This window comes from Canis aureus, chromosome 1 (genome assembly GCF_053574225.1).
Source record: "Canis aureus isolate CA01 chromosome 1, VMU_Caureus_v.1.0, whole genome shotgun sequence".
In the NCBI taxonomy this organism is placed as follows: domain Eukaryota; kingdom Metazoa; phylum Chordata; class Mammalia; order Carnivora; family Canidae; genus Canis; species Canis aureus.
Window position 1 is genome coordinate 108,344,663 of NC_135611.1, and position 51,862 is coordinate 108,396,524.

Below are 51,862 nucleotides of genomic sequence, written 5' to 3' on the forward strand. Positions count from 1 at the left end.
CCAGCTCTGCTTCAGGACGGTCCCAGCACCCTCCACCCAGCATTCCTCTCTCCTGGTCTTCTGGCCCCTGGGACCTGCAATTTCTCCCTCCAGAGATAAATGGGCCCCTTGCTGGGCTTCCACCTCTGGGAAGGCCTCATCCACTCCCCCCGGACCCAGGCAGCTGGGAGCCCCCCTCCTCTCTGCTCCCCCACACCCAGGGGCCAGCAGGTCGCCAGCCCTTGCTCGGTGCATGACCTTGATGCAGGCACGTGCCCTCTTGAGCCTCAGTCTCTCCATCTGGAATGTGGGGGTGAATAGCCCTCCCCTGTAAGCAGCCCTAGGCCTGAATGTCTGTAGCCCCCTGGGTGGTGCCCTTCGGACCTCAACCTTTCTTCTCCAGGAGCTTCTGGAAGCCCTGGACCCAGAAGGATGCCCCTCCTGAGGGGCCTCAGCACCTTGCCCGCCCCCCCGCCCCAAGGCAGCTCAGACAGGCACACCATGCCCAGCTGGAGTGGGAGCTCAGTGGCTCCCCCGAATCTTCCATCCTCTTGGGTTGCCATCTCGGGGATGGCCCCATCATGGGTCCCCGGGTCACCCCCAGGCACTGCCCCTTTCCCCCTCCCCTCCTGGGACTCTCCATCCCATGCCCTCACCCTGCCTGTCCCCCTAGGCCTCCTCTCTCTGCCTCACCCCAGCCTCACCCCAGCCTCCCTGCTTCTAGTCCTTCCCAGAGCTGTCCCTCCCCTCCCTCCAGTCCCAAGTGGTGGTGGCCTGATGGTCTGGCCTCCTGCCTGTATTCCATGTATCCCGGGACTTCCATTCCCTGGCCACACCTCACTCTGTTTGTCCAACCCCCAGTCTTCTTCCCAATTGCTGGTCTCCTGATCCCTCAGACACCTGGAATCTGGCCACGAAGCCCAATTTTCTCACCTGAAACGACTTATCTTTATAGCACAGAAGGAATATGGGCACCCTGTTTTAAAAAAGGGGAGGAGGAGGAAATGTCTGAGCAGGTAAGTCCAGATAGAAAATAAAGATCCCCATAATCCCCCTTCTATCCACAGAGAGAACCACCGATGACAGTTTGGTGGCATCTTCCTAGAAACTTTTTGTCATTTTTCTGGTATGTTCCAGAGAAATTTTTGTTGGATGAATAAATACAAAACTACTGGGGCGCCTGGGTGGCTCCGTGGTTGAGCATCTGCCTTTGCCTCAGATCGTGATCCCTGGGTCCTGGGATCAAGTCCCGCATCAGGCTTCTCCCTCTGTTTGTGTCTCTGCCCCTCTCTCTGTGTCTCTTATGAATAAATAAATAAAATATTTTTTAAAAATTACTGTCATTTAAAATTTGATTCCCAAGGGGCACCTGGTGGTTCAGTGGATTAAGCGTCTGCCTTCAGCTCAGGCCATGATCCCGGAGTCCTGGGATGAGCCCCACATTGGGCTCCCTGCTCAGTGGGGAGTCGGCTCCCTCTGCCTCTGCCCTTCTCCCCTTGCTTGTGTGCTCTTTCTCTATCTCAAATAAATACATAAAATATTTTAAAAAATAAAATAAAATAAAATTTGATTTCCTGGCCATGTGTTGTTGCACAGTGGGAGGGATAGGGCATGTCAGACTCACATAGCAGATGCACAAAGGGAGCTCAGAGAGGTGGGATGAGCTGTCCAGGGTCACACAGCGTTGCCTACTTTCATTCTGTTGGTGGGCAGGAGACAAACGTCCTGGGCCAATGCACCCCCTGCCCCCCAGTTCATCTACCCAAAGGCCCAGGACTATGCGCTGTGGTTTGCGGAGCCTCCCCCAGCGCCCCCCTCCAGATGAGTTTGAATCTTACCTTGGCTACTTTCAGACTTAGCCTTGATGTGCCCATCTGTGCAAAGGGGTCCCTCGAAGGGAGTGGGGGAAATCGAGAGGGTGAGCTCTCCCTGTCTGGGGCTGATGGACTCCCCTGATGTTAGGGGGAGAGGGGGCTGAGCTGGGACATCTTTCCTGGCCCTCTGGGCTCGGCTGCTCTGCTTTTAATGACTGTTTGTTTCTGGGTCTGAGGAGGTGACAATCCTGTCCTGCCCCTCCCATGGGAACCTCCCCTGAACCCTGTCACCAGGTCCCCCCACAGCACTGTCAGAGCCAGAGAAGCCCACCTACCTGTGCCACCCTCATGTTCCAGAGGAGAAGGAGAATCTAAGGGGACCAGAACACTCAGATCCTTGAGGGAGACTGGAAAGGAAATTTGGGGAGTTCTCCTTGGGGGGCAAGGACATCTGGGAAAACCCAGGGAGAATTTAGAGGAGAATTCTGATGGGAGAAGGAGGACCTGGAGGCTGTGCCTGAGAGGCCAAGAGACCAGCTAGACAAGGTAGCCCGGAGATATAGAAACGTTTGCACCTCAGGGCCTTTGCACTTGCCATTTCCCTGGCTGGTGTGCTCTTCCCCAGAGAGTTGGATGCTTCAGGGCCTCTCTTCAGCAGAGTTGGCCCTGCTTCTCCTCCCTGACCTCTCCCATCAAGGTCTCTAACCTTATTTTTTTTTTCTTTATTCCATAGCACTCATTCCCTTCTGATATCCTAAATGTGTTACATCCTCAATGTCTTACTTTATCCTAAATGCTGACTGTCCGTCTCCACATTGGACTGTCAACCCTACAAAGACAGGGCTTGTTATGTTTGTCCCCTTTCGTATCCCAAAGGAAACGCCTTGAAAAGTTGCTGGGACTTATGGGCTGCTCGGTAAATGCTGTGAGTGAATCATCATGGGGTGATGGGGAGTGAGCAACTGGTGATGGTGGTGCCTGGAGAAACTTTTGAATCTCTTCAAAGATGGGAGTGGGGATGGGGAGATGCAAGGCCTGGCTGTGGAGGGCGATGGACCCAGGATCTCGAGGAGGTGGCAAGGGCAACCAGAAGACAGAGTGGCTTCTTACCCAATGACAGGAGGAAAGGGACAGTAATGGGAATCACTGACCCCACCACCGTGGATCTGGGGAGGCCAAGGTGTATGAGGGACAGGAAAGATAGTTGGAGGTGGGGGTGAGAAGAAGAAAGTGGAAAAGCCAGTGTCAGCTGGTGGTCCCTGGGAGGAGTGAGGATTATCCATCATCCCTCCATGTAGCCTCCAACCATCCATCCATCATTCCTCCAACCATTCATCATCCATCCCACAACTATCTATCCATCCTCCAACCACCCATCCAACATTCTCCATCCATTCATCATCCAACCTCCAAACATCCATCCATCGATCCATCCTCTGACCATCCATCCCTTCATCCCTCCATCCATTTATCACTCATCCTCCAACCATCTATCCATCATCCCTCCATCCATTCATCATCCATCCCCAAAACACCCATCCATCTATCCATCCTTCAACCATCCATCCGTCATCTCTCCATCCATTCATTTACCCAACCCCCAAACATCCATCCATCAATCCATCCTCCGACCATCCATGCTTCATCCCTCCATCCATTCATCACCCATCCTCCAACCATCCAGCCTTCATCCCTTCAACTAACATTTCAGGGTGGCCTCCTCTGTGGGACCTGACATTGCATCTACAAACAAGACAGGTAAGTAAACACGGCTTAAAGCTGCACTGTCAATGCTGGAGCCACCATTCACGTGCGGCTATTGGCCACTAGAAATGTGGCTTGTGTGACCGAGAAAGTGAACATTTCCAGTTACATTGAATTTTAATTAACTTACATGTAACTTTTTTTTTTTAATTTTTATTTATTTGTGATAGTCACACAGAGAGAGAGAGAGGCAGAGACACAGGCAGAGGGAGAAGCAGGCTCCATGCACCGGGAGCCCGACGTGGGATTCGATCCCGGGTCTCCAGGATCGCGCCCTGGGCCAAAGGCAGGCGCCAAACCGCTGCGCCACCCAGGGATCCTACATATAACTTTAAAAACAGAAACAACATCAAATACTTTCCTCTTAAATGCAACATTAATGTGTTGGTAAAATTACATTCCAATCTACCCCTTCGAAGCTGAGCATTGCAATTGAGATAAAACATGCAAAATATCTCTGCAGTGATCTTTATATTGATTAAATGTTGAAACAATGATTTTTCAGATATGATGGATTATGTAAAACGTATTCCTCAAATTAATCTTATCGTATTCTCTTTGCTTTTTTTTTTTTTTTTTTTAATGTGGCTACTAGAAGGTTTAAAATAACACTCGTGGCTAGCATACTAGCCTACTTGACTCCGCTGACCTGGGGCAAATGTGGTCTGGTTGGTGTCCTGCCTGCAGATACTGGGCCTCTTGGGGGGGGTCAGGGATGGCTTTCCAGGGACAAGGGTGCCCCACTAGGGGAAACTCTCTAGGTGAGCAGGACAAAGGGCTAGATGCTGGAGAGACACCCAGAAGGGACGTTCCTTGTCCAAGGAGGGAGCATCTGGGGACCAAGGGGGGTACCTCTGGGCCCCGGGGTGGAAGCTCATACCTGTCCCTGGGGCTTCAGGGTAGCAGGGACCAGTGCTAGGTAAGGATGTGCTAGGCTGGCCAGGACATGCCCCCTCTGCCTCGACAGCAACCCCCCCACCCCCAGGATGGACACGTGTCACCAGTGTGCACCACTGACCATGAGCGGGAGCCCCTGAGGCCTCAGACATCAAGGAAGGTCTTAAACGTGCCCTCCCTGTTCTGGGCCGCCCCCCCACTCTGCCCCACATATTAATTCCTTGGTGTTTCCCCAGGCCTCCACTGGGGCCCCAGGAAGCCCCAGGTTGTGCCACTTTGCTCTTGGAGCTCAGACATGGGCAAAGGGAGGTCACTGGGTCATGAGGGCACGTTTCCACAGAATCGGGGCCATTGTCACCTCCAGAGCCTGACCTTTCCATTAAAAGCTAGTAATTGCCAGGAATTCTGGGATAGCTGAGGATCTGACCAGCTCTGGCTGCTTAGAGGCTGGGTTCCCAAGAGGGCGGAGGCTGGGGGCAGGGCTTCCAGATCCTGGAGTCAGGAATAGACTCTGAATGAGGCGCCGAGGGGGACAGGACTGGAGCTGGGGGTCCCGGACTTCTGCGTCTGAGGGAGGAGGGTGCTGGAGGCTAGGACTCCCGTGACCTAGACAGACACGAAACTGGGACACCTAGACACCTGGACCTAGGGAATGGGTGGGCCAGGGCCAGGGATGCCCTTGGCCCCACGGCTCTGGATGGCCCCTTTGAGAGGGAGAAGAAGACATCACACAGGGTGGGGTGGGCGGAGGACAGCTGACACCTCAAAGGCAGCCTGTGCCCTCCCACCAGCTTTCCCCTCTAATCAGTGGGTCCATCTCGGGGTGTGCAGCGTTGCAGAAACCTCACTCTCTGCTCTCCACCCCGATTACTCCATCCCTGTGGAGGAGCCTGCCCCAGGGCCGATACTGCAGGCCCGGCCCCACCCCGCACACTCACCCAGGCGCCCCGCCCACCTGCTCCTGGGGCGGGGCCGGGGCTGCGCTGGGTGGGGGCGGCCACACCCGGTCCCGCCGGGGCCTGGAGCTGGCGGGGGACAGGGGGACGCTGGCGGGGAGGGAGCGCTGAGAAGCGGAGTCTTTCCTGGCTGCTCGACCACAAAAGTGAAGGGGCCCAGGTGTGCAGAGATCCGGGACCCCCAGAGGTCAAGCCGGGTGATGACAATGTGTGAGAGCCCAAGGCTTGGGGGCCTGGACTCCTGGGTCTGACGGAGGAGGCACTAAAGTCCCTGACTCTGGGCACCTGGGTGGCTCAGTGGTTGAGCATCTGCCTTCAACGCAGGTCGTGATACTGGGGTCAGGATCGAGTCCCGTATCAGGCTCCCCTCAAGAAGCCTGCTTCTCCCTCTGCCTGTGTCTCTGCGTCTCTATGTGTGTGTCTCTCATGGATAAATAAATAAAATCTTTAAAACAATATTAAAGTCCCTGACCCTGGGTCTGAGGGGCTGGAGGCCTGGAGTCCTTGATCTGGGAAGAGATTGGGCATGGGGAGTTTAGCCCCCAGGACTGGGACACACAGAGCCTTCTGGGGTGGGGGTGTTAGATATGGGAGTGTTGGCTCCACGGGCACCTGCGTCTCCCAATCCTCTCAGGTGCTCCCAGCAACATCCTCACCTGTCCCCAGGGCTCTCCACTGCCAAGATGCCAGGACCAGCCAAACCAGCTGTGCCAGTTGGGCATCCCTGTGACCCCCCCTTCCCTGCGGTGACTCCAGGAAGACCTGAGCCCAGCCCGAGGCCCAGGGCTGTGAGTAGGTGGGTGGGAGGCGGGCTCATGTAGGAGAACAGGGTGCCCCAATTGCTGCTTCATCCTCTCGCCTGCCAGACCTGTCCTGCTCATCCCTCTCATCCCTGCTCCTTCCATCATCCTCCTGCCTTGGGCAAGGGGCGGCACCTCCACTTCCTTCTGCGGATGACACTTCCTCTCTGGCCCTCCGTCCCCCAAAACCTGCTCCACCAAACATCTATCCTGTCCTTCCTGCTATTGTGTTCCATTGGTTCATTCAGCAACTCCTACGGAGTGCCTATTCCGTGCCAAGCACTGTCCTAGGTGCCGGGGGTAGAGTGGTGAACCAAACCCGAGAATGCGTCATGGTGGGCTCAGTGATGACTCCACACCCTCATCCCAGGACAGATACTGACCTCACACAGCATAAGGGACTTTGCAGAGGTGATCAAGTTAAGGGTATTCAGATGGGGAGGATGACCCTGGGTTCTTTGGGAGGGTTTGATGTCATCACTAGGGTCCTGGTAAGTGAAAGAGGGAAGCAAGAGGGTCAGAGTCAGAGAGAGATTTTGAGATGTTCCGCTACTGGTTGTGGAGATGGAGGAAGGGGCCGTGAGCCAAGGGATGCAGGTGCCTCTAGGACCTGGAAAAGGCACAGAAACAAATCAGCCTCTGCAGCCTCTAGCAGAAACACAGCCCTGGACACATTTGGCTTTTAGCTTAGTAACAACTACTTTGGATTTCTGATCTCCAGAACTTCAAGATAATAAATTTGTGTTGTTTTATTTTCTATTTTATTTATTTGTTTTTTTTTTTTTTAGATTTTATTTATTTATTCATGAGACATACAGAGAGAGAGGCAGAGACATAGGCAGAGGGAGCCCAATGCGGGACTCGATCCAAGGACCCTGGGATCACAACCTGAGCCAAAGGCAGATGCTCAACCACTGAGCCATCCAGGCACCCCAATTTGTGTTGTTTTAAACCACTAGATCTATTGTCTTTTGCTACAGCAGCAATAAGGAACTAGGGAACTGTACTAGGGAAGGAGGATAAGGAGCAGCTAAAAATTATATAAATGGCAAGGATTGAGAAGCATTAGGAAAAAACATAAGTCAGAAGAAGACGCTGGAGGGGATCCCCGGGTGACTCAGCGGTTTAGCGCCGCCTGCAGCCCAGAGCCTGATCCTGGAGACCCAGGATCGAGTCCCACATCGGGATCCCTGCATGGAGCCTGCTTCTCCCTCTGCCTGTGTCTCTGCCTCCCTCTCTCTGTGAGTGTCTCTCATGAATAAATAAATAAAATCTTGAAGAAGAAGAAGAAGAAGAAGAAGAAGAAGAAGAAGAAGAAGAAGAAGAAGGAGGAGGAGGAGGAGGAGGAGGAGGAGGAGGAGGAGGAGGAGGAGGAACACGGACCAGGGGCTGTCTTAGGCAGGTGGTCAGGGCTGGCCTCTCAGAGGAGGTGAGGTTCTGCAGAGGCCCGAAGGAGGAGAGGGAGCCAGCTGGGTGGCTACCTCTGGGGGAGTGTGGTGGAGAGAAGAGCCCATGCAAAGACCTGTGGTAGGAGTGTGCCTCATGTGATGGCCACGTGGAAGAGGCCACTGTGTTTGGAGCAGAGGGTTTGAGGGGGGAGCTGGTGGTCTATACAGTGCCTCTGTGTCAGTTAGAAAAAGAACCTTCTTCCTTGAGTGAATTTGTTAAAGTATTTGTGTATCATCACATTGCCTTCATCGTGGCATGTGGCTGCCCTGCAGGGAGTCTTCCAGATAAACACGTAAAGATTGTGCCACGGAGGAAAGTAGGCAGGGTGAAGTATGAGGAGACGGGGACTCGGCCTTGAGTTAAATTGCAATTTTTTTAAAAAAGTAACCTCCACACCCAACGTGGGGTTCAAATTCATGACCCCGAGATCAAGCGTGGCGTGCTCCACTGACTGAGCCAGCCAGGCGCCCCTGAATTGCAATTTTAACCTGAGGTGGTGACAATCTGAGCAAGCTGTTGAAGAGGGTGAGGGAAGGAAGGGCAGAAGGGTTGGCAGGAGCAAAAAAGCTAAAGGTAGGAGGTGAGACCCTGCCTGCCAATGGGCAGAATGGAAGGACGGCAAGAGCTGGATGCGATCCCAGTTTTCCTCTGGGACCCAGGACTGCTCCTCAGGCTCCCTCCCAGCCCAGGGAAACTGACACGCCTTGCACAATGCACAAACACAACCCTAGGGATACTCTAGTCATACCAAGAGATCTAGTCATAGTTTTATTGTATTTGTCAAACACTTACGTAGCACTCACTCAGTGCCCCACACGCTGCCCAGAGAGCTGCACAGCTGCTCACTTAATCCTCATGATGACCTTAGATGGCCTGCACCATTATCATCATCCCCATTTTTGACAGATGAAGGAACTGAGGCATGGAAAGCTAATGTGACTTGTCCAGCATGGATTTGAACCCAGCGTCAGCTTGGCTAGAAGAAGAAAAGATTGCATGGGTGTGTGCGTGTGTGTGTGTGTGTGTTTAATTTTAATTTTTTAAAGATTTATTTATTTATTCATGGGAGACACAGAGAGAGAGGCAGAGACATAGGCAGAAAGAGAAGCAGGCTCCCTGTGGGGAGCCCAATGCGGGACTCGATCCCAGGACCCTGGAATCACAACCTGAGCCAAAGGCAGAGGCTCAACCACTGAGCCACCTTTTGTTTAATTTTTAAAACATGTACATTACTTTTTAAAGTCATCTGTATCCCCAACGTGGGGCTCGAACTCACAACCCGGGAGATTAAGCATCACATGCTCCGCCGGCTGAATCAGCCAGGCGCCCCTCAAAGAAAAAAAGGTTTGCACATTGCCTGGCCCACAATAAATGCTTAATTAACAGTGGCTTGGGTCACCAATTGTCATCCTAGCTGCCCATCAGAATCCCTTTGGGGGGCTTTTTAAAGCCAATCCCTAGGTCAAGGAAGTCGGAACCTCCGGGGGTAGGGGGATGTCCAGGTGTAACAGCCTGTCTCTGTTGCTTGATGGTCCCTGGAGGAGGGATTGTGTCCACTTGCTTCACTACCAGGGACTCCTACTGAGGGGTTGGAGATTCTACTGGGAATAGTGGGTGGAAGCCAAGATGGGGCTCAACATCCCCCCACACAACGGGGCTCACAACAGAGCCATCCAGTCACAAATGTCAGCAGGGCCCAGGTGAGAAGACCTCCTGAAGACATATCTTCCAATTTTTGGGAAACACGGAGGCAGGTGGGTAGTCCAAGCTAAGGGAATCCACAGAGAAAGGGATGAATCCAGAAGATGGGGCATTCCACTCAGGACACTGCACCAGGCTCTTCACCTCCTCAGATGGGGAGCAGCTAAAGGGAAGGGCCGCATGAGTTATGCATTTCTCAAGACTGTCTGAATTAAGACTTTTGCATTTCACACCATGTAAACTTCACCCCATTTAAAAAGCTACAACTGTGAACAAACACTGAGCGGAGTGAATGATATACTTGCTGAAGGGTTGGGGTGAAATGCGCTGCTTTCTGCAACTCACTTAAATGAATCAAAAGATTAGATGCATACTGTGATGTTGTAGTTTCTAATAAGAAATATGCGTGAGGCGCCTGGCTGGCCTGGTGGGAAGAGCGTGTGACTCTTGATCTCCCAGTCGTGAGTTTGAGTCCTGCGTTAGGTGTGGAAATCGCTTAAAAATAAAATCTTAGGGGGATCCCTGAGTGGCGCAGCGGTTTAGCGCCTGCCTTTGGCCCAGGGCGCGATCCTGGAGACCCGGATCGAGTCCCACGTTGGGCTCCCGGTGCATGGAGCCTGCTTCTCCCTCCGCCTGTGTCTCTGCCTCTCTCTCTCTCACTGTGTGTGCCTATCATAAATAAATAAAAATTAAAAAAAAAATCTTAGGGACGCCTGGGTGGCTCAGCCTTGTTCCCGGGGTCCTGGGATCAAGTCCAGTACCAAACTCCCAGCAGGGAGCCTCCTCCCTCTGCCTATGTCTCTGTGTCTCTCTATGTATCTCTCATGAATAAATAAATAAAATATTTTTAAAAAAATTTTAAAAGGGACGCCTGGGTGGTTTAGCGGTTTATTTATTTTTTTATTTTTATTTTTTTAAAGGGTTGGGAATTCTTTTTCTCTCTTTTTTTAATTTTTATTTATTTATGATAGTCATACAGAGAGAGAGAGAGAGAGAGGCAGAGACATAGGCAGAGGGAGAAGCAGGCTCCATGCACCAGGAGCCCGACATGGGATTCGATCCCGGGTCTCCAGGATCGCGCCCTGGGCTAAAGGCAGGTGCTAAACCGCTGCGCCACCCAAGGCTCCCAGTTTTGTGGTTTAGCACCTACCTTCGGCCCTGAGCTTGATCCTGGAGACCCGGAATCAAGTCCCACATCTGACTCCCTGCGTGGAGCCTGCTTCTCCCTCTGCCTGTGTCTCTGCCTCTCTCTTTGTGTCTCTCATGAATAAACAAATAAAACCTTTTTAAAAATTTAAAAATAAGAAATGAATAAAGCAAACAAAAGACTAAAGATATGGAGCAATCATGGCTTCACAGGGGTACACATAGGTCAAAACTTACCAAATTGTGCACTTTCAAACATGTATAGTTTATCATTTATTGTCTCAGTAAAGCTGTAAATCAATAAATAAAAACCATTCAATGACCTGTGTACTTTAAAAATTGAGCCAGGTACTTTTTTCTTTTTAAGCATCACACTGCTACAAACTTCAAAGTTGCTAAGAGACTAGATCTTTATTGTACCTACCATGAAAAAGAAATGATAATAATGTGACATGATAGAGGTGTTAGATAAAGATGAAGCAAATCAATGCACAGGTACACCTTCAACTTACACAATGTTAGATGTCAATTGTATCTCAATTTAACAAATGGATGGACAGATGGACCATAAAGCAAACAGAGTGAAACATTCTACACTGAATCTAAGGGTTGAGTGGTGTGGGGCACTCAGTGTCTAATCCTTTTGATTTTTCTGCACATTTGAAATATTTTATATTAAAATATGGGTGAGGAGCGCCTGGGCGGTTCAGTCTTATGCATCTGCCTTTGGCTCAGGTCATGATCTCAGGGTCCTGGGATAGAGCCCCCATCAGGCTCCCTGCTCAGCAGAGTCTGCTTCTCTCTCTTCCTCCGGCTCTTTCCCAGCTACTCTCTGTCTCACTCTCTCTCCCTCTCTGTCAAATAAATAAATAAAAATCTTTTAAAAATAATAATAAAATAAAATGTGGGTGAAGGGCACCTGGCTAGATCAGTTGGTAGAGCAGGTGACTCTTGATCTTGGGGTTGTGGGTTCGAGCCTCACATTGGGTGTAAAGATTATTTAAAAACCCCAAATCTTTAAAAATCAATATATAAAAAATAAGATGTGGGATAAAGAAGATAAAGGAAAACTTTCTCTACTTACAGCACGCTGACACACCAGAGGTGTGGGCTATCCTCTCCTCCCCTTGTACCCACCAATTCCCCGTCTCTCTGGAGGGACACCAGCTGGGTGTCCAACACTTCAATTCTGACACTAACCACCTGGAGTCCCCACAGACACCACAGATCAAGGGCTCAGTCCCTCCCCTCGAGACTGGCCCCCCACTTCAGATGCCACTCCCAGGTCCCCAGGTCTGTCACCTGTAGCCCAACCAGCTACAAACCGAAGCTTCCCTCCCCTGTCTCCTTAGGTTCGATAACTTGCTATGGCCTCTCACAGACCTCAGGGAAACCCTTTTCTTGTATGTATCCGTTCATCGCAAAGGATTTTATAAAGGATCCAGATGAACAGCCAGATGAAGAGGAACATGGGGCGAGGTCCAGAGGGTCCAGGTGCAGCGGGAAGCCTAAGCCAAAGCCTTTACTGGGATTTATTTAGGGAAGGCAAGACAGGGCAGGCTGAACAGTTTAGGATTGGCTAAATTCTTCCAATTCTGGTGGGCTTTGGGATACAGGAGCGGTCTCTAGTCACCTGGTGCCTGGTTCTGGCTGATCTTAGGCAGGGGAAATAGTGGATCAGTGTGACGGTTGCCTAAAGAGGGTGTTTTGGGGGCTATGGGCTCAGGGTTGGTGGGTTTGCATCTGGAAGATATGCTAGTAGACAGGTTGTTGTCTTTAAGGGTCAGCAAGACTGGGTGGGGGGATCTGTAAGGCACCCCAAAATGTCAACACAAGATACAAAAACATATTTAAGTGATTAATATGCTTATAAATGTGTTATCTTGCATGGCAAAAGGGACTTTGCAGGTGTGGTTAAACTAAGGATCTCGAGATAGAGATTATCCTGGATTATCCGGGGGGGTCAATATAATCACAAGGGTCCTTGTAAGAGGGAGGCACAGGCAGACTTGACACACACAGAAGAGGAGGGGGTGGTGTGGTGAAGACAGAAACAGAGATTGTCCTAGAAGCTGCAAGAGTCAAGGAAATGGATTCTTCCCCAGAGCCTGCAGTGGGAACCCGCCCACCTCCACTTAACACCCTAAGACTCATTTCAGACGTCCAGCCTCCAGAACTCTAAGAGAATAAATGTGTGTTGTTTTAAGTCACTTAGTTTGTGGCAATTTGTTGCAGCAGCTGTAGGAAACTAATACAGTTGGTCTATTTCAGGGTTGAATGAGAAGGAGGAAACCAGCGATAGGGACATGCCTGGGATGGGACAAGCCACAGTTAATTGTGACGCTCCAAGCCTCTGGCATCAGGGACCCTGTCCCCTCACCTATTTTTTGCTCCTCTTCAGTAAAATCAAGGGACTATGGTTCTGGAACCTAGAGACACAGTTCCAGTCTTGTCTCAGATTCCCAAAACTCCACTCAGTGTCTCTCACTGCATAGAGTCCCTGGCAGGATGGAGGAACAGGGCATCAGTGACCTATATCCCCATCCTCAGACCTGCAGGTGGGAATCCCAAGACAAGACCAGGTCACCCTTAACACACCAGGGGCTCTCCAGAGGGGGGACAGAGGCATTTAGTCTATCAGACCAGGGCTGTCCCAACTTGATTTCCAGAAAAATGGGGTGCAAGTTGCATCCTTAGAGTTCACACCTTAGGGACACATGGGTGGCTCAACGGTTGAGCATCTGCCTTTGGCTCAAGGTGTGATCCCGGGGTCCTGGGATCGAGTCCCACATCAGGCTCCCTGCAGGGAGCCTGCTTCTCCCTCTGCCTCTGTCTCTGTCTCTCTGTGTCTCTCATGACTAAATACATAAAATTAAAAAAAAAAAAAAAGAAATCACACCTTATTTTCGTGTTCATGCAAACACAGCCTCAAAATGGAACACCTGACAATTGTGGAGGAGGAAGAGAGCTCAGTGGTCATGGAGGGCCATGTGGCAGGGTCTGTTAACATTTAAATATGTGCTCTCTTCCTTCAGAATGGCAACTTTTCTGGATCTCTCCCAGAGAAGCATGGGCACAGAACCCCAGGCAGGACTTTCAGGGATGCTCATCACTGTGTTCTTATCATGGCAGAAGATTGGAAATGATCCAGACGCTATCAGTAAGAAAATAATTAAATAAGCCAGGACTTTGTGAGTGTGGCATGGCATGTGATTCAAATCGCAAAGCAGGTGCTGGTGATAGAATCAGCCCTGGGAGGCGTGTGAACAAAAGCAAGTGAGGGTACAATTCATACAGCACAATGTCCGATGATGTGGGAAACACAGGCAGAAGGGAATTTATGAAATTTCCTTACTACCCATAGCCCATTGGCAAGTCCTTGAAACAGGCAGAGTGATCTTCCTCTAGGAACTCGATGTTCATACTTTGCTAAGGGCAAAAGTCTATCTTAGCCCAACTGCCAGGATCCTGTAAGTCTACTTTAACATATAAAAATTCCTTTATAGGGCATCCTGGGTGGCTCAGTGGTTTAGCATCTGCCTTCGGCCCAGGGCGTGATCCTGGAGTCCTGGGGTCGAGTCCCATGTCGGGCTCCCTGCATGGAGCCTGCTTCTCCCTCTGCCTGTGTCTCTGCCTCTCTCTCTCTGTGTCTGTCATGAATAAATAAATAAAATTTTAAAAATTAAAATAAAATAAAAATTCCTTTATAAATCTCCTTTATCGGGGCACCTGGGTGGCTCAGTGGTTGAGCATCTACCTTTGGCTCAGGTGGTGATCCTGGGGCCCTGGGATCAAGTCCCACTGCCTATGCCTTTGTGTCTCTCTTGGTGTCTCTCATGAATAAATAATTAAAATCTTCAAAAAAAAAGTTTCCTTTATCTCTAAACACCCTAAGATACCTGTTGACGATCATCCCCCAAGCATATGACCCACTGATCTACATCTGAAGGGTTTCATGACTCAGGTTTTATTAGACAGTTATAAATGACCCTTTCCCAACGATAGCTAGTCCCCTTAAGGTCCTGGAAACCTTGCTTCCAAAATGCCTGGGAGGCTGTGCTGTCCCTAACCCGCTCCCAGCTTGATAGTATATAATGGGCCACTGCTCATGACCCCAGGGTAGCTCCTTCTACCCACTGGTCCTGTCCCCCTGCTTTAATAAAACCACCTTTTTGTATCAGAGATGTCTCAAGAATTCTTTCTTGGCCTTTGGCTTCAAAACCTAACATCTTTTTCTACATCATGCAATGCTTACATGAAAAAAATCTGCAGAAGTCTATGTTTGTGAAGGTTCAAATGTACGGGAAATATATAGGGATGAAACCTGCAAGGGGACACATCCAATAGAAAAGAGTGGGTCCCCAGGAAAGAGGTTGAGTGGCCAAGGGCACTTCTTCTACGAAATTGAAGGGGCAGGATTAACCTCTAGGGGTCTGGTCCTCCATCAAGAAATAACCAGGAGTAACACACTGAGACACATTTATTTTTTATTTTTTAAAGATTTTATTTATTTATTTGAGATAGAGATAGAAAGACAGAGCGTGAGTAGGAGGAAGAGGAGAGGGAGAAGCAGATTCTCTGCTGAGCAGGGAGCCAGATGTGGGGCTCGATCCCAGGACCCCAGGCCCATGACTGAGCTGAAGGCAGACGCTCAACTGGCTGAGCCACCCAGGCAGCCCACTGAGACGCATTCATTTCCAGGTTTTATCTTTGTAAAACTGTGTCATTAGCATTCTCTTCTTGTCTCCAATTTCATATATATATATATAAATGTATATATTATATATACATATATAATCCACAGTATATATAATCCTCTTTATGTTATCTGTGTATATATATAATATATACTATATATAGTACTTTAATATACACACATATATATAATATGGACTAGACACACACACACTGCTAGTCCTCTCTAGCAGGATAATACTGCATATGTCGTTTCATATCTCACTGTTTTACACATTATTTTAAGCATAACAAGCATTTGCTGTGGTGCTTCAAGTTCTTCATAAACACAACTTTTAATGCCTGCTTAAGAGTCTATGGGTAGATTATAATTTACTCCCCGATATCCTGTTGTTGGCCATTTGGTTCATTCCCAAATTTTCACCGGGATAATTTTGTTTGTGCTTAGCATTCTTTCTGAAATTTGCTTTTTTAAATTTATTTTTTAATTTTTAAAAAAGATTATTTATTTACTTATAGAGACACACAGAGAGAGAGACAGAGAGACAGAGAGAGGCAGAGACAGAAGCAGGTTCCATGCAGGGAGCCTGACGTGGGACTCGATCTGGGGTCTTCAGGATCACACCCTGGGCTGAAGGCGGCGCTAAACCGCTGCGCCACCCAGGGATCCCCTCTTTCTGGAATTTGGATTAGTTTCCACCCACCTCCAGACTGAATCTGACTGCCCAGAGGAAGTAAACACTCGTTCTGAAGATAATTCTCTTTGCCCTCACAAAAGAAAGAAAGAAAGAAAGAAAGAAAGAAAGAAAGAAAGAAAGAAAGAAAGAAAGAAAGAAAGAAAAAGAAAGAGAAAGAAAGAAGAAAGAAACTTGCATCCTTGTGTGCGTAAAGAGATGGGAAATGCAGATAAGCAAAACACAAAACAACCAGAAACCCCTGGTAATTCTGCTGCCATTTTTTTCTATAGACTTTTCCAATAGTTTAAAAATTATGAATGGGGGGATCCCTGGGTGGCTCAGCGGTTTAGCGCCTGCCTTCGGCCCAGGGCATGATTCTGGAGTCCCGAGATCGAGTCCCATGTCGGGCTCCCTGCATGGATCCTGCTTCTCTCTCTGCCTGTGTCTGCCTCTCTCTCTCTCTATGTCTATCATGAATAAATAAATAAAATCTTTAAAAAAAAATAAAAATTATGAATGGTTTTCCATTCAAACAGAATGGAAACAGAAGTTTCTTGCTGAGAGCATATTATACAGCACTTCTGCATCCTGCTTATTTTTACTTAATATAACATAAAAACATTTTCCCATTTCATTTAAAATGAGTGCATGATATTCCATAACACTACTGTTCCATAATTTACACAGCCTATGAAGTTTATTCTTATAAATGTGTTATATCCAATTCTGTGGAAATTGTGTTATATCAAAAAACAAAAGGGCTGTTACAAATAATGCAAGAGGAAAAAATTTTGTGCTTAAACTTTTGGGTAGATCTTATGTTATTTCCCTAGAAGAGAGTCCCAGGAATGGAATACTGGGTAAGAGTGCCAGGTCAGCTTCTAGAAAGATTGAAATAATCTCCATGCGTTCATAATAAGCGCGGTATGGTAGGATCTTTGTCCCCAAATTTTGCTATCATTGAATGCTATAATTCTATTAGAGCTTTGCTCATGCATAAGTGAATGGTTGAATCTTGTTTTCATATATTTATATATATATAATCTATACATAATATACATATATATTATATACCCACTCAATGAGCTAAAAAATAGTTATTGAGCACCTGCTGCATGGCTAGCTCTGCTCTAGATGCAGGGAAACAAAATAGACTCGTGTTCTAGGGGGTGTGGAAAGGGGTGATGGGCAGCCAACAAATTAATAAATAACTGGACTAAGGCGCTTCAGAGAGTGATACGTACCATTAAGAGAGCTCACAAGGAAAATGAACGTGTTATCACAAATTTGTAATCCACCATAGTCCTGCTTTTTGACGTACCTGTTTCCATCCTTGGCCCATTTTTATCAGCATAGCAGTGCTTCATATCCTATTCCCTTTTTTCCCTCCCTTCCCCCATGCTCAGCATTTTCTATTTCTTCACACCTCATCACACCTGGGCAAAAACAGTGGTGGTATCCTGTATTGAACATCTGCTCCGTGACAGCGATTCTACTAAATGTCTTACCCTCTTTATCTTAACCAATTTTGCCGGGTTGGTGTCCCCTTCACTTCATAGATACAAGTCGAGGTGCAGAGAGGTTAAGCAACTCTCCCAAAGCCACATAGCTTTGGTGGCACAGCTGGGATTCAAACACAGGCAGCCCAGGCTCCTCCTCACCGGGTAATTTTGTTCCTAAAAAGCCTGAGATACAAGTTATCTTATTTGATAATTTGCTTCCCTGGCAACAGTAACTTTTTTTAAGGTTTTTTTTTTTTTTTAAGATTTTATTTATTTATTCATGAGAGACACACAGAGAGAGGCAGAGACACAGGTAGAGGGAGAAGCAGGTTCCACGCAGGGAGCCCGATGTGGGACTTGATCACACCCTGAGCTGAAGGCAGACGCTCAACCACTAAGCCACCCAGGCATCCCTTTTTTTAAGTTTTTAATTAGGCTACAATGTACATAGAAAAGAGAACATGGTTCAGTAGTGGACAGCATGGTGAATTAATTCTAAGTGGACACACCAATTATTCAGCACCCTGATCAAGAAACAAAAAGAATCCTGGCTCTTATGCCCTGCGGTGTCCTTGCCAAGCTAATCATGCCCATGACTCCTCATATCTGGTAATCATATTTTAATTGCCAGCTCTGGATTACTAAAAGGCATACTTACAAGATGCTTTGTCAAGTCAGTGGAGGATCATCAGCACTGATACTCCTCTTTTTCCTTTATGCTAAATTGTACAATAAAACCCACACCTTTTTATTCTTACATTCAGACCGTAGCCTCTTGGTCTCATTTAAATTAAAAGCAGATGTACAAACACACAAGCATGAAGCCAGAAGGTGACCTGGACGCCTGGACAGATGTATAAATGGCAGCAAGATCACCAGCAGCAGAGCAGCATAGTCCCCTTGAGGCTGTCATCAGCCAGTGGGGAACATTTCCACCACAACTTTGGAAGCTACGTCGAGTGTCACAGACAAACGGGGCTGGGTGATAATCAGTTATTTTAACCGCATTTGATATGGATCCCAGATCGCAACAGGCAACCTCGGAGACACCCCCAATAACCTCCACCGCCTAGCGTTCATGTCTGTGTCCTCTCCTACACAATTGCATTAAATTTAAATAACTAAGTGACTGATGGCAGTTCTAGGGCACTAACAAGCCCACCTAAGGGTCACCTGACAATCTAGGTACGGGCAGATGAAGTTTTTTACTGTAAAGGGCCAGAGGAATATTTGAGGCTTTGCGGTCACATGGTCTCTGTCACAACTACTCACCTCTGCTGTTGTAGTGCAAAGGGAGCCATAGACAATGCGTAAATGAATAGGCATGGCTGTGTTCCAATAAATCTTTATTTATAATAGCAAGCAATGGGCTGAATTTGGCCAGTGGGCCATAATTTGCTAAACTACTCTACAAGAATACACCTTTTCTTGACTATTTATTCTTTTTTAAAAAGATTTTATTTATTTTTTTCATGAGAGACACACAGAGAGAAGCAGAGACATAGGCAGAGGGAGATGCAGGCTCCCTGCAGGGAAGCTGATGTAGGACTGGATCCCAGGACCCCAGGATCACGACCTGAGCCAAAGGCAGAGTCTCAACCCCTGAGCCACCCAGGTACCCTGGTACTGTGGCTTGTTTCCTACATTTGCAATTGTATGAGTTATCCGCTGCTGCGTAACAAGCCACTGCAAAACTCAGAGCTCAAAACAATAGCGATCAAAACAACAAGTACAAATAGTGATCATTTATTTCGCTCTTGAATCTGCCCCTTAGATGGTGCTCAATGGAGACAGCTCATCATCGAACCATGTGACAACTCTTCCAGAAACTGGGGGGGCCCATTTTCAAGATGGCTCTCTCACGTGGCTGGCAAGTTGGCACAGGCTGTTGGCTAGCAGCTCAGATGGGGGTGGGGGTTAGGGGTCCTCAGGTCCTCTTCATGTGAGCTTCCCCAGGGACCCTTGGGCTTCCTCACAGTACAGAGGCTGAATTCTAAGAGATTGCCCCAAGAGAGCAAGGCAGAGTGCCCGGCACCTTTATCATCTAGCTTCAGAAATTGCATGGCATCCCTTCCTTTGAGCTCTGATGACTGAGGTAGTCACCCAGGTTCAAGGGTAGGATACAGAGTTTGTCTCCCAATAGGGAAGGGGCAGCAGAAAGGTCTGGAAGAGCTTGTGAAATGGGAGGTACCATTGAGGTCATCTTTGGGAAATACAATCTTTCACAAAAATGCTAGATTTCAGCAGGAGCTTCCTAAAGAGAAGGATGTAATTCTTTTTTCTTGTCCAAGTTCGTGGACTCCGTAAATTTGATCTACAAACCTTCAGTGGGTCTCTGGACCCCACACTAAGAACCCTTGAGCCCAAGGTTGGTGAGTTCAGGCATGAAAACTTCAAGAAGGGTAGATGAGGTGTTATAAACAACAGTTCTAGGATATGTCATTCATTTGTTCAACAAATATTTATTGAGCTAGTTTCTGGGGAGACGATTACAGTCAAAACCAACACAGCCCCTGCTTGCCTGGTGTGTACAGTGGATGGAGGTGGGAGGCCACATACATAAGACGGTGGAGCAGAAAGTTATAGGAAGTTGGTCCTGATGGCTCTGCGGACTCCCCACAACATCCCCAGACTGTTGCCTTCCAGACTTCTTTAATGTGAGTGTGAAATAAGCATCCATCTTATTTAAGCCACTGCTACTTCTGGGCTACCAGTAGCTACCCAATTTCTAATGGGTAGCTGTGGCTCTGTCTCATTCCCCCCTCACTCCACACACATACCCGTGTCTTGTACTCTGGATGCTCCAAACTGCTCCCTGACCTCTCACACCTCCTTGCCTTCATATCTGTTGAGCTCTCATTCTGGAAAGCCCTCCCATCTGTCTTCAGATCCACCTGAGAAATACCTGGCCCCCTCAAAGCCCAAGTGTCATCTTCTCTGTTTCCCTTAATGATGCACAACTCCTGCTCTGGTAGAAACAGTTGCTCCCACCTCTGTCCACAACACTGGCATAAACTTTTATTTGCATCCTTAGCATTATCTAAGTTTTTATGTTTTATTTATTTATTTTTTGCATTATCTAAGTTTTTAAATTGACAATAAAAATATAGAGAAATAGGAGCACCTGGGTGGCTTATTAGTTAAGCATCTGTTTTTGGCTCAGGTCGTGATCTTGGGATCCTGGGATGGAGGCCACATTGGAGGTCTCTGCTCAGCAGGGAGTCCGCTTCTTCCCTCTTCCTCTGTGATATCTCTTGCTCTCACTCTCTCTCAAATAAATAAGACTAAAATCTATCTATCTATCTATAAACACAGTGTGTATGAACACTTCCTTCTTTAAAATGTTCCAGATATCTATTGTACAACATAGTACCTCTAGTTGACAATATGGTATTGTGTATTTAAAATTTTGATAAAAGTGTAGATCTTTTGTTAAGTATCCTCACCACAAAAACACAAATAGAAATAAAAATAAAAATAAAAACAGAGGGATCCCTGGGTGGCGCAGCGGTTTGGCGCCTGCCTTTGGCCCAGGGCGCGATCCTGGAGACCCGGGATCGAATCCCACGTCGGGCTCCCGGTGCATGGAGCCTGCTTCTCCCTCTGCCTGTGTCTCTGCCTCTTTCTCTCTCTCTGTGTGACTATCATTAAAAAAAAAAAAAAAAAAAAAAAAAAAAAGATTTAAAAATAAAAACAGAGAGGGGATCCCTGGGTGGCTAAGCAGTTGAGCACCTCCCTTTAGCCCAGGGTGTGATCCTGGAGTCCCAGGATTGAGTCCCGCATCAGGTTCCCTGCATGGAGCCTGCTTCTCCCTCTGCCTGTGTTTCTGCCTCTCTCTCTCTCTCTCTCTCTCTCTCTCTGTGTGTGTGTGTCCCTCATGAATAAATAAGTAAAATATTTAAAAAATAAAAATAAAAACAAAGACAAACCACATACATAAAGGGACATGAGGAAAGCCTTGGAGGTGATGATATTATCACCTGGACTGTAGTGATGGTAACATGAGTCTATATGTATGTTCAAACTCACCAAATTGTACACATTATGTGAAGTTTTTGTATACCAGTTATATGTCAAGAAAGATGGGGAAACTTGAGTGGGTTACATATACCAGAACAGAAGACAAAATTCAAATGATACAGGCCTCACATTTCATGCCCATCCCCAAATTTCTTTGTTTGTTTTATATCCTTGAATACTTTTTTCTCAGCATGTCTATGTATGTGCCTCAAAAAGTAGCTTTGGATTGTTGTTGCTTTCTCCTTTTTTTTCTTTTATAAATAGCATCACACTGCACTAAATGTTCTGTAACTTGGGTTTTTCAGTTGACAATACATCTTAGAACTCTTTCTGTCAGTCCACAGCTCCTTCTCATTTTTAAAAAAGATTTTATTTATTTATTCATGAGAGATACAGAGAGAGAGAGAGAGAGGCAGAGACACAGGCAGAGGGAGAAGCAGGCTCCATGCCGGGAGCCCCACTCCCTACCAATGATCATTGAGGTAGCTTCCAATTTTTCTGGCTTTTATATCAATGATAGTCAAAGACAAATGACAGAGAGAAGACCTGGGAAGTGGAGGTGTGGCTTCAGATTCTATAGACAAACCCACACAAATCTCTCGCTCTCTCTCGCTAGATAAAATCCGGCAGGCATGTCTGGATTTGGTGGCATAGCCCATGGGTGCACCGCCCTCAGGCCTAGGGTCAAGCCCCAGCCCTGTCTCTTCCTGTGTTTGTGGCTGTGGGCCAGGTTCATGAGCTCTCTGAGCCTCTGTTTTCTCTTGTGTAAAATGGGCTGATAACAATACCTGCCTTTGAGGGCTTTTAGGACAACAACTAAGGCCTGGTGAGTGGTCAGCTTGGTATAAACACTCAAGCTGGGTGCCTGGGTAGTTTAGTCAGTTGAGTGTCTGCCTTCAGCTCAGGTCATGATCCCGGGGTCCTGGGACTGAGCTGAGCATTGGGCTCCCTACTCAGTGGAGAGCCTGCTTCTCCCTCTGCCTCTGCCCCTCCCCCTCTGCTCTCGCTATCTCTCTCTCACATAAATAAACAAAATATTTTTTTTTAAATGAGGTAAAATAGTGGCAGCAATACTGTTTTCCTTGCTGCTTCTTTCCTGTGTCCCCACCAACTGGCTTGCTGGGAAGGAGGCCTGTAGTCGCAGAATGAGTAAATGAATGAGGGAAGGAGGGGGTAAATTTGGTTTGAGGCAGCATAGTGGCTCATGGAATATCCCTCCCTGAGTCCCTCACAGCCCTGTGGCCCTCCAATTCCAAAAAGGAGGAGGCAGCTGTATGCCCGATCCTGGTCACCCTGGACAAGGGCCCCTCCCCACCCCATGGATGCTCAGCCACTTGGCTCAGCAGACAAGACCTCCTGGCAACCTCACTCCTGCTGCCTGTTTGGGCCCTTCCCCCTGTCACCCCAGGATCACCCTCCAATCACCACACACAATTCCTGAGCACCTCCTGCACACAGACATCAGGGAGAGAGCTGGAAACAAGATAAGCGAAGACCCTGCCCTAATGGGCTCCATAAACAAATGTGCAGCCTGAAACCAGGCAGAGCTATGCATGGTGGAAAAAAAAAAAATGCTAAGGTTTGGAGAAGGCCAGAATTGGGGCTGCAGCTTTGGTGGCTGGGTAGGGATGCCCTCCAGGAAGGTCACACGTGGGCAGAGCCCTGGTTGAAGCAAGGAGCTCAGCCAAGTGGAGATCTAGGGAAAGGACATTCCCTAGAGAAAAAGAGCCAGTGCAAAAGCCCTGGGGCAGTTTCCTACTTATACTCTGTGATTCAAGGAACAGGAACGAGGCCTGTGTGGCTGGAGGAGAGGAGGAAGGGGAACCAGGCCAAAGATGAGAGCAGAGAACTATTGAGGGGCAGACCATTTAGGGCCTTGGGTTAGGGGCCGTGGGGTTAGGAGCCAAAGGGCTTTTACTCCGAGTGGGATGCGAGCTCTAGGAGAGTTGGGAGCAGAGGGGGACGTGACCTCACTTAGGCATTAGCAGGCTTTCCTGGCTGCTGTAGGAAGAAGACACTGTGTACGTGCATGGGGCCAGAGGAAGGAGGCCCCTAGGCAGGCTACTGCACCAGTCCTAGCAAACTGTGATGGTGGGAGCAGAGGTGGTGAGAGGTGGTCAGGCTCTGGGAATATTTTGAAAGCAGAGCCAGCTGACAGATCGGGTGTGGGGGTGTGAGAAAAAAGCAGGATTTGACAATGACTGTGAGGTTTGGGTGCGAGCCACTGACCTGGGGGAGGCAGTGGGTGGGGCGGGTGGAAGTCTCCTAAATGTTTCAAGCTGTCTCACACCTCCAGACCTTTGTGCACTCCATCCCCTCGGCCTGGAATGCCCTCCCTTCTCTATTTCCCACCCCATTCTCAGCCTCGCCCCTGCTCCTGTTACACCTGAGCCCAAATACCACCCTCTCCTGAAGCTTCTCTTTCCCTGGCGCAGCACCCTGGCGCAGCACCGAGTGGGTGACTCTCCAGTGGCTGGGCAGGGGCCGTGGCTTTAATCCAGCAGGAAATGCGTCAACAGGAAATGACCTCGAATTCTTTTCTTTCTTCGGCAGTTATTTATTGTACCAGAAACTCTAGCAGGCAATAGGAAAAGAGCAGGGAACAGGAAAGATGGGTCCCCTACCCCCATGGGGCTCTACTGGGAGAGATGACAATAACCAAAGCAAAGAATCAAAGATCTAGTGGGTCACATGGTGAAGGAGAAAGAAAGAGGGATTCCACAGATAAGATGAAGAGGATGCAGTTATTAATAAGGTGGTCAGGGAGGGCTTCCTGAGGAGGTGACATTTGAGCACAAACTGAAAAGAGGTGAAGGAGGAGACCAGCAGATAGCAGGGAAGAGGGAACAGCAAGTGCAAAGGCCCTGGGGTAGGACTGACGTAGAATATGGGAGGCCCCTGGAAGTTCATCTGGCCAGAGTACATGAGATGTGCAGAGAGAGTAGGACCTGAGGTTCAGAGGGAATGGAGGGAGTTGAGGACCAGTGTGAAGACTCTGCTTTTACTCTGAGTGAGTGGGAGCCATGGAAGGGTCCTGAGCAGAGGAGGGACGGGATCTGATTCAAGTTTCAACAGGATCTCCATGATTGCAGCAATAATAATTGACTTTTGGTGAGCACTTCCTACTAACCAAGAGATGTGTGAAGTGCTTTGTACCAATGATGTCGGCAAAAGCTCCATCTGTCTATCCAGTTGTCTGAGCCATCTAGACACTTCCTTCTCCCTCAGGCCCCATGCCCGAACCATTACCAAGATGGTACAGTCTTCTGCCCAAACAGTTTTTCAACAGCTGGATTGAGATAGAATTCACAGACCACACGACTGGCAGATAGAATTCACAACACCACACGATCGGCCCCCTTAAACAGTAAATTCAGGGGATCCCTGGGTGGCTCACGGGGATTTCTGGGTGGCTCAGCGGTTAAGCATCTGCCTTCGGCCCAGGACGTGATCCTGGAGTCCCAGGATCGAGTCCCATGTCAGGCTACCTGTGTGGAGCCTGCTTCTCCCTCTGCCTGTGTCTCTGCGTCTCTCTCTCTCTCTCTCTCTCCCCGTGTCTCTCATGAATGAATAAATAAAATCTTAAAAAAAAAAACACAGTAAATTCAGTGGGTTTTAGTAGATTCAGCAGGTTGTGCAACCATCACCACCATCAATTTTAGCTTGCGCTCACCATCCCCAGTGAGAAATCCTTTAGTTCCTCTCATCCCAAGGCAACCCCTAACTTACTTTCTATCAGATTTGGCTATTCTGGACATTTTCCTCTAAATGGAATCCTAAGGGTGCCTGGGTGGCTCAGTTAGAGACCATGTAACTCTTTTTTTTTTTTTTAACCATGTAACTCTTGATCTCAGGGTCATGAGTTCGAGTCCCACGTTGGTGTAGAGATTACTTAGATAAATAAACGAAAAAAAAAAAAAAGACATTCATCCAATAAGTATGTATTAGGATCTTCTTGCACCCAGCACTGGGCTAGGCACTGAGGGTATAGCAGTGAACAAATCAAAGTCCTTGGGACGCCTGGGTGGCTCGTGATTGAGCATCTACCTTCTGCTCAGGATGTGTGGTCCGGGGGTCCTGGGATCAAGTCCCACATTGCCCTCCCCATGGAGAGCCTGCTTCTCCCTCTGCCTGTGTCTCTGCCTCTCTCTGTGTCTCTCACGAATAAATACATAAAATCTTTTTAAAAAATAAAAATAAATGGAATCCTACAGGATGTGGCCATTGGTGTCTGGTCTCTTTCACTGGGCACAGAGGTTTCCACGTTCCTTCCTGTAGTGGCGCCCATCACAAATTCACCCCCTTGTGTGGCTGGAAGATGCTCCATCGTCTGGATCTACTGAGCTTCCTCCGCCCGCCTCTCAGCTGATGGACATTTGGGTTCAGGCTGCTCCGAATCGTGCTGCTGGGAACACGCAGGCACAGGTGCTTGTGTGGACGTGTGTTGTCACCGCCCGCGGGTGGATACCCAGCAGGGCCCTTGCTGGACCGCGGAGGAATTCTGATTCACTGTTGAGGCGCCACCAGACCACCCTCTAAAGCGACTGCATGGTTTCCACCAGCTGTGTGAGGGCTCCGACCTCCCCACGTCCTCACAGACGCCTGTGATTGTCCTGCAGCCACTTGTTCCCCTCTGCGCCACTGCCAGTTAGCGGGCTGGGGCTGCCACCGTCTCTCACCTGCACCTGAAGTCCCTGGGCTTCCAGTTCCCACCTCGTCCTTCCTCGTCTTTCCTCTTTCCTCCTACCGTTGATCAGAGGGAACCTGTTAGCTCTGAGGTCGGATCCTGTCCCTCCTCAGCTCAGGACTCTTCCAAATCTCCCCATTGGCTGAGAATAAACCCCAAATCCTCACCCTCTGGCCCAGTGACTGGTTCCTGTTCACCTCTCTGACGTTACTCCTGTCCCTACTTCCCTCCCCATTCAGTCCCAGCCACGCCAGCCTCCTATGCACTTCTTGAGGCCCCAAGGGCTGTCCAGCCTCACAGCCACCCCCACCCCCTCACCCCCGTGCTATTACCTCTGCCCCAGTACTCTTCGCTCTGCTCCCTCCCCAACTCTTTCCTTCCCCCTCTCAGATCTGGGCTTTACCATCACCTTCCTAGAAAAGCCTCCCCTGACTCTTCCCCAGCCTAAATCACACACCTTCATCCTCTCCCCTGATGCATTTAACAGTTTTTTTTGTTTTTAGATTTTATTTATTTATTCATGAGAGACACACAGAGAGAGGCAGAGACACAGGCAGAGGGAGAAGCAGGCTCCCTGCCAGGAGCCTGATGAGGGACTGGATCCTGGGACCCCAGGATCACGCCCTGAGCAGAAGGCAGATGCTCAACCACTGAGCCAGCAGATTCCCTGCATTTAGCACAGTTTAGAGTTGAGTGACCATTTGCCCAGTGGCCACCTCACCCTAGGCAGGTTTCTGTGCAGATGGGTGAGCATCAGTGCCTGGCCCATGAGGACAGCAAACTAACTACTCATTCTCACGTCAACCCCATCAACAACCACCTCCTACCTTCCTCTCTGCATGCACAGTTCCCTCTGTCCAAACACACTGTTCCCTCTCCTTTCCTCTGGCTGACTCCCACGGGGCTTCAGTTTCATGTTACTTTCTCCTGACAGTGACAGTATTTCAGTTTTTACTGTGACACGGTGAATGAATGAATGAATGAATGAATGAATGAATGATTTTCTTGTGCCTGGGACATACATATAGACAAAAAGCAGCAGCTCTTAAGCCTTCACGTTCTTAAAATTATGAAGGACCCCACAGGGCTATTATTTCTGGGGGTTATGTCTATTGATATTTACCATGTTAGAAATTAAAACTGATAAATGTTTGCAATATTTATTATCGCATTTTAAAATGACAATAATAGGGGGGGATCCCTGGGTAGCTCAGCGGTTTGGCACCTGCCTTTGGCCCAGGCCGTGACCCTGAGGTCCCGGGATCGAGTCCTGCATCGGGCTCCCGGCATGGAGCCTGCTTCTCCCTCTGCCTGTGTCTCTGCCTCTCTCTCTCTCTCTCATGAATAAATAAATAAATCTTAAAAAAAATAAAATGACAATAATAAACCCATTGTGTTAAGATATAAACCTACGTTAATAAAAATAATAAGTTTTCCAGACAAACAAACAAGCAAACAAAATGAATGAGGCACCTGGCTGGCTCAGAAGAGCAAGAGACTCTGGATTCCAGGGTTGTGAGTTCGAGCCCCACATTAGCTGTAGTGATTACTTAAATAAATAAAACTTAAAAAATTTTTTTAATAATGAAGTTAGTGAGAAGAGTGGCATTGTTTTTTGTTTGTTTGTTTTTTACCATTTTGCAAGTATATCTGTAATGCTTGGCTCAACAGAAGATTTGTGCCTTGTACCTACTTGTGATCTTGTGATACGTATTCTACCACGATACTGCACGCTGTGTGGCTTCTGGAAAAATCCAGCGTACACTCATCGGAGAGTGAGTGAGAAAGGCAGGTAATGTGTCAGTGTTAGAATGAAAGTAATTTTCATACTAGGGGGCGCCTGGCTGGCTCAGTTGGTACATGCTACTCTTGATCGTGGGGTCATGAGTTTGAGCCCCATGTAGGGTGTAGAGATTACTAAAAAAATAAATTGTAAAAAGAAAAAAAAAAAGAAAAAGAAAGAAAAAGAAAACAATTTTGAGCTCTTGGATTCCCTGACAGGCTCTTGGGGACTCCCAGGGAACTCTGAACCACACTTTGGGAAGTGTAGTTCCCAAAGTGGGAAGTGTCCTGCCATCCATGGTTTTGAAATCAGTAAAGCTCCCACACCAGAAAGTTTGATCATCAGTTTGGAGACAGAATTCAACCTAAACAGATACACGATCTTAAATTACTTCTCCGTCAGTGGGGCTGTCCACAGATTTCATCACGGAAATATTAAAGTGATGGCAGCCCTATCCCAGACCGCACTGAGGCTGTTCAGAACATACGGCGTATATTTCTACGGCCTTATCAATATCTCAAAATTCCCAAATCCAGAACACACCTGGCCCCGGGGTTTCGGATAAGAGACCTGTCAGAAATTAAAATCCCATGCATGGATATTTCCCCCACGCAATCAAGGCACTCTGCTTATGTTCTAGCTTATTCTATTTCATTTCCCAGCAAAACTCTGGGCATGAGCCACAAGCTTGATGTCACATCGCAGGATGGCTCACAGTCTGAAAAACTCTGGGGGACCTTCTGAAAGCCCCTGTGACGACCCTCTCTCTGAAGGGCAGAGGACAGATTTGACTCATTCCTTCCCACAAGCCCAAACTCTGGCCAAGGGCCGGGCTCAGTGCATAGCAGGCATTGAATAAACGTTTGTGGCGTGAATACACGAAGAGTGAGCCGGAGACAGAGTTGGGACTGTAACCCCGTCGCTGCCGTTCTCTAGGACTCAAAAATTCTGTCCACCTTGTCCCCAAAGATCCAGGCGGCCGGCCGCCGGCTCCTGCTCCTGCTTCCCCTCTGGGAGGCGATGAACCCCAGCCGCCCTTCTGGCGGAGACAGAACTACATTTCCCACAGGTCTCAGGGCTGGGACTACACTTCCCATGAGCCCCTGCTCTCGCCAGGTTCGGTGCCCTTCAGCCGCCGGGGCAGTTAATTGCATCTTCAGAGCGCCCTCCCCAGCCCCCAGTTTCCTTCTCTCTACCCGCACCTGGTCAGTCCACCTTGCAGGGGTGGTCCCGGCGCCCTCTAACCCCCACGCCTCCTCGCGCGATGAACCTGCCTCAGTTTCCCCAGCGAGACCCCGAGAGGCAGCCCCTCCCCCACCCCATGGGGAGGGCTGTGCGCCGCGGGGTGCGTGAGCCGCGCGTCCCTGCCGCGCCCCTGGGTGGGGGGAGCCTTGGAACCCCCGCTGGGGGGCGGGGGCGGGGCTGGCGCGCAGGGGAGGGGGGCCCGGGTCGCCGCCGCGGGTGCGCTGGGAGGCTGCGTCTGGGCTGCGCAGCTCCGGCCTGGCCTCGCGCGGGAGGGACGCATCGCAGGTGCTCACGGACCGCGGGGACGTCCGCGCGCAGGGTGGGAGTCGGTGCTTCCGGTGTGTCTGCAGCTCGGGGTGCTGTGGGGTGGGGTGCGAACCCCCCGACGGCGGCGGCCTGGCACGTGACGTGTGCGTCCTTGTCTGTTTTGTCTGTGTCCCTGTCGGACCGAGTTCCAGTCCCCAGCTCTGCCACTTCCCTGCTGTGTGCCTTGGGGCAGGTGACCGCACCTCGCCTGACTCAGTTTCCTCATCTGTACGATGGGGATGATAAAAGCACCTGCCTCAGAGGGCTGTTGTGTAAAGCGCCGAGAACGCTGCCGGCGCAGAGTAAATGCTCAGAAGAATAAATAAATAAAGTAAACTATGATTATGTATCTTTTGTATGAAGCAAGCGTCTCTGGCTATGTCATGGCTGCGTAACCTCGTAGGAAATGTGGGTATTTGTGATGCGTGCGTGTTTGTAGGTGTAGTGCATGTCTGCATCTTAGTAGGTGTTGTGTGTCCCTGGGTGTATTTATGTATGTGATGTGCGGAAATGACGGGCAAGGTGTCTTCGTGACCTTGTATGAAATGTGTGCATCTTTGCAATGGGTCTGTCCATGTGTTTAAGTATGTGATGTGTGGATCTGTGTTGTGTGTCTGTGTGTTTATGTATAATGCAGATGACTGAGTATACTTAGAAACGATATGTGTCTGTGTGTGTCCGTGTATGATGTTACTTATGGGTATTTTTGCCTGTGATCTGTGTAGCTTCGTATGCATGTGTAATTCTTTGAATGTGTTGTGTCTATGTATCCAGTTCTGATGGTTGATGTGAATCTGGGTATGTGACATGTGTCCATGCGTTCAGGTAAGTCAAGCGTGGGTGGGTGTGAGAGCCGTGTGTATCCTTTAAGTACCTGTGAATATGTGTGTGTTGTGTGTGTTTTCGTGTTGGTGACATACATGTCTCTCCATGCACCCACTGTGTGTCTGTGGATATTCGTGCGTGTGATAGGTGTATCTATGTTAGTGCATGTCATGTGTGTGTCTGTCTCTGTGAAAGTGATGTCTGTGTGTATGTGTGTGGTGTGAGAGTCTGTGTATCCGTGTATGTCATGCTGGTGTCTGCGAGTGTCCTTTGTTGCCCATGTGCGAGATGTCTGTGTGTTGTGACTGTGTGCCTCGGCATGTCCCTGTGGTGTCCGCGTGAATCTTTGTCTGTGGGGTGGGTGTCTGTGTATTCGGGGCTTTACTTTGTGGCAGGTGTGGGTCTTTGTGATGCTTTGCTGTTCCTGTGTGACAGGGTGCATCTGTGCCGGGGGCCGGCCTGCCTGTACGTACCCAGTGCAGCCCGTCGTCCCTGCGTCTTTGTGTGTGACGTGTACGTGTCCCCGTCTGCCGATGGCTGTCCACCTTTGTATGTGATGTGCTTGTCTATGAGGGTCTCTGCGACGTGTGTCAGGCATGTGTGGGCTGCGTGTGCCTGACATCTGCATCTTGGCGTGGAGCACACGTGTCCGTGCTGGTGGCGTGTCACAGTAGTGCCCGGGCCAGGCACTGTGGGCCCTGTGCCCCCCCCCACAAGGGTCTGCTGGTCCCTGTCTGTCCCTCCTCCTCCCCTCCCTCCTGGCAGCCAATGCTACTGGGGAGCCAGTTGCCATGACGACGCTCCATCCTCCCTCCATCCTCCCTCCTCCCACCCTTCCTCTGACAGGCTCTCTGCTCCCCCAATCCTGGCTGCCCTCGGGGGCGGGGCCCTCATTCTCCCCCCCCATCCTACCCTCTCCCCCCCACCCCAGCAACCCCGGCTCCCCAGCTCCTCTCCTCTGTCCGCCTCTCCATCCCTTCATCTGTCTGTCCCTTCAAAGAGGGGGAGGGGGGTACCTGAGCCAGTAAGCAGCCCCTCCCTCCCCCTGTCCTGCGTCTCCTGCCCCTCTCCTGGGCCGGGGGGAGGCCAGGGTCGCGCGGGTCCCCATGGCTGGGGGCTGAGGGCCCGCCCCCCCCTCCTCCCCAGCCGCCACCACCTCCACCTCCCTTCCATCCTCGACAAGATGCCTGCCCCCGGCGCCCTCATCCTCCTCGCGGCCGTCTCCGCCTCCGGCTGCCTGGCGTCCCCGGCCCACCCCGGTGAGTCTGTCTGGCCATCCGGCTGTCCGGCGGCCCCCCACCCCCACCCCGGCCTGCCCGGGGGTCGGTCCGCGGCGCTCCGGCTCCACCATCACCTGCGTGCGCGTCTCCCCGCAGCGGAGCCAGGGCCCGGGCAGCCGCGGCGACGGTGCCTCTGTCAGCAGGGCCTGTGGGAGGAAGGCTGGGGGCTGGGTGGGGAGGGGGTCCGTTTGGGCAACATGTGTGTGTGCACACGCATGTGTGCGTGCAGGTGTGTGCAGGGAGCCTGGGAAGGATGGGGCCTCTGGGAGAATTGGGGGCAGAGGGGAGGAATACTATTTCTAAGGGGGACACAGCATAGGAGGCTGCCTCCAGCTTTGGGGGAGACCCAGGGCTTGCGGAGTTCCCTTCTCAGGGGCTTGGGCTGGGGACGGAGGACGTGTGTGTGTACTCCACCAGTCCCTAAAAGAGACAGGCCTCAACCCCCGTAACTAGAGGGCTCCAGCGTGGGGCAGGAATCTTCTCCCCGCCTGCAGTTGGGGGGCTCATCCTCTTGCCCAAATAGGGGGTAATGAGACTCCCCGTTGGAGCGTATTTTAAATTCTGAGAGCACCAGGCTCCACTATTACACTTCCTTCCCTCAGTCCTCACTGGAATTCATCCAAGCCTGCGGTGAGGTGATGGGGGGGGGTCCTAGCTTGGGGTGAGAGGAGGGACCCCACCCCCAACCCAACCACCTGAGAAGGCCTCAAACTACAACTCCCACAATGCCCTGGGCCATCCGGCTCCTCTGCCAAGGAGACCCTGGTTGCAGGGCATTGTGGGAGTTGTAGTCAATCCTGGCCAGGATGGGAGGGGTGGGGGCCAGGATGGAGTCTGGGAGCTTGGGGCTAGAAGCCGGGACCCCAGCCCAGTCCTGTGCCCACAGATGGATTCGCCCTGGGCCGGGCCCCTCTGGCTCCTCCCTACGCCGTGGTCCTCATTTCCTGCTCCGGCCTGCTGGCCTTCATCTTTCTCCTCCTCACCTGTCTGTGTTGCAAACGGGGTGATGTCGGCTTCAAGGTGAGGTGCATGGGGATTCAGGTGGGGAGGAAGACTCCAACAAGTCTCCTTTGCCCCTCAACCCAGGTAGCTGGTGGGGGAGAGGGGCAGTAAGTCTGGCAGCACCTTCCGGCCTGAAGTTCTGGCAAGATCTGGAGTCTTGGGATGCAGATCGGGGAACAGTTATAAGAAAGACGGGGAGACACATGGATGAAAAGGATGATGTCGTGTCTCAGCACTGTGTTCTCCCACCCCTCACCTCTCCCGGCCCCCAGGAGTTTGAGAACCCTGAAGGGGAGGATTGCTCCGGGGAGTACACTCCCCCGGCGGAGGAGACCTCCTCCTCACAGTCGCTGCCCGATGTCTACATTCTTCCGCTGGCTGAGGTCTCCCTGCCGATGCCTGCCCCGCAGCCTTCACACTCAGGTACTCTCCACGCCTAGACTAGGATCCCACGCCCCCACGGGAGAGTCTTCCCTCGGGGGGCCAGGGAGCTGAGGTCCCCCGCAGCCAAGGGGAAAGGCAGAGGTGGGAGCCACAGAATCCTGGAGGCGGCCAAAAGGGAGTCAGAGATCATCTCCAGGAAAGCCACTGCTTAATCCACAGCCAGACTGGGGGATTCCTATGGGGTAGTGAGTGGTGAGGTCAGCCTAGATCTCAGTCTCAGAGGCAGCCAATGGCAGGCTGAAGTCAGGTCACAGGATCTTGAAACGCCAAAGGGAAGGATGGGTTGGATGCTGGGAACTTGAGGGCAGCCAATGAGGAGGCTGAGATCCATCAGGGAATTTGGGGGCAGCCAATGAAAAGATGAAAAGAGACTGGTATCTGCTTTGACCCCCCCCCCCAGGTGCCACTGAATTGGCAGGGGGGGGCGGTTTGGGGGTGTCAGTGGCACTTGGGAGGGGAAGAGAGGCTAAGGGACCTCCCCTTTTTGCCCTCCTCCACCTCCTCCTAGATATGACCACCCCCCTGGGCCTTAGCCGCCAGCATCTCAGCTACTTACAAGAGATTGGGAGTGGCTGGTTTGGGAAGGTGAGTGGGGCTGGGACTGGGAGGGAGGGGGATCCATACAATCCAGGGCTGTGCTCCTGTTCTGTGTCCATCCCCTCCCTGCTCCCACCACTTCTCATCTGTCCCCTGCCCTTCAGCCCCCCAGCGCCCTCACCTCTGTCCGCCCCTCACCTACTCCCACCTACCCCAACCCCCCTACATCTGTCAGTCAGCGCCTCCCTCCTCACTCCATTGACCACTCTGCCTCGCCACCTGGCTCTCCACGCGTCCGTCTGTCCATCCTTCCATCCGTCCCTGCATCCATCGGACTCGGGGCCCGTGAGTCTCTCACTCTGCGTCTGATGGGGGAGTGGGGGTGACAAGGGTGGTGGGATCTGGAGGGAGAGGCTGGCAAGAAGTGGGGGGAGTTGAAGCCACGCAGTGGGGTGGAGGTGGTCCTGGGGCCTGGGCTGGGGAAACTGCAGGCTCTGACTTTCCGGTTCCCCCTTGACCAGGTGATCCTGGGAGAGATATTCTCCGACTACACCCCAGCCCAGGTGGTGGTGAAGGAGCTCCGAGCCAGCGCGGGGCCCCTGGAGCAGCGCAAGTTCATCTCAGAAGCTCAGCCCTACAGGTATGGGGGGCTTCTCAGCAGATGAGGGCCGTGGAGGCCCAAAGATGGGAGGTTTGCACCTCAGGGAGGTGACATTTGGGAGTGGGGGGAGTGGGAGGAGTAGAGCGTGGAGTTAAACCTGGTTTGAATCCTGGATCTACTTCTTCCTGGCTGTGTGACTTGGCGGACAGAATTTGCCTCTCTGAGCCTCAAGCCTTGGGTTCCTCCTCAGTACCGTGAGCCAGGGACATGAAATGAGGGGCACAGTGTGACAAGGGTGATGGGAAGGGCACAGAAGCTGAGCTAGAGGCCTGCCCCTCTTCACCCTGAACCTCAGAATCTTCATCTAGGAAGTGAGTCCGGGAAGCCCAAACATCCTACTGGGCTGTTAGGTCTGGGAAGGCAGGACCCTGTCCCTCCCCTGCTTGGTCTCCCCTCTGCTCTAAGGACTTCTAGGCAAGAACTAGGTAAACACTTGCTACATAAACGCCTCCTGAGGTAGTAGTTGCCCTGTCGTGGAAAGGATCTGTATACGGAGAACCTTTTTCAAATGATTTTAAAAGTGGGTATACCCTGAGAGATACAGACACTGGACTTGATTACCCTCATGCTCTAAAGCCTCCCATGGCTCCCTGTTGCCAGCAGGACAAAGTTCCACTCCTCTGTATAGCCCACACTCCCTGCAAGGCCTGGCTCTCTTCCTTTCCTGCCACTGGGCTCCTTGGCCTAGCCATCCTGGCCTCTTCGCTGATTTCCCATAACAGTCTCTTTCCTGCCTCAGGACCTTTGTCCTTACTGTTCCTTCTACCTAGAATATTCCTGGCTCATCCACCCCTGGCTCCAGACAGTGGGCTCCCTTCCCCTCCTCAGGTCTCTGGTCAGAAAGGCCTTCCCTTACCAACACACGCACACACACACACACACACACACACACACACTCACTCCACGTAAGGAGGGCCCTGGGAGGCTCCATCACACCAATTCGTGCATTTTCTTCATAACACATATTTCATCTGTTTACTTGCTTATTTGCCTGCCTCTCCCTAGACCCATCCTGGCAACCACTAGCCACATATGGCTATTTAAATTTATGTTAAGTAAAGTGAAATCAAATGAAAAATTCATTGCCTCAGCTACATGCACCACATTTCAATTGCTTAGTAGCCACAGATGGCCAGTGGCTCCCATGTTAGACAGCTCAGATCTAGAACATTCCCACAGAAATTCTCACAGAAAGTTCTCTCGGAGAGCGCAGGACCACACTGGCAGCTTGGGGGTCTGCCCTTTGCAGACGTTTGCTAAGCGAGCCAGAAACCTGGGCTCAAGTCCCCACTCTGCCACGGTTACCAGCTGTGTGACCCTAGGTGAATTGCTTTATGTCTCTGAGCCTCTGTTTCCTCTGGATTAAATGGGGAACATCATCCTGCCCAGCAAGGTTCTGGGAGGGTTTGATAGCAGAAGCGGCCAACCTTGGCTCAGATTGGTAGGTATGGGGTGCATCCAAGCAATCTTTGGTATCCCCCATCCTAAAGCCCACACTCAGAGCTCCAGCTGTTTTGCAAGGCCCCAGTACAGCCCAGTGGTTTATGACCACATTGTCTCGTAATTCCTCGACCAGGCAGGAGCTGGAGGCACTGTTGTCCCAAGGGGAGAAGGTTGGACACAGGCAGTGAGCCTGGGTGCTGGCCCTACAGCACACGAGTAGCCCCTGCCTCCTGCCAGACCCCAGTGGGAAAATAACTCACTGCACACTTACCTCTGAGCCAGGCCCTGGGTACAAGCCTGGAATTTTTTTTTAAGATTTTATTTATTCATTCATGAGAGACAGAGAGAAAGAGAGAGGCAGAGACATAGACAGAGGGAGAAGCAGGCTCTCTGCAGGAGCCCGATGTGGGACTTGATCCCAAACTCTGGCGTCAGGCCCTGAGTCAAAGGCAGATGCTCTACCGCTGAGCCACCCAGGTGTCCCAGTCTGGAATGTTTTAATTCTCCTACAGACCCCAGGCTTCGTATCGGGGTAAAGTCTTTCATGGCGCATATTTTCATTGAGCACCTGTCTAGGCACCGGGGACTTGGCACCTGAACAGAAAGCCCCAAATTCTTGTCCTAGTGGGGCTCCCCCCCTAGTGGAGGAGACAGGCAATAAACGAGGAAAGAAATTTAAGGAAGAAAATGTCAGAGACTGGCAGGTGCCATGAGGAAGTGAGGCAGCACGTGACAGAGAGGGGAGCTATGGATGATCATGGGGGGAGGTGAGGTGGACTGGGAGGGATCTGGCACACAAGCATTGTGGGAAGCATGTTCCAGGCAGAGGGAAGAGCAGCTGCAAAGATGGGAAGGCAGGAGAATGTGGGGCGATATGAAAATCAAACAATATGTTAACATGTTCACATAAAAGCTGTAATAATAGTGAGGATCTTCCACTATGTGCTGGCTCTTCTCTGGTCTCATTAAATTCCTCTCTGCAACTGGCTGTGGGGTGACTGTGGCTGTCCCCAGTTTACAGCTGAGGAAAATTGAGGCAGGAAGAGGTGAAATGATTTCTCTGGGGTTTCACACCTGGCAAAGGTGCGGCTCAGGGGGCATCCAGCTGGCTCAGTCAGTGAAGCATGTGACTCTTTTTTTTTTTTTAGATTATTTATTTATTTATTTATTTATTTATTTATTTATTATTGACACAGAGAGAGAAGCGGAGATACAGGAGAGGGAGAAGCAGGCCCCCTATTGGGAGCCTAATGTGGGACTCAGGGAGCCTGATGTGGGACTCAATCCCAGGCCTCCGGGATCACGACCTGAGCCAAAGGCAGATGCTCATCTCCTGAACCATCCAGGCGCCTCTAAGATTTATTTATTATATATAGAGAGGGGGCATATGAGCGGGGAGGGGTGGAGGGAGACAGAGAGAACCCCAAGCACCCTCCATGCCCAGCATGGAGCTCTGACCTGGGCCTCCATCCTGTGCCCCTAAGATTGCCACTTGATCGCTGAAATCAAGAGTCAAGTGCTTAACCCACTGAGCCACTCAGGTGCCCCAGAGTGTGTGACTCGATTTTGGGGTTGTGAGTTCTAACCTCACACTGGAGGTAGAGATGACTTTAAGAAAAAAAAAAAGGTGGACTCAGGATTCAACCTTCCTGCTGGCCCTCCAGCCTGACTATTACCCACAGTGTGAGGCTAAAGGAGGGGGCTTGGGGCAGTGATGTTTCTTTGGGAAATGATGTTGAAGCTGAGGCCCGAGGGATGAGGAAAACTCTGCTGAGTGGAGGGCTCCTAACAGAGTGAAGTGTAAGTGCAAAGGCCTGGAGCCTAAGTGGGTGCCTGTGTGTCTGGGGAGATGTGCAGGGCAGGCGGCGAGAAGCCATGGTGGGGAAAGGCAGGAAAGACTCAGCAGCGAGCCTTGCTCTGTTCCCCGGTGCGGGGGAGCCACAAAGGGCTGTGAGCAGGCGAGTGGCATGTCAGAGACAGACTACAAGGGAGAGGTCAGAGGCAGGGAGGCAGGGAGGAGGCTGAGAAGAGAGTCCAGGAGGTGAGGAGGAGGCTCCAGTCAGGCTGTGGGGAGGGAAGGGGCTGAGCAGAGGTGAGGTGGAGAGGAAGGAGGGCAAGGACCCCCAGGTACTGGAGGATAGTGGGGCTGACCCCCTTCCAGATGGGGGGGAGGGAGGGAGGGTGCGTGTTGAGGGGGCCTGAGTGTGGGGGTGCGGCCAGTAGACTGGAGGCGGAAGAGACCGAGACCAAAGAGGTGGGAGCAACATATTGGAGGCTGGGGTGCGTGGGACAAAGGTCTGTGGCGGGCTGAAAGCGGCTGCTTCCTGACCCTGCCGCCTCCCCACTCTGGTCCCAGGAGCCTGCAGCACCCCAACGTCCTCCAGTGCCTGGGCGTCTGTGTGGAGACACTGCCCTTTCTGCTGATTATGGAGTTCTGTCAACTGGTGAGGGTCTGCGGAGGGAGGGCAGGGTGGAGGCTGGACGGGCTGCGGGGCTGCCAGCAAGCCTAGGGTCCCCGGAATCTTTGGCAATAACACGCGGGACGTGCGCTGACCTTTCCTGAGCGCTTGCCGTAGATGGGCCCTCACTCATGCGAGGGGCGTTCTGTGGTTAGGCCCCTCTAAGCAGCAGGGGAAACTGAGGCTCAGGGGAGCTGCCCACTGAGTGCAGAGGCCGCCCCCCATCCCCGCCTCAGACAGGCTGGATGTGTGGGTTCCTGACCCCACCCCTCCTTCCTTCCAGGGGGACCTGAAACGTTACCTCCGGGCCCAGCGACCCCCTGAGGGCCTATCCCCTGAGCTGCCCCCTCGAGACCTGCGGACACTGCAGAGGATGGGCCTGGAGATCGCCCGCGGGCTGGCACATCTCCACTCCCACAACTACGTGCACAGGTGGCTCTCGCGAGCCACGGGGAAGAGGGTGGTGGAGGCACTACTTAGGGAGGGGTCGAGGCTATGGGGGTGGGAGGTGGGGCCACAGGGAAGGGGCGCAACCCTGGGGAGAAAGCACGAGCAGCCCGCGGAGTCGGGAGGGGAGGAGCCCCGGAGGGGAGGGGTCGGAAGAGGAGAGGGAGGAGTCAGGAGAGGGAGCGGGATCGGGAGGGGAGGAGTCACAGGGGAGAGAGGGAGGAGCCTTGGCGGGGAAGGGTCAGAAGGGGAGAGGGAGGGGTCACAGAGGAGAGGGAGGAGTCAGGAGAGGAGGAGGTTTGGGGAGGCGGAGGAATCAGGGCAGGGGAAGAGGAGTAATGGCAAGAAGGGAGAGGGGCGGGGCGGGGGCGGTGGGCGGGGCTGGCAGCTATCCCCCCCCCCCCCCCCGCCCCGCTGCCCCCTCCTCACCTCACGTCCTTGCCGCGCCCCCAGCGACCTGGCCCTGCGCAACTGCCTGCTGACCTCCGACCTCACCGTGCGCATCGGAGACTACGGGCTGGCCCACAGCAACTACAAGGTGGGGGCCGCCCTCCATCAGGGCGGGGGGCGGGGGGAGGGCCCCCACCCGCCTGACCCCGCTCCGGCGCGCCCCCCAGGAGGACTACTACCTGACCCCCGAGCGCCTGTGGATCCCGCTGCGCTGGGCGGCGCCCGAGCTCCTCGGGGAGCTGCACGGGACCTTCATGGTGGTGGACCAGAGCCGCGAGAGCAACATCTGGTGAGGGGGCCCCCACTGCGGGCTGCGCGGGGCCGGGGCGGCGAGGAAGGTGGAAGAGGGGTCACGGTTCCGGCTGCGGAAACAGAGGCTGGAAGAGAGGCCCCCAGGCGGGGCAGGGCAGGGTTCTCAGGTACCTCTCTTCTCCCTCTGCTCCCCGCAGGTCCCTGGGGGTGACCCTGTGGGAGCTCTTTGAGTTTGGGGCTCAGCCCTACCGCCACCTGTCAGACGAGGAGGTCCTCGCCTTCGTGGTCCGCCAGCAGCATGTCAAGCTGGCCCGGCCGAGGCTCAAGCTGCCCTATGCCGACTACTGGTGAGGGCAGAGCCTGACCCCTGACCCCTGACCCCTGACCTTCCCATCCCATCCCATCCCATCCCATCCCATCCCAGGATGTCCCAAAGTCCCTCACCTCTTGGCACACCACCCACAATCTCACTCAGCACTCGCCACAATCCCTAGAGTGGAGCGCGCATGTCCCCACTCCTTTTGCTGCTTGGAAGGGGTGAAACAGTTGGGGAGCTTCAGCGCTGGTTCGAGAACCCTAGTCTCTCCACTCCAGCAAAACCCCTGCTGCTTGCTTATCTCTGATTCCAGAGCAAACAGCCCAGAGAGGAAGACCACCTAACCATCATCCCCTTACATCTGCCCTGCTGTCCCCCGTTTTTCACCGCCCCCCCTCCCGCTGCCGCATCTCTGTCACACACAAACCTGGGGCTCTGTCCTCATCTCTCTGGGTCTTGATCTTCCTCTCTGTCTGCCTCCCTTGAGATATCAGTCCTCTTCCCTCTCTGGGTCTCCCCTGACCCCAGTGACCCCTCCACACACGTGTGCATACACACACCCACACACACACAGGGACTCTTCTGTTCTCACCTGTGCCTCCTCCCTGTCCCCCAGGTACGATATCCTGCAGTCCTGCTGGCGGCCACCCGCCCAGCGCCCTTCGGCTTCCGATCTCCAACTGCAGCTCACCTACCTGCTCTCTGAGCGACCCCCACGGCCCCCGCCCCCACCCCCCCCACCCCGAGACGGTCCCTTCCCCTGGCCCTGGCCCCCGCAGCACAGCGCGCCCCGCCCAGGCACCCTCTCCTCACCATTCCCCCTCCTGGATGGCTTTCCCGGGGCTGACCCTGATGATGTGCTCACGGTTACTGAGAGCAGCCGCGGCCTCAACCTCGAATGCCTGTGGGAGAAGGCACGCCGGGGAGCTGGCCGCGGTGGGGGAGCGCCCCCCTGGCAGCCGGCGTCTGCGCCCCCGGCCCCCCATGCCAACCCATCCAACCCTTTCTACGAGGCGCTGTCCACGCCCAGCGTGCTGCCCGTCATCAGTGCCCGCAGCCCCTCCGTGAGCAGCGAGTACTACATCCGCCTTGAGGAGCACGGCTCCCCGCCTGAGCCCCTCTTCCCCAATGACTGGGACCCCCTGGACCCAGGAGTGCCTGCCCCCCAGGCCTCCCAGGCCCCTTCCGAGGTGCCCCAGCTGGTGTCCGAGACCTGGGCCTCCCCCCTCTTCCCTGCGGCCCGGCCCTTCCCCGCCCAGTCCTCGGCATCAGGCAGCTTCCTCCTGAGCGGCTGGGACCCCGAGGGCCGAGGTGCCGGGGAGACCCTGGCGGGAGACCCCGCCGAGGTGCTGGGGGAGCGGGGTACTGCCCCGTGGGCAGAGGAGGAGGAGGAGGAGGAGGAGGGCAGCTCCCCGGGGGAGGACAGCAGCAGCCTCGGGGGTGGCCCCAGCCGCCGGGGCCCGCTGCCCTGTCCCCTGTGCAGCCGGGAGGGGGCCTGCTCCTGTCTGCCCCTGGAGCGGGGGGACGCCGTGGCTGGCTGGGGGGGCCACCCCGCTCTTGGCTGCCCGCATCCCCCCGAGGACGACTCGTCCCTGCGGGCAGAGCGGGGCTCCCTAGCCGACCTGCCCCTGGCCCCCCCCGCCTCGGCCCCCCCCGAGTTTCTGGACCCCCTCATGGGGGCGGCGGCGCCCCAGTACCCCGGGCGGGGGCCACCTCCCGCTCCCCCCCCCCCGCCGCCACCTCCCCGGGCCCCTGCGGACCCAGCCGTGTCCCCCGACCCTCCCTCGGCCGTGGCCAGTCCCGGCTCCGGCCTGTCATCTCCGGGCCCCAAGCCGGGGGACAGCGGCTACGAGACCGAGACCCCTTTTTCCCCCGAGGGAGCCTTCCCCGGCGGGGGGGCAGCCGAGGAGGAAGGGGTCCCTCGACCGCGGGCTCCCCCCGAGCCCCCCGACCCGGGAGCGCCCCGGCCACCCCCAGACCCGGGTCCCCACCCACTGCCGGGGACCCGGGAGAAGCCGACCTTTGTAGTTCAAGTGAGCACCGAGCAGCTCCTGATGTCCCTGCGGGAGGACGTGACAAGGAACCTCCTGGGGGAGAAGGGGGCAAACCCCCGAGAGACGGGACCCAGGAAGGTGGGGAGAGGCCCCGGGAACAGAGAGAAAGTCCAGGGCCCGAGCAGGGACCCCACAGTCCTGGGCAGCGGGAAGAAAGCCCCAAGCCCGAACGAGGAGCCGAGCCTCCCCATGAACGGGGTGACGGTGCAGAACGGGGGCCAGAGAGCCCCGGACATCATCGAGGAGAAGGTGGCGGAGAATGGGGCCCCCGGGACTCCCGAGAGAGAAGAGAAAGTGCCGGAGAAAGTGCTGGAGAATGGGGAGGTGACACCCCCAAGGAGGGAGGAGAAAGTGTTGGAGAATGGGGAGCTGAGGTCCCCCGAGAGAGAAGAGAAAGTGCTGGTGAATGGGGGACTGACAGCCTCAAAGATCGAGAAGAAGGTGTCAGAGGATGGGGGCCTGAGACCCCCCAGGAACACGGAGAGGCTGCCGGAGACTGGGCCTCGGAGAGCCCCAGGGCCCTGGGAGAAGGCACCCGAGAGTGGGGTGCCAGCCCCAGAGACCTTGCTGGAGAGAGCCCCCGAGCCCGGCGCAGTGGCCTTGTCCCGGAACGGCGGGGAGACAGTCCCTGGCCCCACTGGCCCAGCCCCCAAGAGCGGGGTGCTGGAGCCCGGGACCGAGAGGAGAGCCCCCGAGACTGGGGGGGCACCGAGAGCCCCCGGGGTTGGGAGGCCGGACCTCGGGAGTGGGGGCCGAGCCCCAGTGGGCACGGGGATGGCCCCCGGCGGCGGCCTCGGAAGCGGCGTGGACGCAAAGGCCGGATGGGCAGACAGCACGAGGCCACAGCCGCCACCGCCACCGCCGCCACCGCCGGAGGCACAGCCGAGGAGGCCGGAGCCAGCGCCCCAGAAAGCCAGGCCGGAGGTGGCATCCGAGGGAGAGCCCGGGGCCCCAGACAGCAGGGCCGGCGGAGACACAGCACCCAGCACAGACGGGGACCCCCCCCAACCCGAGAGGAAGGGCCCCGAGATGCCACGACTGTTCTTGGACTTGGGACCTCCTCAGGGGAACAGCGAGCAGATCAAAGGTGAGGAGGCTGTTGGGAGCAAGGGGAGCGAGGTTGGGGGCCAAGGCCTGGCTCCTTCCGAGACGTACAGTTGAGCTGAGAGTCTCAGGCTTCCGGGGAGCAGACGGGTCAGGCTGGCAATAGTGAGCACAGACCCTGGAGCCCCACCGTCTGGGCTCAGATCCTGGCTCTGCCCCCTCTCTAGCCCTGTGGCCCTGGACAAGTGACCTTGCATATCTGTGCCTCGGTTTCCCACCAAAAATGGATGATGAGGATAGCACCTGCCTAATAGGGCAGAGAGGCTTGAGAAGGTTAGGACTTCTGAAGCCTCTAGCGCAGCCTGGCACACCCGAGCGCCTGCTTTGATCCCAATTCCATTAGACCCCGGGTCTCAAACTCAGAGGACCACGGGGGCCAGATAGTATTGGGAAATGAATGACGTCGTCTGGGAGTGGCTGGGTGGGAGTTGGGGAAGGAAATGCAGCCCCAGTCAGGACTGCCCACCTGGCGTTGCCAAATGTGCTGCTTTTCCCTTTTAAACCAGAGTTCTGCGTGTTTTAATGGCTGAAGCCGATTCACACGGACCTTCTCTGTGGGCTGGGCGGCCAGCGTGTGATCTCTGGTTTAAACTTGCCAACAAGTGGAGGCATCCATGCAGTGTGCCAGGCCTCCTGTGTGCCAGGCCCTGGGCTGCCCCAAACTGGGATCTGGGGAGCTTCAGACACCCCACCCCCACCCCCGCCAACGATGGTAGCAGTGACCTGAAAACTGTAGAAATGTCTTCTGAAACTGAGTTTTGGTAGGAACACAGAAAGTGTGTTGTCACAGAGGGGGGGTAGACTTAAGAGAAAGCTAAATGGCCCCTGTTCAGATGGGGACACAGGCACTGTGGCTCCACCAGAATCACCCAGAGGCCTTAAGTAGTGGTATGAAAGTTATAAAGGACTGGGCCCTGGTTTTTACTGGCAATCTCACAGCCCCCATTGAGGAAAAGGTTATCATCTCTGTTTGCCAGAGAAGCCTGCAGCTCAGGAGGGAGATGTCAGGAATGGGGCTGGGCACAGAATTTTCCATCCTTACAGTCCATGGTATTAGGACACTATCACTTCCTTGAGATTGATGTGGGGAATTTGCAACCAGCTGTGTCAGGGAAGGCCCCAGACAGCGTGAAAATGTCAGGGGATGAGCAGCTAAGATGCCTCGGAGGATTGTGGGGGGAGGCGGGGAGGATGTGGTTGGGTGGGAAGATGCTGGGAATAGCCTGCTTTAAAAAAAAAAAATGCATGAACTCCTATTCATCCTTCAAGACCCCACTCAAATTTCCCCTTCCCTGGGAAGCCTTCCTGATTTCCAAAGGCTATCACCCTGTCCTTCCTGAGAGCTCCTTGAGAGCTCCCTCACAGCCCCCAACCCCTTCGCCCTGAGATGGATGGTCAAGGAAGGCCTCAAGGAGGTGACTTTTGAGCAGATGTGAAGGAAGTAAGCTGGGTGGATATCTGGGGGAAGGGTGTTTCGGGTGGAGGGCGCTGAGATGGGCACTATCTTGGCATGCTCGGGGAACAGCAGAAGGCCAGTGAAGCTGGAATGGAGTGAATGAAGGGAGGAGAGTGACCCGATCCACATCCAGTCTTTCTCCCCGCTCTGCCCTGACCCTCCTGTCATCCCCACCGTTGTTCCCCACAGGGCCCTGTCACACCATTTTCTTATACATTAATGGAGGGATGAGTGGCCCCTCTTAATCTACTAGTGAGGAGACAGAGACACAAAGAGGTGGATTTACTTGCCCCTGGGCACACAGCAAGCCAGCAGGGTAGGCTTGGGATTTGAAGCCAGGTTTCCTCCTCCAGGGACCTGGAGTCCTTACCTTCCGGCAAGCTGAGATCAGAGAGGCTTTGGGGCGTCTAACCCTGGAGATGGTTTGACGCCCCAATTTTATCTGGCAGTTGAGGGCCAGAGAGGGAGAGGACCTTGGTCAACATCACATAGCAGGGAACATTCATTCATTAATCCCACGATTATTGCCTGAGTACTTCTACGTGCTGGGGATGCAGCCAGCAGGAGCCCAAGTCAAGTCTGCTCTGTGGCAACGCAAACACGAATGACGTTGCCACAGAAGGACAGTTACACACTGAGATCAGCTGCTTGGAAGGAGCGGTGCTTGGTGCTGTGGGGTGCAGAGCGGGTGACCTTCTGGGAGGCCCCTGAAGGCTGGAAAGCCCAGACAGAGGAAGGGGGTGAATAGGACTTGAGTTAGGAAAGGAAGTTCCAGGCAGAAGGAACAGCCTAAGCAAAGGCTCAGAGGTGGGAGGCACAGGGAGGTGGCCCAAGTGACTGGCTGGAGGTCAAGTCAGAATGAGTTGGGGAACAGAGCCTGGAGAGGTCAGCAGGGTCAGGGCACTCGGGCCTGGTGGGTGGCAGAGAGAAGTTGGGGCTTTGTGATGTGGACTCTGGGGAGTCGTGGAGAGGGTTAACCCCTGGTGTAGGGGGAAGATCTCTCCTACTCTGCGTGGAGAAAGGCCCCGGAGCAGCCCTTGGGTTCACAAGAGGGGAAACTGAGGCCCATACTGTGGCCTGAGATGACCTGAGGACACACAGCGGGGCAGGAGGGCATGCCTCAGTTTCCCCGGGAGCAGGGGCTCACCGGGTCTCTCCCCTCGCAGCCAAGCTCTCGCGGCTCTCTCTGGCGCTGCCGCCGCTCACGCTCACGCCGTTCCCGGGGCCGGGCCCGCGGCGACCCCCGTGGGAGGGCGCGGACGCCGGGGCGGCTGGCGGGGAGGCCGGCGGGGCGGGGGCGCCGGGGCCAGCGGAGGAGGACGGGGAGGACGAGGACGAGGACGAGGAGGAGGACGAGGAGGCATCAGCGTCGGGCGCGGCGGCGGGGCCGCGGGGCCCCGGGAGGGCGCGGGCAGCCCCGGTGCCCGTCGTGGTGAGCAGCGCCGACGCGGACGCGGCCCGCCCGTTGCGGGGGCTGCTCAAGTCTCCGCGCGGGGCCGACGAGCCCGAGGACAGCGAGCTGGAGAGGAAGCGCAAGATGGTCTCCTTCCACGGGGACGTGACCGTCTACCTCTTCGACCAGGTGCGCGGCCGCGGGGCGGGGCCGGTCGGGGCGGGGTCTGGGGAGGAGGAGCCATCCTGGTGAGGCCGGGGCCGGGGCGGGGGGCGGGGGGGGAGCGTGGGGGAGTGTGGCGGGGGGACTGGACGGGACTTGGGGCCTGGAGTGAGGGGGAGGGTGCGGCCTGTGGGGAGGGTGCTGGAAGGTTAGGGGTGGGAGGGAGATACCTGCTAGTGAGGGCGGAGCCCGGAGAGGCTGGGGAGAAGGTGCTGAGAGAATTGGGGCGTGGTTTGGGGCGGGGTCCGCCCACCCGCGCTCCAGCGCTCGGGAGGCAGCGGATTTGACCCGCTAGGGCGGGCCTTGGCGAGGCTGCAGGTAGGGCTGAAGAGACGCGGCTTGGGGTTCCGATACTAAGTTCAGAAGCGGGTTCAGAGAGAGACAGAGCTCATGAACTGCGGCGGGACCCAGTGCGTGGGTTGGGGATCGTGCGAGGAGTAACGAGGGCTGAGAGGATGGTGTTGAAAAGGGAGAGGAAAGGGCGGGATGATGCTTGCGGACGGGGGCTAGACGGGTGTGGATGGGCCCGGGTGGACCTGGAGGGGGCGCACCGGGCTGAGGTCCTGAGATGAGGCTGGCCCGGGCCACTAAGCAAACGGACGGGGGTGGGGGGTGGAGGGCGGGAGCGGGGCGACTTCAGAGGGCAGGGCTCAGGGGCTGGGTCGCGGGGGGGTCGAAGGCGCAGGATGGGGTGGGGGTGTGGAGGACCGTCGGGGCCGTAGTTCCGCGCCCTGAACTCGGACGCCTGCGGCCGAGATATCGGTAGTTAGGGGTCATGGAGACAAGGCGGGGCGTATGGAGATGCTGTTGGGTTGGGGGCTCCCGTGGAAGCGTCGCCTAAAGAAGCAAGGAGAGAATTCCTGCGGCGGGGGACTTAGCTGTGGGCGGGAGTCCGCGGTCGAGGGAGGAGCCTCGGGTGGATTTAAGGGATGACCTGAGGTTTCCAAGGCAGATCAGGGGCTCCAACCGCCTTCTCAGAGACTGCGATTGTAAATTGGGGTACCCGAAGCCCCTGAAACGTTAGCAGGCGTGTTGCCCGTTGGGAATACGGTGGATGGGATGTGACGGTGCGCCCCCTAATCCACTTCCATAGGAGACGCCAACCAACGAGCTGAGCGTCCAGGGCCCCCCCGAGGGGGACACGGACCCGTCAACGCCTCCAGCGCCCCCGACGCCTCCCCACCCCGCCACCCCCGGAGATGGGTTTCCCAGCAACGACAGCGGCTTTGGTAAGGGGCTGAGCGGGGCCTGGAGGGGGCCGAGGTGAAGCGAGGTGTCTGGACGGGAAGAGAGAGGCAGGGTCTGGAGGCGGGGAGGAGATGGGGCGGGCCCCGACGGGGCGGGGCCTGCCGGGGAAGAGAGGAGGGGCGGGGCCCGATGGGGGCGGGGTCTGGGCGGGGCCTGGAGGGGAAGAGAGAGGCAGGGTCTGGAGGAGGACAGTGGTGAGGCCAGGCCTGGGGGCGGGGCTGAATGGGCGGGGCGGGGTGTTGAGGCGCCGCCCACGGTGTAGACCGCGAGATTTAGGTGCCTGAGGAGGGTCTAGAGCTAAAAGCGGCTCCAGAAGTGCCGGAGGGTCTGACCGCGTCCTCCCCTCTTCTTTCCTCACCACCCCCCACCCCTAGGAGGCAGTTTCGAATGGGCGGAGGATTTCCCCCTCCTCCCCCCACCCGGCCCCCCCCTGTGCTTCTCCCGCTTCTCCGTCTCGCCTGCGCTGGAGACCCCGGGGCCTCCCGCCCGGGCCCCCGACGCCCGGCCCGCAGGTACGGTGCTTCAGACCCTCGGGCCTGCCCCGCCTCTGCCTTTCTCCGTCCCCATCCCCGAATTTCCTTGCCTTTCTCTCCCCATCCAGCTCGGGAACCAGCTCAACCCAGGCAGTGCCCCACAGATAGACCGGGGCAGTCACGCCCCTTCCCTGAGCCTGTTTGCCCTTCCGGGAGGATGCCCTCAGGATCTTGCCCATCTTGGCCCCGTCCCTTGCCTGGCACTTGTCAGATCCTGATCGCACATCCTTTTGGGGGCACAGGCTGACCAGAGTCAGGGAGAGGAAACCCAGTGTGCTCAGAGCTGGCTAGTTGAACCGGAACATGGTCAGGGAGTTCCTAGCAATAACCACAACAACAGTACTACTAGTACTACTAGTAGTAGTAACAAGTCCTTATATGCGCCCTACATTGTGCTTGCCCATCTGAACCGATAGAATCCTCGCTCCGGGCTCTCTGCTGCCTCCTGCTGCCGCTCCGGAGAATACCTCCGGATGCACAGCTTGCGCGGGGCTGGCGAGCACAGGTGTTCCCAGAGCATAGCACTGAGAAGGTGGAAGGTGCAACCTGCCCCTTTCAGGGAGGGTCGCATTCCTCCTCCCCCAAATCATGGTGGAGTCCAGTCGTTGGCCCTGCCACTCCTTGGCCGTGTGACCCAGGGCAAGTCCCTTTGCCTCTCTGTGCCTCGGTGTCCTCATCTGTGGAGTGGTGATGATCACAAGATCTAACTCCTAAGATTCTTGAGGGGATTAAATGGTTTAATCCTATACACACACACATACACACAGCCCAGCCCAGCCTGGACATGCATGCAGCAGTGGTCTCTAACTGGTAGCTCTTACCGTACTTAGGGAAGTAGATGGCCACTGAGTGTTGGTTAAGCCCAGGTGCTGTGCTGGGCGCAGGGGATTCCGAGTGGGGCAAGATCCACGAGCCTTCCTCTACCCTACCCCACCCGCAGACACTGACCCCACAGTCTGGCAGTAAATGAGTAAGTGCAAACTCAGGGTTGCTGGAGAAGCAAATGGCAAGGGGAGCGGGCTTTGTCTGTCTGTTTGGCAGTGCCACTTCATCAGGTACTCGAAGGATTGACTGTCATTAACTAGGTGAAGGGGAAGGGGACAGTGTGCTAGCAGATGGAACAGCTTGCACGAGGGCCTGAGGCAGGAGAGACCTTGGCCAGTTCAGGGAACAGAAGGGAGGCGTGTGTGTCTGGGGGTTACTTAGGGAGTGGGGCAGGGGGAGGGGGTAGGGAGGACCATGCAGGGCTTGTGGGTGGGCTGAAGAGAGGGACTTTGTCCTGGGGGCACTAGGGAGCCATGTCAGCTGTGACCAGGGAAAGGACAGCACCAGCTGCTGGTATAGGAAGATCCCCTCCGGGGCCATGTGGGGGCCAACTGGAGGCTGGGAGGCTGGAGAGGAGGCCGGTGCCAGGGTCCAGGAGGGAGAGGAGAGTACAGGCAGGGTTCAGGGCAGGAAGGACAGGGCCAAGGGCAGACTCTTCATTTGGCTACATCTTCAGGTTCCACCTCAAATGTCTCTTCCTCCCAGAGGTCTTCTCTGAGGCCTCCATGAGGACAGCGTGGGGTGGGTTCCAGGACATGGGGACACTGCCAAGTGGTGAGTCAGGGCTGAGGCCAGCAGGGCGAGCGTGCCAAGATGACTTCACTAGGAGAGGAGAGGGAGGGCCCAGTCCTGTGAAACCCCAAATCCCTTCCCTCCGCCCGCAGATACCTGTGCTGCGGCTGGGCGGGTGTGGCCTGCAGTGAGATCCTCCATCCCACAGACCTTGGTTTTCTGGATCTGTGGAATGGGTGGGGGCTTTCGTTCCACTGGGATAGGAGGGGTCATGGGGCAGTTTGGTGGGAGGGCGCTTTCAGGCCCTGTGCTGGACGCTGGCGATGCTGCAGTGACCAAGCACAGGGCCATCCTCCCTGAACTTACTCTAGAGAGGCAGGCAGACAGGCAGCTAGCAGACAATGACTAGGGTTGTCTCAGGGGAGAAGCATGAAGGAGAATAACCAGAGTGACTGGGGGGTGGAGGTGGGGGTGTAAAATGTTGACTTCTTGACTGAGAAGGGCCAGGGAAGACCTCTGAGGAAGGAGCCTGCCTTACAGGGGAAGGGATGAGGAAAGGGCATTCCAGGTGGTTGGAACTGCCATGCAAAGGCCCTGGGGTAGGACTGTGCTTGGAGCCGAGGAGGAACAACAAGGACAGCGTGGCCTGAGAGGAGTGAGTGAGGGGGGATGGTGTAGGTGTGGACAGAAGTGGGACAGAACAGATTATCTGGGGCCCTGTGGGCCTGGGTGAGGGCTCCACTTTCACTCTGAGAGAGAGAGAGAGAGAGAGAGAAACAGAGCCATGAGCCTGTCTGCCCAGTAACTTTCTCTCTCCACTCCCTCCTTCTCAGGCCCCGTGGAGAACTGACTCCCCGAAGACCCCACCCTCCTGCACCCCCAGAAGAGGGGTTGAGAGTAGAATCCTCTGTGGACGACGGAGCCACTGCCACCACCACAGACACCGCCTCTGGGGAGGCTCCTGAGGCTGGGCCCTCCCCCTCCCCCACCATGTGCCAAACGGGAGGCCCTGGCCCCCCACCCCCCAGCCCTCCGGACGGCTCCCCCGAGCCCCCCGACCCCCTCGGTGCCAAATGAGGCAGGAAGCCCCTCATCCCTCCCTGGAGAGCCGCCTTTCTTGGAACTGAACTGAACTCTTTCGGGCCTGGAGCCCCTCGGCACAGCGGAGGCCCCTCCTACCCACTCCTGGCCCCAGCGAGGGGCTGCAGGCTTCGGGGACCTGGACCCCCCATCTCGCGTCTCCCCTCCCCGCCCCAGCCCGGCCCCTGGAGGGGCCTCTGGTTCAAACCTTCGCGTGGCATTTTCACATTATTTAAAAAAGACAAAAACAACTTTTTGGAGGAATGCGGGGGCCTGTGCGTGTTTCGGGGCAAAGATCGGGGGAGGGTCCCGGAGAAGTCGCCGGCGGCCGCCCGCTTCGCAGATGGGCAGCTCGAGGCTCAGGAAGGCGGACGCGCGGCGCAGCGGCCCGGCTGCGGCTTCGCACCTCTGGCTCCCCGCTCCGCCCGCTGGGGGCAGCACCGAGTCCGGCTAAGAGGCGGCCGGAGCCCGCGAGGCTGGTGGGACGAGCCGTGTGGCCGCCGCACAGCTGCGGCGCTGGCCAGAGGCCGTCCCAGCGCCCCCCGGGGTGCTCAGGGATGACCCGCCAGCACCCACGTGGCTCCTGGCCACACGCCACACACCTCAGAACAGTGCTGCCCTGTGTCCCCACCGCCCGCGGTGGCTGTGCCTCAGTTTACCTGTGTCTGCATGTGAGCGCCCACCTCCCGTGGGATTCCATCTCCCCACCTGGCCCGAGTTCTGGGGTCCTCCTCCTTATTCTGTTTCTTTGAGTCTCTCCATCTGTACATGTTTCTCCTTCTCCGTGCCTCCCTGTCGCCTGCCTGCCTCGTTATGTCTTTCTGCAGTGTCTGTTTGTCTCGATTTCTTTTTCTCCGTTTCTCCGGGGCTCCGGACTGATTCTACCTCCCTCTCTTTCTCCTCTGACGAGTCTGTCGTGTATCTGATCTCCTGGCTGCAACCTGCACCCCCCCTCCCCTTGGTACCAGTTTGGATGAGAGTGGCGGAAGGGGCCGGGAGTGTGGACCCAGCTGGGATGCTGTGGACTCCTGGCTTAGGAATTAAGGTGATGAAGGCATTAGGGTCACTTGTTAAGTCTGGGGGATGGAGAAAGGGAGAGTGAGGATTAGGTTCTGCCTCAGAGCCACTGTGGGGTGCTTGAGCTGATCTTAGGACACACCTGCCCAGGGTGGGTGCTGATGGAACCAAGGCTCCTGGGTCTGAGGGAGGAGAGGGGGCTGGGGGCCAGGACCCCTGGTTTTGAGGGCAGGACTCCTGGGTCTGAAGGAGAAGGGCTATATTAGTTCACTAAGGCTGCTATTGACAAAGTGTCACAAATCTGGTGGCTTAAGCCACGGACACCATCTCCATTCTGGAGGTGAAAATGCAAGATCAAGGCATCCGCAGGATGGGTTCCTTCTGAGGCTGTGAGGGAGAATCTGCTCCATGACTCGCCTAGCTGCCGGTGCTCCTTAGTGTGTAGAAGCATCACCCCAATCTCTGCCTTCACCTTCACGTGCTTTCTCCCTGTGTGTGTGTCTGTGGGTTCAAAGTTTCTCTGTATAAGGACACTAGACACACTGGATCCGTGCCCACATTAATGACCTCATCCTGATTGCATCTACAATGATCCGATTCCTAAATGAGACCACAGTCTGAGATACGGGGGCGGTCAGGACTTCAACATACTGATTTCAGG

The 51,862-nt window shown here is 54.1% G+C and overlaps 1 protein-coding gene across 1 annotated transcript; it reads left to right on the plus strand.

Annotated features, from left to right (window-relative positions):
* The first annotated feature begins 29,341 nt into the window (after window positions 1-29,341).
* LMTK3 (lemur tyrosine kinase 3) lies at window positions 29,342-50,102 on the plus strand. The gene is made up of 16 exons (XM_077846576.1): window positions 29,342-29,453; window positions 31,393-31,505; window positions 32,413-32,546; window positions 32,801-32,951; window positions 33,481-33,557; window positions 34,031-34,149; window positions 37,970-38,057; window positions 38,356-38,504; window positions 38,973-39,057; window positions 39,137-39,258; window positions 39,419-39,568; window positions 40,154-42,678; window positions 45,318-45,733; window positions 46,860-46,995; window positions 47,389-47,526; window positions 49,938-50,102. Exons 2-16 carry the CDS (start codon window positions 31,430-31,432, stop codon window positions 49,952-49,954), a joined length of 4,383 nt encoding a protein of 1,460 aa, XP_077702702.1. The 5' UTR covers window positions 29,342-29,453; window positions 31,393-31,429; the 3' UTR covers window positions 49,955-50,102.
* Window positions 50,103-51,862: the final 1,760 nt, after the last annotated feature.

Excerpts from the sequence above, each read along its gene's own strand:
- LMTK3 (XM_077846576.1), top strand. The coding sequence starts at position 31,430 with ATGCCTGCCCCCGGCGCCCTCATCCTCCTCGCGGCCGTCTCCGCCTCC. Across the intron at positions 34,150-37,969 it reads TCAGAAGCTCAGCCCTACAG|GAGCCTGCAGCACCCCAACG; the intron begins GTATGGGGGGCT and ends CTCTGGTCCCAG. Across the intron at positions 42,679-45,317 it reads GAACAGCGAGCAGATCAAAG|CCAAGCTCTCGCGGCTCTCT; the intron begins GTGAGGAGGCTG and ends CTCCCCTCGCAG.